This window comes from Dipteris shenzhenensis, chromosome 29 (genome assembly GCF_047967505.1).
Source record: "Dipteris shenzhenensis isolate YYH24624 ecotype China chromosome 29, Dip_SZ_1.0, whole genome shotgun sequence".
NCBI lineage: Eukaryota > Viridiplantae > Streptophyta > Polypodiopsida > Gleicheniales > Dipteridaceae > Dipteris > Dipteris shenzhenensis.
The window spans coordinates 43,804,204-43,876,292 of NC_141624.1; the positions used below are offsets into that span (position 1 = coordinate 43,804,204).

Here is a 72,089-nt window from a genome sequence, read left to right on the forward strand (position 1 = left end):
CTTCTGCATGAGTAAGAATATATGGCTTAAACCTACCTGATTGAAAAGCAAGAGGTGACATTTGGGGGGTGAGAGTATCAAGCTTAAACCTGCTCATTGAACGGCGATGGCAAGATTGAAAGCTGCAATGGGAATCAGAAGGGTTTACACAGACGATGATGATCGGCAAAGCAAGGTCTTCCATTGATCGTCATAAGTTCCATAGCTGGTAAAAGAAACTCGATAGCAGTGGTGCAAGACAAGCAGACTTTTTCGAGCTGATATTTAAACGATTGATTTTACATTGCGAAGGTGGGAGTTTTGACGCATTGAGAACATGAGTTTATAAGGCATAGTGGAGATGGGAGCCGGAAGGAGACCTCGAAGCATAGCTGAGATATCAGAGAAGCTAAGATATCAAAGAAGAGGAGGGGTGTCGAGTATATGTCAAAGAAGGGTGGAGAAACTGGAGAGAGGATGACTATAGAGACTCAAAATTATAGTTACACACAGAGAAGAGCTTGCAGCAACTTCAACACAGATAGAGGTTGCAAGACTACAATTATTCCATATAGAGCAAAGTCTTGCACAATGCAACCCGATATTAGAGGTCAGTGACGATTACGATGCCAAACCTTGAAACTTGGTGAGCAACGGATCCAAAATGACCATGAGACTCTTTGTGGAGGCTTTGTGACCATTGACTGTGGTTCACCATCAGCCCAAATTTATAGCAATATTAATCTGTCAGACATTTCATGGAGATGGGATTGCAACTTGATGCGATCTAGTGAGATCTACTATGTGGAGCCTCCATCCGACAACACTAGCACTTGCTCCAAAACCATTCGTTACTTCCACAGCCCAAGCCCCTACCACTAGCAACCAGAGTTTGGGAATTGAGTCAAAAGACAAGGGCTCGAGTAGGAAGGTGAACCCATGGCCTTCAATTGCTCAGCACTCACAACGTTAAAGATATTTTGATTTAAATTTTAGACCTGTATGCTCTCATCATCGTTCATCGTTCATCTTCCTTTGTAGCATCTCCTAAGTCCTTTAATAGTTCGTTGCTTATCTAATGTATATGTCCATCGTTCATGATCAATTTGTATTTATTTTCAATAATTTGTTACAATTCCATGATTCTAAAATTTGGTATGTGCGAAGAGTTTTTCTTGGTTTGCTGCAGTTGTTGCATGCATTTCAGTTTGTTCATTGACGATCAGCATTTCTTGATCTCTAGATGCACCTCTATGAAGGAGGTCGAATGTTTCTTCAACGATGAGTTGCATAGGAGCCCTCGAAATTTGGGCATGCAGAGGCAATAACCAATTGGGGTGGTCAAGAAAGCTAGGGAAGTTGATCATTATGGAGCCCTCTATCAGTCTAACTCAAGTGTGTTTCAAACACCTCAAAAGAAGCTTGCTAATCTCCTAAGGAAAAGAAGTAGCATCATTGGCAATATCACTAATGATGCCAGATTTGTGAAAGTTCCACTTACACCAATTCTCAATGTTAGGTCAACAAGGAGGGAGGAAAAAGGATCCATAGCCAGGTATAGCAAACAACACCACAACAAAGCAAAGAATCTGAAGAGTCCTATGCCATTGAGTTGTTTACTGGATGGAGTGGAACAGAGAAATCAAAATGCAAGCATTCATACACTGGCTCAAGTAGTTGAAAAAAGGTTTGGAGCAAGACTGTGTCACTGAAGTTAGCAACAATCTTTATAGAGGAAACAGATGCCAACAACCATAGGTCAAAAGTTTGATATTGCATCAAATCATGGAGATTGGGGTTCAAATTTTATTTTCCAACTCTACACTGGCACGAGAAACATCCTCCACAACATTATTCTTTCCTAAGCAAGGATTATAGTGCATAAGGCTTCTACTTTAGTCCCCCTTAGGAAGGAAATTATGTTCTCCTGAAAGCTTAGGAAGGATATCAAGTGGAGAAACAAATCAAAATTGATGTCGGAGAGCAATGAGCCAAATTGTTAGAACTCTATAGATGGGACGAATTGGAGATCCTACTTGGCCACATTCACCAAGTGGCAAATCAGAAGAGGTAGAGATTGACTAGAAGGGAGATCATGTTATTTTGTAAGCAAAGCAATCGGTAAGGAATTTCATGAAACTTTGGCTTCAAAGAGCCTTAGTGTTATTTTTTTTTAAGGGTGAACTTTCAATGAAATGTTTGTTTGTTTTTGTGTTTTTGACTCACCACACACATAGAAGGGGGGGAGGTGAGGGAAAAGGAAGGAGGGGGCACATGTATCTCCTTACATCACTTTTTTTCCCTAGCACCTTTGTGGATAGTTCTCCTAGAGTCATTCGTACATAATGATACCATTAGGGTAGTATCCCTCTCCAAATAATTGCCACACTCTATCAAAGACTATCGATGATGCTTGGCACAACACCATACATAGCATGTTAGTCATTTGCCAATCGTAAAGTTATGGTAGTAGAGGTTTTATGTTGAAGTCCAGTTTCCTTTGGGACTCAATGGTGGTGGTTGAAGGCATAAGGATCTTGGAAGTCATTAGGTAGTTGTCATAAGTTGAGGTAAAGGAGATGAAGCCTTGCACAATTGTCAATGAGAAGACCTATCGTATGGGCATGGAAGCTTACAAGAGTTCGTATAACTTGCAATGTGCATTAGGTGTTGGGCCACACATGCAAGAATCTATGAATGGGATGAAAGGCGTGTGCCCTCTCCACCATACATATCACACCAAAATAGAGTCACATCTCTGTAAGCTTTAAGAAGCGGATAAAATTATTAGTAAAGGAGGAGATGAATAATAATAATAATAATGCAAGCTGCCAAGATAGTAAGGAATTAGTACGAGATTGTAAAATGAGTTGTGGCACATCCTCTGAGTCTAAGACAGATGCAACTTGCTACCATCATACCACAGAAGTTATCCCCTCACAAAATTTTGGCATCGTTGTAGGTTGTAATTGAAGTTAAATGACCCGTCCATGAATCCACGCATCAAGATTTCCTTGCAAAGGTGGATACTATATGGTTCATTCACTTCATTGCCTCCTTAGGGTAGTAAATTGAGGAGAAATTTCTATTAGAGAGGAAGGTGATAAGAAGGGGAGAACAATAGAGGGTAGCATCCAACTTGAGAGGCTTGCCAACCTAAAAGCCACAGGGATAGGAAGGGTAATCTTGACTCGAGAACCTTCACAAAAACATGTGTGCCATCAATTAGCATTGGAAAATCTATAGAAGGGCAAATTTTTCCCCTTGCAAGATGTGAAATTAGAAATGAATATAGCTTTGAAGCTATCCAAGTTGATTGAGCTATGGTGCACAAATTTCTTGATTGACTAAGCTGATTGAGCTATCAGGTAAAGTTGGAGAAAGTGGTTACATTGTTGAAAACTTGAATGCATTGAAATCATAAACGAGCAAAAACTTCATTGTGGACAATGATTTGTAGTGGATGAAGTCAAGCAATTTTTGGGCAATTCGTGCCAATCTGAACCTATATACAATAGCGCCTATATGCCAAACTGTAACATGAGTCTTCTTAGCCTAACATGTTGTTGAACAAGGTTGCCCCTCTTTGTCGACACCTTAACGGACCATGCTATCTCGGATTATGAGGTTGTAAATTTGATTAAATGAATCTTGCATTCATATCAAGACCTTCTTGTACATTTTTGAGCTATATGCTTTGTGTTTAGATTCTTCTCTAACCAAACCTCATCTTCGCTATCCTCCACCTCACGAATTTGCACTAATTGCTCATCTAGATAGTTAGTAAGCTTATTATCTTAATTCATAAGAAGCTCCTTCTATTGATTGTTTTACCTTGTCCTTTTGGCCTAGGTGGTAAATAAAAAGACCATGTCATAAAAAATGCTCATCAATTAAAACAAAAATGGCATACAAATATGGAACCCATCTTTTGTTGCACATGATAGTTCTATTGTCTAAATGTATGGATAAAAATACAATACCAACTATAGATAGATGAGCCCAAAGAAATTATTTGGTTCTTTTAAATTAGGGCTTAGGTTGTTGAAATGTGCATTTAGCAACTATGGGAAAACTAACTACGGTTCAATTAAGTGGAACCCAATCTCAATCCAATGTGCCCTAAGGAAGTATAAAATTTAGAAGGCATGCATTATAAAGTAATTAAGCCATTTCTTTGCTAAGAAGTAGGTCCTTATGTAGTTGCTTGACTAAATACCCACCTGAGGGGGATCCAATTTTCCACACAACAAGGCAGCCATGACAATAATCTAGGCTATGAAGATTTGAGCTTAGAACTTCCCTTTCCTAGGTGATAATCCCACTCTATTAGAATAGGATAAATCATCCTTCTATTGTCTGAATGTATGATAAAAATAAAATCTAGCTAGATACAGTGAGACCAAAGAAATTATTGCTTTCTTTTAAATCAGGTCTTAGTGTTGAAATGTGTAGTTAGCCACTATGGGAAAAACAAACAACTGGTTCAATTAAGTCGAACCCAATGTCAATCCAATGTGCCCTAGGGAAGTATAAAATTCTCAAGGCATGATGCATTGTAAAGTAATTGAGCCATTTCTTTGCTAAGAAGTAGGCCCTTGTGTAGCTGCTTGATTGAATACCCACCTATTGCTGAGGGGGATCCAATTTCCCACACAACAAAGATGACAATAATCTAGGCTACAAAGATTTGATCTTAGGACTACCCTTTCCTAGGGATAATCCCACACTATTAGTCTAGGCTAAATCAAGCATTGTAAATGAGAGAGAATGCATGATCTAATTAAAAACATGTATGGAAGTGTAGTATGTAAGATGATTGAGGAAGTTAGGAATGTGTTGCTATTGTAGGAGATGAGGATACAAGTTTTACCAATAACGTTTGTCTCCAACCGCAACCTTACCACCATGACACACTCAATAGACCTTGATGTACTCATAGTGCGGGTAGATTTCACCCCTTATCTTTGAGAATAAAAAATCTCCCCAAACCCCCAACCCCCTCCCCCCCCTCTCTCTCTCTCTCTCTCTTCTTGCCCTCTCTGTTAAATTTTTTTTTGACTTTCCCTTTGTTGTTTTTTGCCACATTGTGGCTTTCTCAAAAGTTGGCTGTTTGATTTCAATCATCCCCTCAATGAGGAAAAACAATCTCACCCCTCAACCCCAAGCATAACAGATCCTTCTCTCTCTCTCTGTGTCCCCCCTTGGGAGATGCCATGTGCTCTCCCTATGCAAATGTACTAGATGGGTATTTTGTTGTCCCATAGATGAGTCGGTCTCCCATGGACATTAATAGTCTATATTAAGATCCGATCTTGAGACCGGTTATGCTACTAGTTACTACAACAATTACAACGTGAACCACCCTCGCCATTTTTGCAAGAACTGTCAATGTTATTGGACAACGAGAGGTTCTCTTCGGAACGTGCCTGTTGGTGCTGGTCATCCGAAGAATAAAATGCACTCTGCATCACCCATCGGCATATGCTTCCGGATTACATAGTGGTCAGAGGTGATTCTGTTGATAGTGCTCAACAGTTGCTCTTATGTTCGGGCTGGCTTGAACAGGCACCCTAAGACAATACCTTCTCCCTCCAAGAGGCATTTGTTGCCGTGCTATTGGAGCTAGGGCCATGCTCCTGGGGAGGAGGAGGAGGAGCAGCTTAGGCCTCGTAAATCTAGACTCCATCATCTGCAGAGAGAAGGATATCTTCACGATGGCTTGATTTAGGAGGGAGGCATTGCAGCGGAGATCTCTAGTTCGATCATACACGTTGGCTGTTCGAGACCAAGGGCACTTACGGCCATGGAAATGCAGTTTGGCCAAAAGACGGAGCATATCTGGAGAGAGGCTTCAATGGAAGCGCTCCTCTTTATTTTGACAAAGGGCGAAGACGCCCTCTCTCCCGCAAGAAGCGCGTCTCAGCAGGGATGCTGAGTCCATACAGGTATGAAAGCACAATAAGATTAAAGCAATCAAACACCAGAATTAATTTTCCTTAGGTTGAAATCTCTGTGCATTGCAGGATACTGGCGTTCATTCGTCTCGCTTGTCTCTGCCTCTTCCTCACCTGGCGTATTCGCCAACCTAACAGAGATGCGATGTGGCTTTGGGGGATGTCTATTGTATGTGAAGGCAGAGCTCGCTCTGCTTCTAGCTATATCCTCCACAAGGACAAATTAGCGATGTTCAATGCTGGAGTTTTTATTGGGCTCAGCTATAATTCAGCTTGCACTTCTTCTGGCTCTGTTACCAATTCTGCTGGCAGTGCTTCTAGCTATGTTGACACCAATAAACTGAATTTCAAGCCTGGGGACCTTGCTGCATTCGAAGAGGCATTACAGTAAACGTATTCTAGCGCTGAGTCAATATCAGAATCCATGACTCACCCATATCAGCCTGGGTGCTCGGAGAGACATTAGAGCAGAAGTACACTAGCACTAATTCGAAAAGCCTGCTGCTCTGTTGTTGCTTAGGAATTGTCCTTGAGTCCGGCGATGGTGTCACCCACACGGTCAGTGGTGGGAATGAAGTGCTTCGCCTCCAAGAACTGTTCGGACCCTGGTGACTATCGTTGGTCAACCTCTCTCAATGACAGTAAACGATCACGTATCGAAAAGCTTGGGAAAAGGAACGGAAGAATCGACGGAGCGGCAGTCTGCCAAATACCGAGAGACCACCAGGTAGCATGCCAGTCGATGTAGATTCAATGCTATTGACGTTGTATTGATGGCCCGAGCTATCTTTCGAGAAGAACTGGAATCAGAAGAGGGCTCTCAGATAGTCTCCAACAATGGGCCTCGGTCTTCTTCTATCCCACCGTTTTATCTTTAAGTAAGAGTCACTTTTTATTAGTGTAACGAAAGCTCCAGATGATATTGCAGAAACTTGAATTAACTCAAATACTTACCGAAAATATTAGATAGCAATAGAGCAAGCCTAGTTGAATGCGAACAAAGAAGACACATCAAAAACAAAAAGCTGCACATGCACCCGATTACATCTGTAGTTGTAGGGGACTACACGCCAACCATATGTTTACACGGTTGCTATGTAAGGAGCTGTCAATGCTGCTTGTACTGTCCAAGCTACCGAGCACCAAAAAATGCCCAAGCTACTAAGCTACTTAAGAAGCTCCAACTAGACATCTCCACGGGATCTTAATAGAGGAGTAAGGGAAGAAAAGGATTTTCAATGCAAAGAAAACTACCTTCGTTGCTACTATCCAAGCTATGAAATAGCTTACCATCACCCAAAAAGCACTTGAAAAGAAAAAACAACAGTCGCCTTTGGATTGCATAGTCTCCAAAACGAAATAATAGGGCAAGAGCACCAAAGAATACAAAGCTAATGAAGAAGGGCAAGCTTCATGCTCTTGGGAGGTGAGAGAGTAGCTAAGCCCCAACTAAGCTCATCAGAATCACTCCCATTTGAGGAAGAGATGCAAAGGATCGAGATGGTGTGTAGCACAGTGATTGGAAATCTTCATCTTGTGCCTACCATTTCGGACTATGATCGAGCAAAGAAATAGTACATCCATCCCCAATGAGGGATTCCACACTGCACCACCCTCTGAGTGCCATGTGCCATCTCAGATCTCTCTCTCTCTCTCTCTCTCTCTCTCTCTCTCTCTGTGTTTTATTTTACACACACACACACACACACTCATAGAGGAGAGAGAGACAACAAAGAGAGGGACAAAGAGAGGGAGAGAGAGAGAGAGAGAGAAATAATTCTATGTATACATATAATATAATATACAACATATTATCTATAATATATAATATAATATATATTAACAGTATATATATTATATATTATCTACGACGGGTTAGAGACCCTCTCCATTAGGTCTAAAGGTTTGGATCCTAGGGTGCCTTTAATTTCAAGGAATAAAAGTATAGCTTTTATTTACAAATCTCAATATATGTATAAATTTATAGAAATTTTCAAATTGGATCTTTAGAATTACTTTTGGGGAAAAGTGATTTTGGTACATAGGATCAAGGATTGTCCTATGAGGCAGGTTTGAGAGTCAAAAACTTGGGTCCAATTGCTAGGATGGAGTGACTCCAATTGGAAAGGAGATTCAGATACACTGAGATCAATGATAGGATACTATTTCTCACCCTCGGCTCAACCGTTATCACATGGAGTAATAAGCAGCAACCCACAATGGCCCTATCATCTACTAAGTTGAGTACATAGCCACATGTTTAGGTACCGGTGACGTGCTGTGCCTTTGGATATTGCTTGGTAAGGTAGGGTTTTCATAGGGAGATCCCATAATGAGTAGGTGTGATAACCAAAGCTACATAGCAATTGCAAAAAATACAATATTCCATGCTTGAACTACAAATTGCTTTTGTCCTCCTTGTATGGGGGCTCACACGTGGGTCTTTGACCCTACTATTCCAATGCCAAAACAATCTGCTAACAAGAGCCTAAAATGCTTTGGTCCTCTGAGGTAGGAAAACTAGGAGAATTATGATTTTGGGCATGGTTGTGTTTATAAAAAGTGATCCTAATGGCGTGGCTCTGTTTATAAAAGGTGATCCTTTGGCAAACCTAACTAGCAAGTCAAAAGGTTGAGCTATGATCCACGACTTTTTTAGCTTTGTAAGATTGGCAAATGAAGAGGAAGACCTGGGAGAGGAATATTCAATTATAGATTGGACTTCTTGGACAACCTCTGGAAAGTTCGTAAAATGGTGAAAATAGTTGGTTGGCAACTCTTGTGTGTGGACTCTATGATCAAATCATAGGTGTAGATTGGGATTCTTGCTATTATGCAGTGGACTTGGGGTTATCTTGTATAACTTCAGTGTTCTTGTAATTTAGAAGTTCTCTTGTCCGGTGGATGTATAATCAGTATACATTTCAAGGTGATAGATATGACCAGCCGTATAACTCAAGAGGCTACTTAAGAGAGTTTCTTATCTTTCCTATGAAAAGTTTGAGGATTCATATCTAATCTCGGGTTGCCACTATTATTGACAGTAGTGTGCTGGTACACCGTGGTTTTTGCTCTATGTTGTCACAAGCCTTGGTTTGTAAACAATATACTAACAAGTCGATGCTCTCCTCTATTATTTTTTATGTTCTAACAGTGCACATCTAATGTGACAAGAACCTCTCAATATCAACCTCATCCAATTGGATGTCTTATGTTAAGGATTAAAGAATTGCTCATGATATATCTATTAGTACATTTAGAAGGATAATGTTATATGTGGAACTAGTTGATATATCTATTAGTACATTTAGAAGGATAATCTATTAGTACATTTAGAAGAATTGCTCATGATATATCTATTAGTACATTTAGAAGGATAATGTTATATGTGGAACATGCTAGCTCTTTAATCTCTTCTTTTGAAATGATTAAGGACCCTCAATGCTTTCCTGGTTCATATGCATGCATTTTAAGCTTTATTTATCTCAATTACCCTCCCTTGTTTCATTTCATGAGACTGATTTGTGCCATGATAGAACAATGAAGTTTGAGGGTCGGGACAAATATGATCTATAATCTCTGTTTGAGTCTATCAATGACTTATTTGTGCATGACTTGTTTATTTCATGAGGTACCAAATGGCCTAATGCAACTATTTTGGCTAGGCAATAATTTAATCTTTGTATGCATTTGTTTCCACCACAAACATGCTGTAGTCTTTTTCAAGTTATCAATTCCTTGCTTGATAGATAGAATCCTCTAAGTTACCCTAACTCCTACTTGAAGGATGGTTTGTGGTAGAGGTCCTCCATTTCGAGTCCATTTCCCTCTCGATGTCTGTTGTATGCTTGCTATATGGTGCAATGGACAATACAAGGGCTAGGATTGTGCCATCTTAAGGATACCATAGTCAAAAATTTTGACTCCCAAGTATGGTTATTCCTGGCATGAGTGGATTGCTCTTAAGTTCTTGGGTAGGAATAAAGAAGAGGGGTAACCAAAGAACTATAAGGGAGTGCCATTGTCCATCCTTGCACCCTCTTTCAGATACATCTCTATGGGTTGCTAGGGTATACAGCTAAGGTCTCCTCCCCCTTTTTTCTCATAATGTACTCTAGGAGAGTGTAGCTCTTATGTTTCCCAATACTTGAATGTATAGCATCAAAGGAGCAACTCATGAATGCCAATGCAAAAGTCCATGCTCAGGCCCAGGTGTTAATGCAGCTACCAAGATGAGATGATCAATTGCCAACACAGACTAAAGCAACTGAACATTTCAAGAGTCTTCAACTTGCCTATACCTCCACATTTGATAAGTACAAGGAGAACTACACAGAGGTGCAAGGTCAAATGGCAATAATTTTGAAAACTAGAACTTCAGTTACTAAATCAAACCAATGAAAATCTAGAAGAGCCCGAATTCAGTCGAGGCAATTGCAACTCAAAATGTTACATGCATTACCCACTCTCAATTTAGGCAGGTCAGTGGGGCAAAAAGACTCTCCTAGATCCATGCCAAAAGATGGATAACGAGACGAGGAAAATGTGTTTTGTCTCTCAGTACATGTAGGCCTCCTACACATGAGACAAGATGCAATAATTATCTATGAATGTCTAATCAGAAGTCCTTATCTGTAGGTACTAGCTGGACTATTACCTTTGTTACAAAGTCCATCCTCATTGTTCCTAGGGTTTACTTCCAAGTCATATCACATCTTGAAATTGATATGGAGTCTGATGAACATGTGCCAAAAGCAAATTTCGCAAAGAAAAGTACGTCCAAGAGTACCTCATTGCCCACCCTTCTCCATGAATATCCTAGATTTGATGCATTATCACGCTAACACAGGTGGGATGCAACAAAGCACAATCTGAAAACAAAGATGCACCTCCTAACTAGCCAAAGTTCGTAGATACTCCAAGGTGGAATGGACAATCCATGGTACACACATAAAAGCCTTGGAGAAGCATGCATTGCAAATGAGAGGTAGCCATGATCCCAACCCTTAAGGATAGTGCCACATATACTGAAGCAATGGAAATAATGCTGGACGCATCTCGAACAATCGATCATCATGTACCCATGCTCAACCTCAATTCGAATGAAATCATAGATGCTCAAACTACTACAAGTCGCCTCTTCCAAAGTGCCATATCACTTGAAGGGCAATATGTGTGTCTATTTGAAAAACTAATTAAGACTGGCTTTTTAGATTCTGAAAAAAAAGTATATGGAGCTAAGGCACTATAGGGAATCAATCCATAGCAAGATAGCCAACTGAGACTCCAACGGCACCATTACCCATAACCACTGGGTAAGGATAAAAATAATATGGATCCATGGCACTATAGGAAATCAACCCACAACAAGGTAGCCTATTGAGACTCGAATGACACCATTATCATAACCACCAGGCAAGGATAAAAACAACACAACTCCAACTTCATAATCAAGCATAACGCTAGGGCATTGAATCAAATCAGTCCAAGGGAGTTGTTAAACTTGTGGCAACAAGGATACAATTATAGTTGAGAGCATCCAATGTGTGTGTGTGGAGTAGTGGAAAAGTTCCACTTGGAACACCTTGAGATTGAAAGGAGGTTTGATGGATCTAATAGGGTAAGTACAATCAAAATGTTTAATAATTAAAAAAAGGATAGTAAAGGGCTCTCTAGAAAACTACTGATCATACTTGCAAAATCATACTCAGGAGAGACAAAGGCTAAATTACACTATTGTGCTAGAAAAAGAGCAATAGTATTCAAACTTAGCTCTTTTCTTAGCTGATTGCCATTTGTGATGCAATGCTTCAAGGAGCGCTTTTTACAGTGCCTCCTCATCCATTTTGTCTGAGGGGCTATCTATATATGAGGCAATTTCCCACCTTTGGAACCAGCCATGAATATCTAGCCACCATCCTGAGGATAGTATCTTACTCTTATTTGTTTTTTGAAGTCTTCTACTTGCTTCCCATGCCTTTCTTGGTAGTCTGTGTATGTCCATGGCCTTGACCTTCTTGATGTATTTGAAAACTCTTTCCAATGCCCTTATTTCAATTGGTTTGGTGCCAGTCTCTAGAAGCATGATTGAGTAGGGTGTGGTAATTTTGATTCCCAAGTGCCTTCTGATGAATGATTTTTGCATCTTCTCAATATCATCCCATTTTGATGCTGAGATACTTCCTCCCCAAACTTCCACCCCATATAACACTGTCTGTACAACATATGCATCAAAAAAAATTTGTCTAATACCCCATCTTATAGTGTCACTATTCCTGCAATCATTCTCAAACTAATAGTACTTACCCCACCCTGCATCAATCCTTCTTTGAACACAATCACTCCACCTGTGATTTGCTGGTATATCCACCCCTAGGTATTTGAAAGTTTGCACTCTTTCAATTTGCTGGCCATTGTACATAATATTTGGTGTGTTTGTTGGCTGTACTGTTTTGACTATCATCATCTTTGTTTTGTTGACATTAACAGCAAAGCCACTTTCCACACAAAATTTATGAAGTACATGCATCATCCATCCCACCTTTTCTGCTGTGTGAGAAGAAAACAACATCATCTGCATACAACAGCAGTAATACAGCATATCCCAAGATTTGAGGGTTGTCTATGCTCTTTTCTTGTAGTGTCTCCTCGACCGATTCTTCTAGTCTATCAATGCATAAGCCAAACAATGTAGGTGACAGTGGGCATCCCTGTTTCACCCCCATATTGCTATAGAACGCTGTTGATAGCCCATTTCTTCCCTTGAGTTGGCATGTTACCTTCTCATATAGCCTGAAAACTGCTATCCTGAGTTGGTGTGGTACTTCCAACTGCAACATTCTCTCCCATAAACTGTTTCTGGGCACCATATCGAATGCTTTCTTAAAATCTATAAAGCAACAAAAAAGGGTTTTGCCTTGTAGCCTATTCTCCTCCATTAAAACTCAGATAATGACCAAATGATCCACAGTGCTGTGAGCTTTCCTAAAGCTTGCTTGTCCAATGGCCCTTTTTTTATGCAACTCTACCCATAGGCTGAGTTCTGACTCAATTATTGTGCTTGACAGTTTTGCCATTGTGGAGCTCATCATTATGGTTCTATAATTGGTAAGTTGATTGCGGTTCCCTCCTTTGTAAAGTGGCTTTATCCAATTCTCTTGCCATTCAGGTGGAAAACCATTGAGCATTGCATCATTGAGAAGCCCTACTAGGCATCTTCGTGTGTATTCATTTGTCCATTTTATAAGTTCTGCACTCAATTGCACTGTGTTCGATGCTTTTCCATTAGCCATCTTCTTCAGCCCTTCATTCACATCATCCAATGAAAAGACGTTTGGGCCATTATAATGAACTATCTCTGCTATCATAGGTGGGGCTTGGGTGTGCACATACAATTGTTTGACATATTGCTGCATTTCTTCCTCTGTGAAGTCCCCTATTATGTCTTTTGGTCTACATTTAGTGCGTCTCCATGTCCCCTTTGGGATTTTAGCAAAATTGATAGCGTCTTCCCATTCCTTTTCCAGTAAAATTTTCCTCTTCTTTCTTCGAGTGAGTGTATGGAAGAGCCTTTCTGCTTTTTTACGTTCCTCATCTGTCATTAGTTTCAACTTTATCCTGGCCACTTTGCAATCCTTATCAAACCATTTATTTTGTGGCAGACACTTCCTGCATGCTTTACCACTCTTTTTCTTGCCTAACGCAATTTCTCCTGCTGAGAGCAAAACCCTTCTTGTTTCATCCCAATTTAATTTGCATATATCCTTCATTAATTCGTCAACAACATCAGCATATTTCTCTCTTTGATCTAGGCATAGTCGGAAGGTCCAATGTTCAGCTATTTGCTTTGCAAGTTCTGCTTGATGGGGCATATGCATCTCAACATAGAGGGGGGTGTGATCTGATTCCGGGTACTTAGAACCGATTGTAAAATCAGTCACAAGATGTATTGCATCGAGCGAGATCAATGCATAATCTATTACACTAGATCCTCCACTAGGTGGGAAGCATGTTGGTATCCTTCAAGTCTAAAATGTGCCACATCCAAGCATAGGTCTCCAAGCATAGGTCTCCATATGGATTTGATGAAATGTGCCACATCCAAGCATAGGTCTCCATATGGATTTGATGCATCTTTACCAAACCTTTGATAAAATGGGGAGTCTTGATGTGGGATATAACATCCTGCAATAAATAGTGGCATTGACTGCGTTTTGACCTTGATCCATATATACCTTTTATGTGGATCATCTTTGCATATACTCGCCATGTCTTCTAAGTGCTCTTTGCATAAGCATGCCACCACTCCTTGCCCACGTTTACCAACATTTGATTGCCATAGAGAGTGCACTTTGTAACCATGAATTGGGGGGAGTCTGCATATGTTCCTTTCCCATGTCTCAGCCAAAAAGATTATATCAGCATTTTCAAGCACGTCATTAAGGCCTGCCCCTTTTTTTCAAGGGAAACCCCTGCAATTCCAAAACATTACCTTGAGACTTTGTTTGGTCCCATGGGTAGCGTACCCCTAGAGATTATTGCCTTTTCTTGCCTCTTGCCTCTTCTTACGGGCCTCATAGAGAGAGAGAGAGAGAGAGAGAGAGAGAGAGAGAGAGAGAGAGAGAGGTCTTGTACCAAAGACTACAATGAATCATAGAGCCAACAAACCATTAAGTTGAAATGTTATTTGTATGAGACAAATAGCAAGGTGTTCATCAAATCAAACTTGATTGGCTCTTCAAGTTCTCCTTCTTTGAAGTGCTTCCCAAAGGCCTTGGCCAAAGCATAAAATTCTGCAACATTGTCATACATAGTCATAATAAGGGACACTGATTATACATACTACCGAGTTACTTCCTGGATATGATATTGATAGTGCTAGGGATACTCGGTGACTAGGTTAGCTTATGTGGTATCTCATGTTACTCCAATTAATACTAACGATGCTAAGATATGTGTTGTTGTTTATCAATTATATTGTAGGTAAGAATTACATCGGGTCTATAAAAAATGCTCACATGTTTCCATCCTTTGGTACTAGATTGATTTGGTATTTGGCAAATGTTATGGTTGCTCATGGACAAATAGAAAAGCAACTGCGACAACCAATTGCTTTGTTACAAAAGTAATTTGTAGCCATGGGCTAACTTTTGTATTTACACAAGGTTTATCAACTATGGATAGGTTATAATTATAAAGGCATAAAAGGAGCACGTATCAATTTAGGCTCAATAAACTATATGTGAAATCTATTGTAGTTGCTGTAAAGGAGTTTTTATTCCACATGCTTTTCAAGTAATAGTATAAATACTTTGAATAGGGCAAGCCACCCATCTAGGGGGATGAGTTATTGTATAGTCCATGTGCTTCTTCCAATTCTCATGGTGACAATTTCTTGTCACTACATGATAAAAGTGCAACATCAAGATTCATGAACATTTGAAGTGGTGTTGTGCTCAACAAAAAGTGGGTGATAGACATGTATGTTGGCCATTTGGTATAGTTCCACATACTAAGGACAAGGAGAGGTTGAGAGGTCGAGAGGTTGAGGGAGAGAGGTCGAGAGAGAGCGTTGAGGCAAGGAGGCATGAATCACGTATGAAATTACCAAATAGAAGGCAAGATGCTTGTAAATACATCTCTTTCTAATCTATTTACTTTGTTACTGAATGGATTTTATTTTTGGGATTATCTTGGCTACCCATTGATACCTTTCCTTCTCTATTTCCATTGAAATTATTGTCCTCCTTGCATTCAAAATAGGCTTTGCCAATTGAAAGAAATTTAGAAATGTATTAATTAGTGGGAAAGGCAAGGGGGGGAGGGGAGGGTCAATGAGGAAGTCCTTATATTTATGAGGGGAGGGATCTCCGCTCATAAATAGACCTTGAAAACTCTCCTACCCCCAACCCCTCTTGCCTTTCCTACGCCTCCTTCCTCTCCTCGCTTTAAGCATCCACTCCCCTTCCCTCATAAAGAGAGGGACGTCCTCGTTAATCACTCTCCTCTTTAAACCTCTCCCTGCCTTGCCTTTCTCACCCTTCCCATCACTAACTAATCCTTAGCACTGATGAATACATTTTTGAATTCTATTCACACCAGGCTACATGAAGATGTTGTGAAAGAAATTTACAAGTCACCTTCTTGTATCTTTTCTTTAATATATGAAACTTTACCGTGGATAAAAAATAAATAAAAGAGTTTTAAAATCTTACCCTCATGTGGGAGTAGCAGACATCACACTCGTAGAAAGTTAGAGAAGGGCTTATTTTTTTCCTCCAAGAAAAAGAACTCCACTCTTGTCTAGACTTCCTATGCAAATTTACCACCATGCTTTTGTGTTACTAGTGCTTTTCATTTTAATGTTGTCCACTTCCCTCTATCTCATCTTCCATTTGTAGAGAATCTAATGTGCAATACCTTATATGTTTCTTTTCGTACACTTAGCCTGATATTTAGTGTTGATGTCCATCCATACTTGCTAGCCTTTAGTTCCCTTTAAATCTGCGTATATGTGGTGTCTGTGGGTGTGCCAATAAATGAAGGGTAGTTACAACCATAGAATGCAAGACCTCATCCCTTCAAGAGGGCTACCAATGGATGAGAGAAACTTATCACCATAGGATGGAAGATCTCAACCCTTCATGTTAGATGTATAGTTGGCTTTAGTAAAATTCAAATGTTTTGAAGTAGATCCACCAAAAGAAATTGCGAGACCATCCAAGAGGAGCAAAAGCTTGTAACTATCTCTCCATCTCCTATCTTATATTAATTCGATGATTTTTAGAGTTGCTGGTGAAGAGGAACACCTTGTGAAAAAAGTACTTGGCACACATGCCCAAGGACAAGGAACACTTTGTGAAACAAGGTGGCAAAACCACTATGGCCATGCTTTTAGTGAAAGGAAGAGTAGATGGATAGCAAAAATACTAAGCTAGCTTAACATTTTAAATTCATTAAAAACACTAGTTAGCTTGACCAAATCAAATGAAAAACATCGAAGGCTCTTTGGACTAAAAAACCAACCTATACCTTAAGAGGGGCAAATAAATTCTTGGGATACATGTCCAAGGACAAATGTATAATAGAAAAAGTAGGAGCCACGGTTTTTATATAAGCATTTTCTTAACTTTGTTCTAGCCTCATGATGCGAGAAGAAGAAGGTACTTTTTTTGTCACATTTCATAGGAAATAATTTGCGAGGGAATATGAGATGAGGAGTGAGCCCACAGAAAGAAAGCACATAGTTTGTCGATGAATGGAGCAATGTGTGAGGGCATTGGTTGTAGAAAGATATTTGAGAGGGAGCAGGAGTGACCCAAAGTTTCCTGATGTTTGTCCCTCCCTCACACACACACACACACACCCCCCCACCTATGGCCAACTATGAGGGCCAACCGCCTCCCTCACACACACACACACATCGATGGCCAACTATGAGGGGCCAACCGCCTCCCTCACACACACACACACATCGATGGCCAACTATGAGGGGCCAACCGCCTGTGGTTCATGTTGACAAGCAGCTAGCTCAAGTGGGCGAACTCCCAAACGTGTGATGTTTGATGTTGAGATGGGGGCGTGAACAAAAAGTGAAGAGCTTACTTTGGAAGTCGTCTAAGCTCTCCACTTTTTGCTAAGGTTTGGGAAGATTCACTAATATTCAAAGGACCGCCACAAGATAGGCCAAAGGGACCCATTCACATGCAGGCCAAGGTAGAGTGCGTGTGGAGCAACCCTGGTGCCACCTCTCCCCCTTGCTCTTGAGCTTTGGCCGTGTTGCAGCACAACAATCATCTCTTTGTGTTGTCATCCCTTTCCCCCGAAGCAGCACCGAGCTCCTCTCTGTGCATTCAATCGCACAGTAGACCACGCTTGGTCCACACGGTCGAAGCGGCGGCTGCAGAACACCACCACCTGTATGAGGAGCTCCGCAGGACGAGCATCAGATTGTAGGAGCAAAGAACCATCCAGTCGCGGTTGCCTTTGGATTGGATTTGAATTATACATCAGATTTTGAACTTCTCTCTTTGCCCAGAGAGATGAGCCCGGCTTGAGCTTCGCTTGGTCGGGAAATTTTCAAGGATCCAATCTGCTGTTGTCGGCATAGGTGTCTGCACGAGGGGTGGAAAGAACTCCATTGCAGTATAGGAGGAGACCGAATCTGTTGCTGTCGGCGGGTTTTAGCGGGCTTTTCCTCCTTTTCCTGTATATCTGGAGCCCAGGAAGCTTGTCCGCGGGATTTGACAGCCACCACCACGACTCTACTGGAGCTACAACAGTGAGAGCAAGAATATCGGGGAACTGGTACGCGCTCCACCGACAGCATCTGTTCTTCCTACTTCCTGCTTTGATTTTCATTCTTCCATACTCCCAATTATCGCCCATCTGTTCTAAAACCCTTTGTTCACCCGCGCCTGCTGCCGGATTTGCTTCTTGGCCTTTCCCCTTCTTTAATTTTGGTAAGCGGTGAAAGCTGCCACATCTGATTACGAGAAGGGCTTTCTACCAGGGTTGGTTCGGGTGCCTCGGGCTCTCATTTATAATCTTTCGTCTTGTTTGGGTGCTTGCACGTCGATATTGATTGGTCGCGATTTTAGACGACAGTTGAAAGTAAGTTTCTTGTATTTGAGATACTGAAAGCAGGTGAGGTCCTAATTTGCAACTGAAAGTAAGTTCCTTGTAGTTGGGATAGCGAAAGCAGTTCGGTTCATATTTCTCATTTTGACAGCCATTAATTATTTGTTGGTCTTTAGGATCCAGCTATTGGTTACCTATCTTCTCTTTGAACATCAGTTTTTGGAATGCTTTTGGGACTGACTCAATTGAAAATCACGCTTATATGGTTGATCAAGTGCATTCTGCGAGTGAAATATTTTTATGACAGAAATGTATGATGGGCAAGAGTTTAGAAATGGTGACGAGTCTGCACTTTTAGTCTTAACATCCTTGATTTCCTTCATTGGTCACTAAGGGACCCACATCTTAAATACTTTCGCCCACGGAGGGAGGTAGAGAGAGAGAGAGAGAGAGAGAGAGAGAGAGATGCTTTAATGTTTCTCTTAAGGCCTTTTGTCCTTGGGGTGTTATGTTTGTGTATGTGTGTGCTTGCATCTTTATTTGTGCTTTAAGTTACCATATCTGCTTGTTGCAGCCTATCCTCAAGAGCTAAGCGAATGAAGATGACAAGAGTGATGCCAAAGTTCCTGTGACTCTACTTCAGCCACATATTGAGCTCAAAATAATGGCAGAGCCAGTTCATGTCAATGGCTATTGGGGACCAATAAGTTCCAGCACACCCTGTGAAAACCAGTATGCGGTGTCTGCCTACATAGCAGAGTTCTATAATAGTGCGTCGAACATACCTGGCATAATTCTGGGCTTAGTAGGCCTCATCAACTCAATAAGGCAAAGCTTTGAAAAGAGATTTACTATGCTACACCTTGCCACCATGGCGTTGGGTTTGGGGAGCGTACTTTTCCATGGCACATTGCAGCATGTGTAAGTTCTTCTGTTGAAAGTATTTCCAATAAATATTTTTAGAAGTCTGAATTGCTTTGCAAAATGCAGTGTCTATGTCTCAACTTGGGATATGTCCATGTTTCAACTCAGTATATTGATTTGTAAATTGAAAGCTGTGTTTGCACAAGGCCGATCATTGGGAACGAAACTCTGTAGCACACTAGGACGTGTTCTAGTTTTCTGCTTTTTTCCTGTCACCCCTGATTTTGCAAGGCTTTCCTCGGCTTTCTATGTGTCACTTTGATGATGAAGATACCTGTATGGCTTGCCTCCAACGTCATGTGATTGATACTGCACTTTGTGTCAGAGGATGTTCCTTGATTCATCCAATTATATTTACATACCATTGACTTCTTCAGACGATCACTTCCTACATATTTTTTTCTGGTTGCTTTAAGGCTAGCCATCAAATGCCAAGCATGTCCAATACGTTCTCACACTTGCAAATAGATAATGAAACCCTCATTTGTGCATGCGTATATGAACTGGAACCTTGAAAGGACAAAATATGGATAGCCTAAACCCGCAGGTTTTCAAGTTACCTTCCTGCTGGATGCTCATGACATTGTTGGCTATGCTTTACGCTTGCCCCAGAAACCAATGCTAGGGACAGGATGAGCAGGATGTGGTAAGAATTTATCTTGGCCCAGCTGGCAGCTCTCAACTGGGTCCACCAAATTCCAAGGATTTCCAAGCCGATATTGCTGTGGTTTCCTGTGTGAGCAGTCCCGACCTGTTTTCTCTTTGTGATGCATGGTGCAGCTGGTCATGTCAATGGGTGCATTTGAGGAAATTGTGGAGCTAAGCTGGTATGACCAGTACCTGATAGCCACGTTCAGTAAAAAGTGAGTATTGTGATGCAAGGGCATGGAGTTATGATTCTCTTTATAAGATCTGGTTTACTTTACAAGAGGCAAGGAAGCTAGCGAATAAAGTGGGTAAAGACAAGTCTGGAAAAGCCCAATAAAGTGGGTAAAGACAAGTCTGGAAAAGCCCAAGTTATAGAACATAGCAATGAGAGGAGAGAGTTCCAAAAAGGAAGACAGTAAGTGCAAATAAATTGGAAAAAGAAATCAAGCAAGGTGCAGAGGTGCATTGTGCATGCTTAAAGTAACTTTGTGTCAATATGAAGTGAAATTTGAAATAGCTTAAGTGGACCTTAAGAAAGGTGGGACGTTTAGCATGGGAATCAAAATGTTGCTAAGAGTTTCAAAATGATATGCCAATAGGGTTGGTTTTGCAAAGGCATATGGATCATAAAATAGAGTCGGTGTTGGTCGGGATTTTGCCACTGCTATATGATGATTGAAACATAGCTAAAAGAACTAAGGAGGTAGTTGCTCTATAGTGCAAAAGTGGGTTCATGTAACCAAGCAAGTTGCTGTATGGAACCTAGTGTTGTTTGTGGTGAGGGGGGATGAAACCACATGGCTATGTGTGGACTATTATGCACTGAATAAGATTAGAATTTCTGCTTGACAATTGATTTCCTAACCAAGTTTGAATGGGCCAGCCTGCTTTGGTTGGTGGGTTGTCAAGGTCGATTGATTGCTCTAGACTGACCGAGACATTAGCTTGTCCTGGTGTTCTTCTTTTGGATCTTGGTTGATTGGAGTGGCCCAATTAAGGATTCCATCACCATGGCCTTGGAGTTGTGTGTTCTCGACAAAATAGTTGTCTCTCACTTGTCCACGGTCCATTTTCAGTTTGGCTGAGCTTTACATGGCCATGGTCTCAATGGGTTGTGATGGCAGGGCAGCTGTGTGATGGGCATTATACTGGCAGGGTGCACATGAAATGGTGATCCATTAACAGCCGGTGGGCACACGCGGAAGTGTTTCAATATGGAATCAAGCTTCATAAACACGTGTGTACTTCACAACCATTCATGTGGGTGCAAGCCAGCAACTAGCCTCTGTCATGGCTGAGTCTGCCCTTCACCTCCGTAGTTCCGACAGAAACTGAGTACAAAGGCTTTGTATAAATGGATGCTCAAGTATGTGTGGGTGTGTGGATTTGTATGTGTGAGAGCATATGTTTATACTATGGTCTACACCCACTGTTAAGCGCTGATGACATCAGTGGGGATGTCATAGTAGCTAGTCCTTGCTATGCATGATGGAGTTTATGGTTTTCAACCTTATGAGTGACTATCATGAGATTGAAACTGCACTATGTTGTGTTTTTAGAGGATGAGTTTGGGCATGTTCCTGGACTCATCTAGGTATATGTGCATCAAGACAAATATAGAAGCAACACTTATATATTTCTGTCCGTCCACAAACTGGACACAATACAATACCAAAGTGTTCTCCCACTATATGCCTGGCAGCTCTAGATCTCTGAGCCCGTGTGCTCCACTGAGCTTATGTACACTCTCTGTCCAAAGATCCCTTCCACCTTACTGTCTAGATACCAGCCTAGGTGGGCTGCCACTCTTGAGCTAAGTCTGCAGCACTTATAGGTCTCCTTCACTTCCTGGATGTAGGTCCAAGGAAGCCCCCCTGCTGCTCTTGAACTGGCTGCTCCAAGTGATGAGTATGGAAGCCCCAAATGACCCCTTATATGGCTCCAAGCCCTGCCAAAACAACTGACTGGCTAGGTCTATTTGGCCGATCCAGGGGTCTACTACAGCCCGATCTGTTCGCCTCTTCATCCTGCTGGTTCAGTCCTGTAGAACCCCTCTGTACTGTCCGTACGCCTGGTGACAGATCCGTACCATGGCTGACATCATCCGCCTTGTCCAGGTAGCCCTTCTTACTGATTTCCCTGTGCAGTCTTGTCCTCTCCAAGAATGGACAGCATCTGGATCATCCTTTACCAGATCTGCCCTCCATGGTGGATCTCCTTTGCCAGGTACTTCTTCACTCTCTCTGTTGCCCACATGGCAGACCATGTGCTGCCTATGTGGCAGCCCCATGTCTACTCCTATTCTATGGTCCACCCCCTGATGCAGTCCGCATATGGGGGCTCACTATTGTGCTCAGCCTGGGTGCCCGATTTGCAAGAAGAAGGCAATTAGAAATAGCAGGAGAATCAATCAAAGAAGCAAGAGTAAATGGAAAACTTCCTAAAAAAAGAAGTTACACCCCATAGCCCTAAGAGAAAATATCTTGCCCAGGATGTGACAATGTTGAGTACTGGTCCATGGAATACCTTTCTGAAAGTGAAAGAGACCAAAGGTTGCTCAGATTGTAATTTTGAGATTGGGTCATTTGCAAATGAGGATGAGGTTGTCCACTCAAAGCTGGAGTGTGAAAGAAAAAATCAACTGGAGTGCCAGCTTTGAGTTACAAATCGATGTTGATCTAGTGGGCTTATTGTAATGGCAGGCAACAGAATGAAGATATAATCCAAGGTGCCTTCTCTGTTTATGCATTAATGTTGATATCAATTGCATGCTTTGGGCATAATGTTTGTTCGCGTGGACATAGAGGAGTTAGGGTGAAGCCATTCTAAATATGTAAGAGGAGTAGTTCTCATTACAGAGGAATTTGGAGCTCTCTACTTGTTAGTTGGAGAAGTTTGTGTCGTAGACTCCGAGCAAATGGTGGTGCTGCTAGAGGCAACTGACTTAGAGGACTCTCCATGAACATCTGGAAGCAAGTTTTTTGCAGCTGAAACAATCAGTCAAAATCAAGGCAGCCATTCAAAAGTCTTACGAAAACAGTAAATACCGACCAATAGAAATTCAGCTTAAAGAAGAACAGTAGGTTCTTCTGGAATTTGAAACAGCAAAGCTGAAGCGGAAGTAGGACAGAAGACATATCCCAAATGGTCCTCAGATATTACAGTCCTTTCAGATTGCATTGATGATGAACGATGCAAGACTAGATTCACAATGTGCTTTATCTCAATCTATGAAATCCATATATCAGATGAATGTCTACCTAGACAATTATAGCAGATCCACCTCAAGAGAGAGGTGATGATATTATGGACCCAACATTGTGAAAACATCTCTTCTCCAGCTCAGAGAATTCCCATCTACATATGGATGTACATATCTCTTCTCCAGTTCAGAGAATTCCTATCTACAGATGGATGTGCATATCTTTCTTTGTGGGTAAGTATGCGCCGATTCCCAATGCATTATCAGGATGATTCACGGTTGAGATTAACTTTTTCAGTGACAGGAGTGTCACAGCCCTTTACACCCCCTGATGTAATTTATCTCAATGCTTTTGATAGCATGATGAATGCATATTTCCTTCATTCATTGTTTGTGATGTGCTAAACTTGCAGCCACACTTGAGCTAAGTAAGCTGCAATTCTTGTGCTCAGTTTGTAGCCATTCTTGTGCTCTGTTAGCAGCCATACTTGTGTTTAATTTCCAGCAAACCTCCGCTCAGAGTTTTGCAGCCAGCTCAACAGTTTTCAGACATACTTGTTCTCTGTTAGCAGCCATACTTGTGCTCAGTTGCGCAGGCAGTTCAAGACTGTCTTTGAGCTCTTCCTTCGTTTAGGTATCAGGCAATTAAGTCTTTCTTTTGCATACAGTTTGTACTAAGCTGAATCCTCGGATATTGCATCAGAAGAATGGTAAGTTTATATGTATGTATGTATTATGCATGCATTTATGTATGCATTATGCATTCATTTATGTATGTATGTATCTATAAAGAGAGAGAGAGAGAGAGAGGGAGAGAGAGAGAGAGAGAGAGAGGAACATGCACCAAACTCATCCTCTTAGATCACAACATTGCACTAGAAGAATGGTAATGAAAAGTGCTTTTACTAATGATTGAAAACAGTGATCATATGGCAGGCATCTTCTCTTAGGGTTATGAGTTGGTATCTTCTGGAAGAGCTTTGTATCTTCCCACAGGATTAGCCTCATTGTTGGTATCTTCTGGAAGAGCTTTGTACATGTTGTGAGTTTTCTAAGTATTACTTCGTGATGTGTATGACATGCGGTTTGATTCCAATCTCTACTTTAATCATGTGGGATGTTCATGGACAGTAGAGACCACGTTATGAAGAGTAGAAACCTTTCTTGTTCCTCTTGCTCTCCCTGTCCAAATAGAGCTCTTGTCCTGTTTAGAATCTTCATGGCTTACAACAACAACAAAGTCCTTGTATTGTTGTCAGCTTTTGCAAAGCTTCGTTCTAGAGCAATGACGGACGGAGCTGCTCGTAAATTGAGTGGCTTTGATCTTTCTCTAGCTGTCTTGAGTTGGTACTAGCCCATTGCAGCTCCTTGGAAGTTTATTGATCATGAGCATGGTCAAGGGATTGCTGTACCCATGAGGCCTCTTCATTAGCTCCGGTCAGTTCCTTCCTTGCAGCTCAGTTGGCCACATCAGTTTTAGTCGGCATGACTCACATTTCACATTCTCATCAGGAGTGTTCAGGACTAGGGGGCTCAGTTTCTAGTCCCACTGGCCGTGATGCTCAGAACGAGAGGGTGTCTCAAGAGTTTGCCAGACCAGTGTCAAGCCTTGCAGGAGGGAGTACCCTCATAATTGGAGTCGCAGGTATAGCTATCACCAGTACGGAGGTTGATGATTCCTCGGCCAGCACTTTAGGGAAGCAACAGGTGTAGTATCAGTTAGCAGAGAGGTTGACGAGGACTTCCCATTATTGTGTCTTGCACTACGGGAGGCTAGCCATATGTGTTCTCCATCAGATCGCAACCACCAACAGTAGCAGTGACTGATGTCTACACCGGTAGTTCCCTTGGTGATGGCATCAGTTCGGTCGATTGATCAGACACTGGTAGTTCGCTTGGTGATGGCATCAGTTCGGCCTTGCAGGAGGGAGTACCCTCATAACTGGAGTCGCAGGTATAGCTATCACCAGTACGGAGGTTGATGATTCCTCTGCCAGCACTTTAGGGAAGCAACAGGTGTAGTATAAGTTAGCAGAGAGGTTGACGAGGACTTCCCATTATCGTGTCTTGCACTACGGGAGGCTAGTCATATGTGTTCTCCATCAGATCGCAACCACCAATAGTAGCAGTGACCGATGTCTACACCGGTAGTTCCCTTGGTGATGGCATCAGTTCAGTCGATTGATCAGAGGTGTGCTCAGCAGCCTTTTCCTTCATACCGTAGGGGGACATGCTTAGTCCCAGTATCCCATCAGGAAGAAGCGATGTCAGCCATCTCTTAGTTCTTTCAAGAGGCATACCAGTCATTCATGGTAGACGAGGTGTTCTCAGCAGTTCTGGACATCTCACAGTTCTTTCAGGTAGCCTCCCATTTAGTTGAGCCATTAGATGGATGCCCAACAGCTTCTCCGTTTCTTCAGAGCGCATCCGGTACAGTCTCCTCCTTGGAGGGGTGCTCTACAGTGCTAGTCGCTGCTCAGCTCCTTGGAGAGACAGCCTCAGTTCCATCTCTCGGAGTTTCTTAGAGAGACAACTACAGTCTCTTGGCATCACGCAAGTTCTTTGGGAGACATTTCCATCGACAGTTTCAGATTCAGGAGGGTGGTAGAGTTTTTACCCTCAGCAGTTATCATGTCAGCAGAGGAGGCAGGTTCATTCCAGCTTTCCCTCACTCCAGTCATGAGATTGAAACTGCACTATGTTGTGTTTTTAGAGGATGAGTTTGGGAATGTTCCTGGATTCATCTAGGTCATGCAGACAGCAGTATCACACTTTCCAGGAGTGCATGTGAGTATGCTGGAGTTCCCATGTTTTCAGTTTTGGTTGCCTAGCTTCAATGGCTTTCTCATCACCCCAGCAGCTCCTGGAGCAGCACTAGCATTTCTATGTCTGTGGATCTTCCCCCGCAGTGGGGAGAATGCTTGCCAACAGTTGGTAGCCAGTTTCATGGCATTGGACTTCCGGAGTGCAGTGCCTCAACATCAGCAGCCCAATCAGTCGTCAGCAGGTCACGAGGACAACATGCAATTCCTGTGTCCAGGAGCCTATAAGAGTGCCATACCACCCAAGGATCAGGAGTTCGCAGTAGTAGCATGGTTGGGTGACTGACCTCACAGTTACGCTTCCAGTCTCCACATCAGTACCAGCTATCAAGAATTTTTATTGAGCTGCCGTGTTATCATAACAGAACATTCGTTCCTCAGACTTTTGGGGCAGTACTAGATTAGTCGAGTGCCAGACCGTTATTCTTCAGTCCTTTGGGAGGATAATCAAGTTTCGAGCAGCAGTTGCTGGTCAGCATGATCACATTTGCTTTGCAGATTCACTCTGTCCCTCAGCAGCTATCATAATCCAGAATTTAAGCAGGAGGGAATGTCACAGGCACCCCTACACTAGCTACGGGGGTCCGTTCCTAGTTCCCAGAGTCACAAGCCGCGGTGGAGCAGTTTGGGTCGCCAGGGCAAAACATTGCGAGGTACCCACCTAGCAACAAGTTCAGAAGAGGGGAATGCCACATGCACAAGGGTCAAGCCCAAGGTGGCAGTGACGACTGGCTGCCTAGCCTTCTTGAAATGGTCCAAAAGGGCCTGGTTCTACAGGCAAGGGCCAGCAGCATGGTCGGCCAAAACTGACCAGCTAGTCGGTTGTGCTGGCCCAAGGTTGGCTGGTTCCCAGCCCTATATAAGGGGCCTTCAGCCCCCCTTTTCACTCACTCAGCCTTCCTCTGTTTAGGACTCAGCCCCCAGCCTCCAGTAGTGCTTCCAGCCAGCATATGTGCGAGGTTTGGGTGTCCTATTTCCGCATCATAGTATCGTCTCCCGCATGTCGGAGTTAGGGGAGTGGTCTTAGCACAGTTTTGTATGCCAATTTGGCAACATGTATAAATAAAGCAGTGTATAGTTAGGTAAATCTCGTGTCTCTCATGCTTGAGTTTGCCTTTTATATTCATCTATTTTCCACACAGCAAGCCTTTATAAGGTGATCCTGCGAATGATTGAGTAGACATTGGTCTGCAATGAACAGACTCTAACAAAGCGGTGTCCCTACTTCGAGAGTGGTTCCTTGTATTGCTTGCTCTCCATGCAAGCCTTGTAGACCACTCGTGTGCTTGCTATTGGTGGAAGTCCATCCACCATGTCTTTCTTCTGCATCTTTCACAGGGTAATATAGTTGACATGACCAATATCTCATGCCATAGTTTAGAATTGTCTGTGTTCCCATAAACTATCAATGCATTGACCCTATACAAATACATCTTATTTGACTTCTCATGCCAAGAACTTTCAGGAGGCGCAGAGCTTTCTTGTCCTTTCGTGTTTTCCAAAGGTATTCCATTGCTTGTGACAAGAAACCATCCAAAGTTTTCTTATCCCATGCTATGAGAGGCAAGTGGAACTGTATATAAGACATGATGATTGCTTGTATGATTCGCAGATGCACATGTAGTGTCCAAGTAGAAAGCTTCCAGTAATCTAGCTATTGTTGTATGCGTTGCATCACCCAAGAAGCCTCCTTCTTTAAAGACACACACTAGGCAATCGGATACCCCAAGTGCTGTACTATTTGTATTGGTTCCAAATCTGACCCGGCCGTAATATTTCATGCCAATCTTTTGCATTCAAAGGCAAAAGCTTAGAGTTTGAAAATTAATATGTAACGTAGCAGTGCATACACACACATATGTATACGTACATACATACATACATACATACATATATACGTGTCCTCTATGTGTGTGCGCGTGCGCTCCGCAACAGGCTTTGCAGCTAGAATATCCTTTCATGGAGAGCGAGTTCAAAGATGCTATTCGACCATGTGGGAAATGGAAAAGTCCGGGGTGGGGTTATCTTTATATAGTCTGGCTGCTGGTCTGCTTTAGAATTTTCAGGAATCTAAACTTCTGCCTGTCCATGAGAAAGCCTGGTGTCATATTGTCATATTATGGCTGAGGGACATTGCTTCTCCCACGTAGCTTGTAAGACATCTTGGTTATCCGGATGTTACTCGCAGTCAGCAAAAGGACTAGGTTCTTGACATGCTCAAGAAAAAGCTAGAATATTGGAACTGGCAACGTGGCCTTTGCATGTCCGTTACTGCATCGTTCATTCCATTCTGGTTACCTGTATTCAGTTTCATTTGCATTTGATGCTTTTTGCCAGTTAAAACATCTCCTCTTTTATGTCTACTGTCATGGAGCTCTTCTGGCACTCACACTTTTGTCGAAAAGCCCTTAGGTTGCATCTAAGTGGATCTCCTTTGCATGCCTAAAATGCATGAGTCCATAAGGGGAAATTGATGCTACAGTTTATGTAGGGTGATCAGCCTTGGATATTCATGATGAGACATTCGATTTTGCACTTGTCTTCTTCAGCTTTTGGTCACTAGCACCCCACTCATTGGGACTTTCTTTTGGGCTACATTGATACAAAATGAAAGGATGCCCTTTTGTTTCTCGTTTGGTTGCGGATTGGAAGCACATACTTTCTTGTCATTTGAATGGAATAACAAGGACAGTCTTGCAGGTGCAGAGGGTCTTCATTGGTTGAAGGCTTTCACACCTCCTTTGGCATTCTCTTGCCACTTGTCAACAACGTTTGTCTCTACAGGAGTGTATACCTCATCTATTTTGGCGTTGCCCAAGATCTCATGATTTCTTGCTTTTGCTACTTCCAAGCTTCCCCAGTGTTGTTTTTGGCAAGAAATTCTGGCTCTTTGGTTTTCATCCAGTAAGTCAAAGATTTGATCTTCTTTTAATTGGGTTTGTTATTGGGCACTGTGGACCCTTTGGAAGGACCGCAATCCTCGGGTCTTTGGTGATGAGGTGTGGAAGGGGGACGGATGGCAGTGGAGAGGGCTAGGAGGGACGTGTTCCATTTGAAACACATTTTTAAAACATCTTATTGTGTTACATTGCCCTTGGTGGCAAAAAGATAACATAGAATCTTGACAAAATTATAGAATATATAAAGCATTGAGTTGAGTGCCGACTGACCCTTAGTGGAGCATAAAACCCAGCTGCATTATTCCAATTTCCAAACTGGAAGAGAATTTATCTATGGAATAGCAAAATTGGAGGATAACTCGTATTCAGTGTGATGTTCATGCATGGTCAGCATTGATATTATCTTTAGCTGTAAACAGCCGTCCATGATTGTGGCTTTTCTTTCTTTGGATTGCATATTTTATGGTAGTAAAGTAGTGGCTCAACTTACATGGTAATTTTTTGACCTGCTAGATTATCTTTATCATCTTTCATGAGGTTGTACTCACAGTGTATGGAGGTTTAGGTATGTATTATAGGGGCTGATTGGTGTCTCATGTATTTGCAGCCATCAGCAAAGTGAAGAAACACCAATGGTTTGGTTGATGCTTATGTACATCTATGTCCTCTACTCTCCTGACTGGCACTACAGAAGTACCATGCCCACTTTCCTCTTCATCTATGGTTCAATCTTTGCAGTTCTTCATTCACAGTTTCGGTTTGTTGTAACCTACCAGATTCATCACTTGTTTTTGGGCTTACTTTGTTTGCCTAGAATGTACAAGTACTACATACACACCACAGATCGACATGCGAAGTGGCTTGCTCATATGTACATGTTCACCATGGTCTTGGGATGTGGCTCTTGGGCCCTAGGTTGGTTGTTTTGTAGGAGGACGTCAAAATGGGTTTTCAATCCTCAAGGACATGCATGGTGGCATTTCTTCATCGGGCTCGACTCTTTCTTTGCCAACACGTTTTTGCAGTTTTGTCGAGCTCAGCAGCTGAACTGGCGTCCAGAACTTAAATATTTCTGTGGTTTGCCTTATGTGAAGATTTCTAAACCCAAGATAGAGTAAAAAAACAATGTTCATAACCATTTTGGCCTCAGGTCATATCTAAGTGCATGGATTGGATAAAATGTGGTTCTTGCTTTCTTGGGAGTAAAAGAGTACAGATATTGAAGAGATTTTCACTGCGAACTGTTTTTAGCCTTGGTCTTGTGAGGCTCTTATGAGTGACAAGGTGATGTACCATTCGGAAAATATGTTTTAGAGATGCTCCATGCAATAGACATTTTAAATTGGGAAAGATTCTTAGCGGTCTTGGAAATAAAGCAAATTCTGCTTTTGGAAAGGTAAGAGTCGTCCATTTAAAGAAAAAAAAATGTTAGCCAGAGGAAGTCAAGCATTTTGATTAAAAAATTTCTCAGACAGCTCTTCTTCCAAGATGCATCACCGATTTCTCTTCTCCATGTACAATGTCTTTTCCCCCCCTTCTTTTGACTGCTGCTGCTTTTCCTGGTTGTTCTTTCTTAACAATGCTGTGCTTTTGGTGCTGCAGCTGCTGCTTTGTAGTGCCAGGGAGCAAGCAAACAGGGTTGTTAGGAGCTAGAGAATGGGAAGGGCGGGCAGGGCTGAGAAATGGCTTTTGTTTGCACTGCTTGGTTTGGTGGATTATTATGCAATCGCCAAATTGTCCTTTATAGCAGCTAGGTTGAATTGAGGCATTTGCTTAATGGACTGGGGTCATGATGGATTTCTGATTGTTGGCAGGTGGGGGGAGCAGGTTCCAGGGGAATGCACTGTCTTTGGTTAGTAATGGGTTCCATAAGAGCTGGCATGGGGCTCCCAAATCAATATCTTCAAAACGTAGTGCAATTATGTTTTGTTCAGCTTTTATAGGATGAACTTGCATGTTCGTCCATCACCTTGATGAATCTTAATGAAGTAAACACCAGTTACTGCACACCTTATGCTTGATAGTAGTGACATGTGCAAGCATTCCATGTCTCACTCTTATTTCAGTCTCTCATGGAAACTCTCATAGGCTTTTGTTGAGGGCAGTTTGTGCTTTTAATGTCATGGAAACAGTACCAAGCTAGACATAGATACTGTGTGCAATAACTCTTTGCAAATGAGTTTTAGTAATTTAGGAGTTAGACCATCTAAAGATGAAGTCGTGTGGGGTGGCACAAGCAGTTGTATCTCAAATTTTCCACAATTGAGTGTCGTCTCTGTTGTAACCATTAGTTGAAAGTCTGGATCCATATGAAGAAATATATTTAGAGCCTTTGCCTAGAGAAACTATGATCAATACCATGTTAGGCCATGTGGAATTAACTTTTAGTGGTGTCTTTAATAGTTTATTGCATCAAAAGTTCTTTTCAAGGCATTCTAAGCTTTTGAAATCTCTAAGATAATAAACTAGTTCGTCAATAGAGTGAAATCCTGCATGCAAAAAGTTGTAAGATTTTCAAAGAGCATAGCTTACTGTAGTGGCCATTATATATAATAGTGCTTCTTTGGTGATACTTCTTTGTGACAAGCTTAGCTTCTTAGAATTACAAGCACAATTTATTGCAGGGCTTCCATCATTGCCTTTGTGAATGTAATTCTTTTGATTTAGAAACGTCTAATTTGTACTTCTTTGAATTAGAAGGCACAAGTTACTTCTAAGCCTATTGTTGTGCTACCATCATTAGCTTTGTGGATGGACTTTATGGTTTATAAAAGCATTAAGAAATTGATATTTGTTGTACTTGTTAAGTTATATTGTGTCCAAAATATGGTAATTCCACTTAATCACAAAATATAATGAATCTAAATGACAATTCTCCCTCCAATGGCATGTGATGTGTCTTACCCTCCCATGGCATGTGATGTGTCTTGCTATGGGGTCTGTTAATGATTACCTCTTTTCTCTACCTATGGGGATGGCGACTAGTTTGCCTCCCAACAAGTGGTATTTAAGAACTAGGGGACAATGATCTTCATCATTCCTATTCGTGCTACTAGGGGTGTGCATAAAAGGTGGTCACACATTTGTATTTGACGAGCTTCTAATTGAAATATGCATTAACCCTATCTACCAATGCTGCCTAGGTGCTTGTTGAAGGTGCTTATAGATTTAGTTAGTAGCTTCATTGAAGGGATTGACTAATGCACATGTTACAACCAATGTGACATACATATTGCATATAAATGTATATATTTTTAAATAAGGTAGATTACAATGCAGTCTTGCATGAAGTAAGACAATTCTTGTCATCACAATTCTCCCAATGGAGTTAGAATAGGTTTTATAGCAGATATAAATGAACACTAAATGGGATGAGGGAGGGAATTCAACATCCTCCATCTTACATTGTGCTTGGGACAGTCATTCATACAAGTGTTCTACCTAACCTTAACATCTTGCATTATTTCTCTCCATGGAACTATTTTGCACATTTTGTAGCTCCTTTGCATAGACTCGATAAATCTTCTACAAAGTCCTCCTTAGCCTTAGAACTACTATATTCCATCCAAGTGAGGAGGGGGAATATAGGGCATAAGATGAGGATTCATCGTTGCATGTGCACTTTGGGCTCGATTCAAAGCTTGTGCACTCGTGTTGATGCAAAACTATTTTGCACATCATACAAGTAACCAAGCTTGAGGTTTGGATTAGCAACAAACTATTGAGGATGGTACTAAATACATGTACTCTTACATCTTATTGCAATACTAGGGTAGAACTTCTTTGGCTTGGGCATCTATGATAACTTTACGTTAGGACTCTTCTTCATCATTGACTCCCAGCTACATGCTTTGACTCAAAGTCGAGTGGTGAGCTCCTTTCTTCATTGGCACAAACAACCAAGGTATCAAACTCTTCTTTCTTTAGAGGGGGCCAATGGTAGATCACATTTTACTTGTGCATACAACTTCTTTTGGCGTTTTTTAGTCCACTTTCCTGACAAATTAGCAGCAAGCGTATCCATAGGCTTCGGGTTATTGTAACTGTGATACTTAGCAACTCCTCAAAGCACTCAATTGACTGCATTCAGTAATAAACACAAGTCACCTTGGTCGACTTCTCTATCTTGATGCTGATGTGGTTATGCTTAGTCTTGGCATTGATGCGCTCTTGTTGAGTGATAGTGTCTTGTGGTGCCAGTTGAAAGCATGGACTTGCTTGTCATAAAGACTTGCTATCAAGGGCAAAGTAGCACCTCAGTACCAAGAAGTGTATTTTCCCTACATGTTCCAATTTCAAAGGTGGGAGGAGGTCACATACGCACATGTTTCACTTGAATACTCTGCTTGCCAAGGACCGTCCATAAAACCTCTGATTGCTTCTTGGGAAATTGCATTGCTTGGTGGCTTGAGTTATATATGAAAAGATTGCCCATGATGTTAAAGACAAGGACACTATATTATCTAACTTTGTTCTCAGAGGGCTTGAGCTTCTACCTCTTGTTCTTAGAGGTTTGGAGCTCAACTTAAAAAATAGGCTCTCACACATACTTAGTCCTACCTTCTCGGACTTGAGCACTTGGTGGTTGGTGCTGCAATGGGTCAGCCAGCTACCTCCTAGTTTGGATCAAGCACCATATCTTCATTTGGGAGCTTAAGTGCCACAATTGCATTTGGGGATAATTGGGGCTATTTGACCCCCTGTCACTCTTGGAGGGTTCACCAACCTCGGTTTATATGTGCCCATCCACTTGGCTATTGGTGTTGATGCTCAATGCATGGTTGGTCACTTCCATTACCTCAAGGAGTGTTATTTCTTGAGTTTTTGTCTCAATACTAGGCCTTAGCACATGTCTAGGTCTAGGATTGGTTTAGGATAAGAATGTTTTTTTGTCATCATTACTCGCATCCTAGAGCAAGTGAGGGAATAGCCAAATTTTCTCCCATCTGGGTGATGGCCTCAAGACCCTAGGAACTAGAATGGGATCTCCTTTTTTTAGGGATTAAAAAGGATGGAATGATGACATGCATCCTTGACTCCACCTCCTAAACAAATGATGCCATGGAAGGAAACAGGATAGAAATACATTTTAAAATGGAAAGAATAGGCTTTTCCCATTTCCATCCTATTTCCTTACAAGTGCTAAGACCCTTAGTTGGGTCATCTTTTGGTGAACCGTGATTCCCATTCTACTCACACATCCAAGATCAAATGCTCTCTTTTGGGTCTTCATCCATATCAAATCTCTCTCTTTTCCAATAGCTCTGCCATCTTGATTGGAGGCTTGCTTGAGTGATCAAATCCACATAATTTTCAATGCTCTACCATGTTGATTGGAATTCCCTGTGGTGACACACCCTGGTTTAGAGTTAACCTTGCATGAGGACATAGCCATTAGCCATTTCTATGTCCGTGTCCTCATAATGAGATCCACTAGGATGGGGAGCGAGCTCCTCGTGAATGCATCTGAGTCGCTTGGTGATGATTCATGGGATGGAGATCCACGCAAGCTAGCCAACAAGAACATCAAAGTTCTCATAGAGCTATGGGATTTTTTCTCAAGGATACTTTTGGTCACGATTTTGTCCACCTATTGTAGAATATGGATCCTCAGAGTTACGGTATTTCAAGAGCTTTTGGGAATGCTCGTAAGGAATTCTATCCAGTTTATTGAGCCACTTGTTTTGGGATTTGTAGTGACCATGGTAAGGTAAGTAGTTCAATGAACGTATGGCCGAACACTCCCTCGCATGCAAAGGGGTGGGATGACAGATAATAAGGAATTCTTGTGTGACTCAGTGAGACAAAATTTTCACACTCCCAACTTCCTGCATTTCTAGACTCAGCCTTTGAGGAAAGATTTGCACCTATAGCAAGGATGACCACTATTTGGGTAGCACTAGCCTTGGCTACTCATAAGAAGTGTCTTTCAAATGACTGTCAACTTCTATTCACAATTCATCAAGAATTTTGTAGGTGTTACCAAACCACTTCACCAACTAACAAGGACTGACACTTACTTTGAATGCAGCAACAAATGCAATAAAGCATTTAAAACCCTACAAGCAATGGTGGTCAAGGTGATCATCCTATGAACGCCCGATGGGTGAAACCAAGATTAGGTGCTACAGTTAAAGAAAGAAGAATTATACTTGATAGTACTAACAAGTGGGGTTGCTTTAAACTCTAGTTTAGTGGATCTTTAAAGGAGTCTTGTTGGAATTGAGGGGTTTTGAAAAAAGAACTACAATTATCACTACTAATGTGACACTTGAGTTTGCCACTCTTCTAGAGTATTTATCCCCTACCTCTACCTCTACAACTTTCTTCCCTTCCTCATTCTCCCTGAACTCATCTTTATTCTAGCAGAAACATTTCTACATGCTCTTACCATCAATTACCCATCCTTGACTCTGTGCCTACTTTCATGCGTTTGGATTCTCAGATTGCATGGCTCGCCAAAAAGCCTTCTCAAAATTACCTAATTTATCACCCTCCCGATTAAAGGCTAAATGTTGGAGAGCCTATTTGTTAATTACCCTTCCGAGAAAAAGTCCCGCCGCACAAAGGAAGAGTTCCATGCATAGTATAGACTTTCCATGCAAGGTGAAATCCTCATCTATGGAGTGATGAAGATGTCACAGAAGAGAAATGGCTCTCTATATTCAACTAGCAATGCAGAGGAAGCTTGATGGTGCACCTAGAGATCATCACACCAAATTTTTTTGAGGATTGTTGCCTTCTGCACTATTGTGTCTACTAAGAGATTGTATCTAACCATGAGGTTTCCATTGCATTTGCTCACGACTTTGTTTTAGAGAGGCATCTAGTTTTGCAAAATGCCATAGATGAAGAAAAACACAAATTCACAATTGGATGGGGTCCAATCAAAAAAGGAAAAACGTGGAGCAAAGAGCATGGTCAGGGTTTTTTGGGTGCCAAGAGCACATTTACAATCCAAACTGAGCATTTGAGTTCCAAGTCTTAGTCTTTTTGCACACCCATCTACTCAAAGGATGCATTGAAAGGTATTGATGACATGGTAATATGTGCACAAGCTTGGGTAGAGAAATTGGTTGTCTATATGTTGCATGCAAAGCAAGACTATGATGGAGGCAAAGTCACTGCTACATGATGGAATCCAATAGCACATTGCAGAGGTCTAGGTGTTGAGAGTTCACACTCAACATCATGTGATCATGTGTGCATAGCACCATCACGTGATCATATGTGCATAGCACTAACCTTATAGAGTGCTATAAAGGAAAGGGTTAGATCCCCTAACCCTAACCCTAAAAGGGTTTGTATATATTCTATTTTTTCAACTAATTCTAGTGTATAGTTAGTCACATTTGTGGTGTGCTCTCTAGCTGTGCCCTCTCTCCTCATCTCCACTCTTCTCCTCTCCACTCTTCATATTTTGTCATGGTATCAGAGCTCCCTTGTCTTCCGTTGAGACATTGTGATTCTTGAGAGTGTGAGAGAGATTGTGAGATTGAGAGTTCTCTTGAGTGATTGTGAGATCCTTCCCTTCACTTCCGTTGAGAGAAAATTCCATCCACTTCTGTTCATTGAGTGTCCATTTCTTTGAAAGATTTCATTGCTTGAGAAAAAGAGTATTCCTTGTTTATGAGAGAAAGAGAGATCTAGATCTTAGTCTTTGATAGAGGTCTTCAAAGGTTTCGTGAGAAAGATAGGGAGACTCTCTTCATAATGTTTTGAGAGAGAAAGAGATTTCTGTTAATTGAGAGGCTATCGGCAGCCTATCTGCAAGTTCATGGCTCCAACAAAGCTCCTTTGATCGAGAGCCTATCCACAGCAAGCAAGCAACCTTATTGCCAAAGCTCGCCTTGCATCCACCAACTCGACCAGCCCGTTACGATCGACGGACTACAACAGCTACAACACTTGAGGCGGCTCAAGGTGACGAGAGGCTATTCCATCGATCAATCTCCTGGCTGCTCTCTCCATACGCGACTACTCCATCTAGCGCTCTCCATCAACAACGAAGCTACAGCCGACGCTCATCGCCCTACACAAGCCTCCTCTCCAACCCATCAGCAGCTCTCAACAAAGCTCCAACCAGAGCTCTATCTCACGTTGCACGTCGTCTCCAGCCACTAAGGCCAGCCCACCGATGGCTCCTTAGCACAACGCCTACAAAGCGCTCCAACGGCCGGCTCCTTGACAGACTCCCAACCGACGCCAGCGCCAATACAACACCCCTTTGTTCGTAAATCGTGTACGTTATCTGCGCGATTATGTCTTTGTTCGTAAATCGCACCACGAATCGGTACTTTGGAGTGTTATACTTGTTTGTGTCCTGAGAGATCAATCGAATGCGGGCACGGTAATCGGTTTTCCCCGCGGCACCCAGTTCGTTGCGAAGAAGAAGTTCTGAAGCTATGCGGACTGCAGCTCCGCAACGACAGACTCCTACGAACGACCGACGGAGTCGCCTTCTCGCCGTGGACGTCAGAGAGCCATAACTATTCTCTCTCTACATTCTCTCACCTCACCACTAGCTGACACGTGGCAGATAGCCTTTCACTTGGGTTAGCTTACGATAACTAGAGGTTGGGTTATCCTCCCAGGGTTGGTTAGCCTTATCCACAGTGCCACGTCAGCACTGCCATGTCATCTGCCACATCAGCACTGCCACATCATCTGCCACGTCAAAAGGCCACATCATCAGTGCCACGTCACCCTGCTGACATCATCAGTGCCACCTCAGCACTGCCACCTCAGCAGTCCAGTCAGCACTGACCCCTGCAGGCACAGTCCCTTGCCAGGCACACTGTGCACACACTGCATGTGCACACTCCTGCCACCTCAGCACAGAGCTTCACTGGCACACCTCTTGCTAAGCACAGTGCCACATCATCACTGCATGTGACTCACACTGACACATCATCATTGAGCACCATTTGCACTCCTTTTGCCCCTCCACCTAGATCAAGTCATATCTCTTGATCCAGGAAGAATTTGAGGGTGCTCCCAAAAGGAAAGTCGCTCGATTTTTTGTGCTCTACGCGCTCGTTACATCACGCGCACATTTCGGCGCAAGTTACACTCACATTTGAGCCTCGCCGACAAAACCACTTCCTTCATGCACATTTGCCTCTACATCGATGTATCTGACCCAGCACTTAAAAAGAACAAAGGAAAAGGAATTATTTGCTGCTCTTTCATCGATCGACGGTTGGTTTAGATCTAGATCAGAGTAGACTAGATCGCCATAGAGGGGACGCTTTGAATTCCCCAAGTTGCCAATCTAAGCCATGCCCGAAATTCCCGACTAGTACCTACTCGGAGTCAGTCCATACGCTCACATCCGATTTCACATCATTACATTACCTGAAACCTTACGTTCATCAGTTCAGTGAGCAGACTCCAGAGTTTAGAGGCATTGCAGATTGATTCAGTGGGCAGATAGCACTTGATTTCACACACACATGCCACCATTGTAAAGCCTATTTGGCTATCTCACGGCATCGTGCACATCATTTTTCAGCCTTGTAAAGCCTCTTGGCTATTCCCGGCATCATTGCCACAAGCCTTGTAACACAGATCAGATCTTATATACTGCAGTTCTATCTTCACCGACGGTACAGAGATTTCACTTGGCATCTTCAGTGTATTTGCAGTTGATTCATACAGAGTTTTTCAGGACACTTTTGAGTACATTTTTTGCACCATGTCGACTAGCAACCTCAATCTGGAGGCATCTGCTAAGTTAGACAACTCCAATTACGGTACATGGAAATACCGAATGGAGACCATTCTTGTGCTTCAGGACAAATGGGAGTATGTCGATGGATCCATACCTAGACCATTGGCCGATCCAGCCACCAGTAGCTCTACTCCATCTGTTGTCACAGCACCAGCAACGGGATCTACATCGGGATCTACATCTACACAAACAGTTTCCGCACCAGTAGCAGATCCTGCCATTGCCCGAGCTCAAGCAGAATGGGATAAGAAAGACAAGTATGCCTATCACCTGATCAAGCAGAATGTGCAAGATGTCATGCTAGGACAGCTCAACACAGTCAAGACATCAAAAGAAGCATGGGATATGTTCGCAGCTATCTACGAGTCCAAGAACACATCTAGGATTCTCACCCTGAGAAACCAGATCAACCAGAGTTTCCGCAACAGCAGTGAAACCGGTCATGCTTATGTACTCCGCATCAAAGACTATAACAATCAACTTGCAGCAGCAGGAGAGACTATGAATCCCGCAGAAATGGTTCAAGTAATCCTGAATGGACTAGGAGAAGGATTTGAGAATCTAGTCCAGAGTATTACCATCCAACGGCAAATTCCAACACTAGAAGAACTTCAGTCAGTTCTACTTGGTGAAGAACTCAGGACTGAGGCCATTCAAGCACGTAAAGGTCATTCTAATGATCAGGCATTCACAGCTTCAGACAGAAGCAGAGGCAAAGGCAGAAACAGAGGTAGATCATATCAAAAAAGTGGTCATCATCATCAACAAAGTCAAAATCAGCATCAGCATCAGCAGCATCCTCAGCAACATCAAAATCAGCAAAGAGGAAATCATTCCAACCGAGGAAGATTCCAAGGACGAGGGAATGCATCCACCAATGTGTCAAACATTCAATGCAACTATTGTCACAAATTTGGACACTATGAAAGAGATTGCCGCAAGAAGCAGTATGATCAAGGCGGTCAATCCAGCAGGGAATTCCCGAGGAAGAGGACATCATCGTGGTGGACATTCTAGTCACAGTCATTTTGCAAATGAACATGGAAATATGTTTCTTGCAAGTGAGGAATTGCATCAGACTGATACAATGCACCTAGACACTGATTTCAATCCCAAAGAGGATTTCAGCTATCAAGTCGACCAAGTGGAACAGGATCCTTGGTACATCGACAGCGGTGCATCATCTCATATGACAAATCATCAGGAATGGTTCACAGAAATGAAGCCATTAGAAGGTCAAAAGAATGTCATCTACACAGCAGACAATACACCGAATCCGGTTCAAGGGACAGGTGTTATCCCTATGAACAATTTCACTGGTACAAAAGGATTAGTCAAAGATGTGCTCTATGTTCCGAAGCTCAGCAAGAACCTTTTGTCAGTAGGTCAAATGACGGAACACAACTACAAAGTCATCTTCGACGGTGATGAATGCACTATTAGAGACAAATCCAAAAGAGGTCAGCTAGTAGCAAAAGGTGTCAAGGAAGGACGCTTATACAGGATGCTAGCTACAGTACCAGATAAGCATGCCATGTCAGCTCAAATGCAAGAGATGCCACTATCTGCAAAATGGCACAAGAGATATGGTCATGTCAACTTCAAGTACTTGTTAGATCTAAGGAATCAAAATATGGCAATTGCGATTCCGAAGCTACAATTTCTTGGACAAGTTTGTGAAGCATGCTGCTTCGACAAACAAAAGCGAACCAACTTTGTCAGAAGTACCTCTCGTGCACGAGGTATTCTTGATTTGATTCATACAGATGTATGGGGTTATGCCCAAACCCGCAGCATCAATGGTTCACTTTATTACTTGACCTTCATCGACGACTACAACAGATATTGTTGGGTCTACTTTCTGAAAGAGAAATCTGAAGTGTTTACCAGATTTCAAGAATTCAAAGCCATGGTAGAAAACCAAACAGGCAGAAAGATCAAGGTCATGAGATCAGACAGAGGAGGTGAATACATGTCTTCAGCCTTCATGAACTTTTGCAAAAATCACGGCATTCGAAGACAATTCACATGTGTAGATACTCCTCAGCAAAATGCAAGAGCTGAAAGGAAGAATGGGACTTTAGCAGACAGTGCTAGAGCAATGCTTAGTGAAAAGCATCTTCCGAATCAGTATTGGGCAGAAGCAATAGCTACAGCTAACTACTTGCTTAATCGGCTTCCTACCGAACCGATACAAGGTATGACTCCTTATGAAGCATTCACTGGACACAAGCCACGCATTGGGCATCTCCGCATATTTGGTTGCATAGCATATGCCCACATACATGATGATCATCGCAGGAAATTAGATGCGAAGTCACGCAAATGCATCATGGTTGGCTACAGTGAAGAAAGCAAAGCATACAAATTGTATGATCCCATCAACCGCAAAGTCATTATCTCCAAAGACGTAATCTTCGATGAGGAATCAGAATGGAAAACCTCACCTACATAGGAGATAGAAGCATCGACTTCACAGTCACCTACAGGACAGGTTGATGAAGAGGAGCAAGAATTGCCAGCAACACCCCAATCAGCGCCACAGCAGCTCAGACGGTCTACTAGGGAAAGCAGACCACCAGCCAAATTGACATATGCTCAGAAAGGCAAAACAATTCAGGTGGAAACCACCAACTATGCTCTTATGACTACCATCATGGCTACAGAAGAGCTAGTGTACTTCGAAGACGCAGTCGACAAGCCAGAATGGCAAACTGCTATGAATGAAGAAATGGATGCTTTGTATAAAAATAACACTTGGGAATTATGCGACCTTCCACCAGGGCAAGAAGGCCATAACCAACAAATGGGTATACAAAGTGAAGTACAATCCAGATGGCAGTCTTCAGAGATACAAAGCCAGATTAGTTGCAAAAGGATTTGCACAACAATACGGCCAAGATTATGATGAGACTTATGCTCCAGTAGCAAAGATGGATTCCATATGGTTCTTGATATCACTAGCAACACTCAGCAAATGGAATGTGTATCAGCTCGATGTCAAGAATGCATTTCTCAATGGTTATCTAGACGAGGAAGTCTACATGCAACAACCAGCAGGTTATGTTGAACCAGGCAAAGAGAACAAGGTTTGCCATCTCAAGAAAAGTCTCTACGGCTTAAAGCAAGGACCCAGAAGTTGGTACAGCAGAATTGACAAGTATTTTGCTGATCTGGGATACATGAAGTCCAATGCAGATCATACTCTCTACTACAAAGTTCAAGGGGAAGATATTACTATTGCACTTTTGTACGTAGATGATCTGATTGTGACAGGAAGCAAGGATAGCTTCATCAAAAAGCTAAAACAAGACTTATCTGCAGAGTTCGACATGAAAGATCTTGGACTTATGCACTATTGTCTTGGAATTGAGTTCTGGAGAGATTCAGATAGCACATTCATGAGTCAGCTCAAATATGTTCACAGTCTCCTGAAGAAGTTTCATATGGCAGATTGCAAGATTGCAGCCACTCCCATGGAACAGAGTTTGAAACTTACTAAAGATTCAGAACAGCCTACAGTCAATGACAGATACTACAGGCAACTCATTGGATCTCTTATATATCTGACAATCACACGGCCAGATATTTGTTATGCAGTAAGCTCACTAGCACAGTTTATGGCAAATCCAAAACAGTCTCACTGGAATGCAGCCAAAAGAGTCTTGAGATACATCAGAGGTACAAGACAATTTGGGAGAGAATACAGAGGAAGTCATCCATGGTTGCATGGATACTGTGATAGTGACTATGCTGGAGATCATGAGACCAGGAGATCGACACAGGGATATGCATTTTTCCTTGGTCAAGGTGCTATATCATGGTTGTCAAACAAACAACCAACTGTTTCTTTGTCTTCGACTGAAGCAGAATATAGAGCACTCACTACAGGTGCATGTGAGGCTATATGGCTCAGAAGACTATTGTCAGAAACAGATTACTTTGATGAGTCAAAGCCAACAACAATATACTGTGATAATCAATCGGCTCAAGCATTGGCCAAAAATCCAGTATATCACTCCAGAACAAAGCACATTGATGTCAGAGAGCACTTCATCAGAGAAAGAGTGTTACTTGGTGACATCACACTGCAGAATTGTGATAGCAAAGAAAATGTTACAGACATCTTTACCAAACCACTCGGTAAAGAGCTATTCGAGAAACACCGACTAGCTCTTGGTTTGATGCAGAGGAAGGACATTCCCATTAAAGGGGTGTGATGGAATGTAATGCTCAGTCCTTCTTCGATTCCCCAGAATCATCATCTTGAGGGAAGGCCTACTTCATGATGTTGATCACATGATGTTGAGCGTGAACTCTCAACACCTTATAGAGTGCTATAAAGGAAAGGGGTAGATCCCCTAACCCTAACCCTAAAAGGGTTTGTATATATTCTATTTTTTCAACTAATTCTAGTGTACAGTTAGTCATTTGTGGTGTGCTCTCTAGCTGTGCCCTCTCTCCTCATCTCCACTCTTCTCCTCTCCACTCTTCATATTTTGTCACTAGGTGGAGATACAAGTAATACAACATAGGCTATCTTCTTTGAGAGAAGAGCCCTTTTCAAATGATAGCATGGTTAGAGAATTGGAGATTGAGTTGCTAGTCAATACACGACACCTTCAAAAGCTAGGCAATGGAGGTGGTGTAGTTGGGTTGAAGCTTCTATTGACTCCACAATATATAAACCTACGTTTTTTGGGTTGGGGGAATTATGTTTTTTCAATTAAAAGAAAAATTGCTAAAACTAGGACAATGAGGCCACCTCGAGTTGGGATAGGTTTGCAACCTATCTGAAAGTATATTATACATTTCACTCTTTTGGGTGAATATTTCTATATAGGAGTTCCATGTCTAATGCTATACTTTTTTCTTTTTGGCATCCAAGATTATTACAATGACTTGATAGTGACATTAGATAGAAAAAAAGGTCAATTGTAATTGTCAGAGGCTGCATGAGGGCCATCTTCCCCCTACCTCCCAAAGTGGACAGATGTCTAAGTGGTGTTGTCACTTTGAAGTTGCAAGAATGTGTTGCACATGGGTTTCCTATTTCAATAGGCAATGTTACACCATCCTTGCTAAAATAGCAAACAACAAACTGAAAAATGAATTTGCAGTAGTGAACTTGACCATGCAGCAAACTTGAGTGTTGATTGTAGTCACCTTCTTGTTGAGGAACTCCGTTCTAGAGCTGGAAACCCTTCTCTGATACCATGTTGGAAAGTAGAGGATAAAATCACTCACTCCTCCTCAACCTCTCGATCACAGCTCAAACAACACTCAAAGAGAGATAGAGACAAAATCATATATATTCTTCCACAACAGTGGGATGATAAAATCTCAAGAGGTGAGCAACAAATAGCAAACAGATGCTGAACCAAAATCTGAGTCTAGTCCTCTGCCTGCACACTTGCCCAAGTGCTGGCTGTCAATGTTGGTGATGAGGAATGAGGGGGGAGTGGGGGACTTTTTATAGGAGGGTCAGGCCCTCTCAAAGTGGTTGACGACCAAGGAGTCGGCTCTTTGATCTAGGCACCGACTTGGTAGGGCTCCCAACCGACTAGCTGGGTCGGCCATTATTTGGTTGATCTGGCCGACAGGCCTATATAAGGGCCCATGTGCCTAGCACATGGGCTGCTGCTGCAATCCCCAATATTGCCCGCACACTATTCCAAGAGGCACTTAGGATGTCATGCAATCCCCAAGGTTCTCGGCTAGGTAGGTGCATTGTTTTTCCTTCCCCTACCCCCTATAGTCTCCTGCCCCCTTGTCCCCTCGAATCGGGGTCTCACGGGTGGGGCAGTGACATTCTAACAGAAATTTGGGTTCTCTCTATGTTTAGTAAATGCTTGGGCTTAGACACTGCCACCAGATTTCAGTTGGAAACACCTTCCCATTTAGACAAAAGGGTGTTTTTACATCTTCTACATTAAGCTTTGTGAACAGCATGGACCTTGTGGTATGATCTCCTATAAGTATTCATGGAAGACAACAAAACCTTGCAATTGAAAAAGTTCAATGGGAAAAAAATTCATACATGGAAAACAAAATGTGTTTGCTGCTAATGAAAGACAGTGTCTGCAGTGTTGTTAATGAAAAGGAAAAGAAGCGCAAGGACATGTACATCACAAAGTGTCTAGACTGTTGGAGGAAAAAGATGACAAGGCTTTAGCCCTCATTGGTCTTGTATTAAGTGATGAACTTGTACATCACTTGAACTTTGATATGAATTCGAAGGAAGTATGGGACAAGCTTGAGACCTTGTTTAGCCACAAGATGATATATTCTAAGGTCTATTTCTATTTCACACTGAAATTATTTAGTTTGAGAATCACTGAAGATGATACTTTGGGTGAACACGTTAGCAACCTAGGATCCATTCTTCAACAATTCACCTTGTGGGGGTTAAAGGCCACTGTGCCTTAACCTCGGTTAAGTATAATACTCAAACACACACACACACACACACACACATATATATATATATGGATGACATAAAAGATTAGGGTGTTCTGCACCCACCAAAACTTGTGTGGCTCTATCTTCTAGCTCTCCCTCTCTCTCACTTTCTTCCAATCTACTTCCGTTATTGAGATCCCTAGGGTGTGTTGTGGGGGTTAAAGGCCATTGTGCCTTAACCTTGGGTATGCACAATACTCAAACACACATATATATGGATGACATAGAAGATTAGGGTGTTTTGGACCCACCAAAACTTGTGTGGCTCTATCTTTTGGCTCTACCTCTCTCTCACCTTCTTCCATTCTGCTTCTGTTGTTGAGATCCCTCAATTGGTATCAATGTTCTAGTTGAGCCCGGGTGTGAGCCTGGAGCCCCAAGTCTATTGGTGAAGCTCTGTGGGAGAAAGGAGAAGCTCTGTTGGGTGACTTTACCTGCATTCTGGTGTGTAGAGACCTTGCAGAAACCTTTGGAAAGTTCTCTGAGTGGTTTTTGAGAAAAAAGACATTTTTTAATGCTTCCCTTGTTCCTTTCGATGTGACTGAGAGTTCGAAATGACTTATAGAGGGAACCATTGCTTGCTGTTGGTGTCCATTGCACTTTAAGAGTTCAAAAACTCCTTCATTGTTGAATTTGGGATCATTTTATTGGATTTCTGACTCACTGTCTCTGCTTCAATGTTTTTCTACCAGTGTGTTGGAACTCGAGTTTGAAGCAACCATTCGCAGATCTGTCACTTCTAGTGGACTTAGGAGGTCCTAAAACTTCTGTCTTGCTTATCATTCGCACTCCAATGGTGTTTACAAACATGTATGTTTGCAAAAACGTTTTTTGGTCTGTGTGTTGGACCCGGTGATTGGGATCATGGTTTCAAAAACCGTATGTTCCATTGCATTTCAGAGGCCCAAAAACCCCCACATATCAGCTCTTGCACGATTCGGTAGAGATTTGGAGAAGTTCTGTCTCTATGAGGCACCGAATCATATCTCTCTGTCAAAAATCCATTCAAAGGTTCAAACCTTTGAGTTTTGGATTACAGGTCAATTACAAGGGTTGACTCCCCATTTCTTATTCATCGGTTGGTTTGCACGATTCCGTAGAGATTTGGAGAAGTTCCATCTCTCTGAGGTGCCAAATCGTCTATTTCTCTGTCAAAAATCCATTCAAAGGTTCAAATCTTTGAGTTTTGGAGTACAGGTCAATTGCAAGGGTTGACTCCCCATTTCCCATTCATCGGTTGGGATTTTGGAGTTCTAGCAGAAGAGAGATATTTGTAAATTTTCATGTTGAGTCAAATTATTAATGAGAGTTCACGCTCAACATCATGTGATCATGTGTGCATAGCACCATCACGTGATCATATGTGCATAGCACTAACCTTATAGAGTGCTATAAAGGAAAGGGTTAGATCCCCTAACCCTAACCCTAAATGGGTTTGTATATATTCTATTTTTTCAACTAAATCTAGTGTACAGTTAGTCATTTGTGGTGTGCTCTCTAGTTGTGCCCTCTCTCCTCATCTCCACTCTTCTCCTCTCCCCTCTTCATATTTTGTCATGGTATCAGAGCTCCCTTGCCTTCTGCTGAGGCATTGTGATTCTTGAGAGTGTGAGAGAGATTGTGAGATTGAGACTTCTCTTGAGTGTTCTCTGTGAGAGTCCACTTCCGATGAGAGATCTTCATCCATCCATTTGAGAGAAATTTCTGTCCATTTGATTGAAGGAGATTTCTGCTCATTTCTTGAGATTTCCTTGTGAGAATTTCAATTCATTGTGTGAGACATTCTTATTGTGAGAGAGAGCTTTGAGATTTGTGAGAAAGATAGGCAGTGTCTTCTTTTTGCTTGAGTGAAAGAGAGAGGGAGAGAAGCCTTTCAACCCGGCTCTTGTGAGCATCCAAAGAGCTTCAAAGAGCTTCAATGCAAAGCAGCTTCGTAAAGAGTTCTCATCCATCCAAAACTACAAGCGAAAGAGAAGGGAGATAGACCTGCATCTTCGAGTGATGGCCGAAGCAATATTTGCTGCCACTGCACGCACGTCCTCTAAGGTAGAGGAAACAACATCTATGCCCTAAGATAGCCTACGGCTCCTTCTCCATAGCCACTCATAGCCTCTCAACAGAGCTCCAACCGGTCGACCAATGAGTTGCAACAACTGGCTCCTTATAGCGTTCTCCACAGCTATATCTCCAATTCAGGCTTCCTTGTTAGCTCCAGGCTCTATCTACAAGAGCCAAACTCCACGACTCACAAGCAGCCATCTCCAATTAACTCCATAAGCATTGGCTAACAGTGCGCATGCTTTGCCAACGGGCTACTTCATATGTAACTCTGCTTCATATGCTCCTCTGCAACAATGACCAGCCAACAGACCTCCCAAAATGGCCTCCTCAGCAGTAAGGAAAGCTCTCCAGTAGCAAACGCACATCGAACTCAGGCACACGGGCCGCTCTATCAACTACCAGTGCCCACACCATAGGCTCCAAAGCCCATTTGAGGCTCCATACTCAATCTACAGCTCTTCAACGATGAGCAACACAAGCTGACAGCACTGCAATAGCTTCAGTCACCTCTATAACACTTCGCCATCAACAACGCTCCACAGCAGCAAGCCTCCATATGAACCGCAAGCCACCTTCATCAACTCCTATGCTCTTGCAATGAGCCACAAACCTCTAGCGTATTTAGAAGTCTGCACCTCAAAGGCCAAAGCACCAATGGGGCTAGTGACATAATCTTGAATATTCTGTCGAAATCATAAAGATTCCGGTGTGTCTCCTAGAAACACATGGCTCGAGTGCCACATCATATTATCTGCCATGTGGCAGATAATCACTTATCGTGGTTAGTTGACAACTAACCCAAGCTTAGTTGGTGGTCAGAGTTTAGCCACGTGCACCCTTATCTCCTTATTTGACATGTCAGCAGCCTTGTGAAGCTGGCACATCACCCTTACCAGCTCATCTGCCACATCAAGGACACGTCATCACTAACACATCATTTACCACGTCACCTGCCATATCACCAGTGACACATCACTTGCCACATCATCAAGGACACATCATCAGTGCCACATCATCTGCCACATCATTAGTGCCACATCATCTGCTAACATCACCATTTGTGCCACCTCAGTAATGCCACCTCAGTTGTCCAATCAGCACTGACATCTGTAGGCACACACAGTGCTCCATTGTCACTTCATGTGACCACTTCTGCCACCTCAGCATAGGGCTTCACAGGCACACCTCTTGCTAGGCACAGTGCCACATCATCACTGCATGTGACCCACAGTGACACATCATCATTGAGCACCATTTGCACTCCTTTTGCCCCTCCAGCTAGATCAAGTCATATCTCTTGATCCAAGAAGAATTTGAGGGCGCTCCGAAAAGAAAAGTCGCTCATTTTTTTGTGCTCTATGCATTAGTTACATTACGCACGCATTTAGGTGCAAGTTACACTCACATTTGAGCCTCGCTAACAAAACCACTTACATGCACATTTGTCTCTACATCAACGCATCAGACCCAGCACTTTTAAAAAACAAAAGAAAAGGAATTATTTGCTGTTCTTTCATCAATCGACGGTTGGTATAGATCTAGATCAGAGTAGACTAGATCTCCATAGAGGGGATGCTAGATCGCCATAGAGGGGATGCTTTGAATTTCCCCAAGTTGCCAATCTAAGCCATGCCCAAAATTCCCAACTAGTACCTACTCGGAGTCAGTCCATATGCTCACATATGGTTTCACATCATTACATTACCTGAAACCTTACATTCATCAGTTTAGTGAGCAGACTTCAGAGAGTACAAAGGCATTGCAGATTGTTTCAAAGGGCTGATAGCATTTGATTTCACACACACATGCCACCATTGTAAAGGCTATTCGGCTATCTCATGGCATCGTGCACATCATTTTAGCCTTGTAAAGCCTCTTGGCTATTCCTAGCATCATTGCCACAAGCCTTGTAATATAGATCAGATTTTATATATTGCAGTTCTATCTTCACCGACAGTTCAGAGATTTCACTTGGCATAGTCAGTGTATTTGCAGTTGATTCATACAGAGATTTTCACGACACTTTTGAGTACATTTCTTGCACCATGTCTACGACTAGCAACCTCAATATGGAGGCATCTGCTAAGTTAGACAACTCCAATTATGGTACATGGAAATATCGAATGGAGACCATTCTTGTACTTCAGGACAAATGGGAGTATGCTGATGGGTCTACACCTAGACCATTGGCTGATCCAGCCACAAGTAGCTCTACTCCATCTGTTGTCATAGCATCAGCAACGGGATCTACATCTGCACAAACAGTTTCCGCACCAGTAGATCCTACCATTGCTCGAGCTCAAGCAGAATGGGATAAGAAAGACAAGTACGCCTATCACCTGATCAAGCAGAATGTGCAAGATGTCATGCTAGGATAGCTTAACATAGTCAAGACATCAAAAGAAGCATGGGATATGTTCGCAGCTCTCTAGAGTCCAAGAACACATCCAGGATTCTCACACTGAGAAACCAGATCAACCAGAGTTTCCGCAACAGCAGTGAAACTGGTCATGCTTATGTACTGTGCATAAAAGACTACAACAATTAACTTGCAGCAGCAGGAGAGACTATGAACCCCATAGAAATGGTTCAAGTCATTCTGATTGGACCAGGAGAGGGATACAAGAATCTAGTCCAGAGTATTGCCATCCAACGGCAAATTCCGACACTGGAAGAACTTCAATCAGTCCTACTTGGTGAAGAACTCAAGACTCAAGCCATTCAAGCATGTAAAGGTCATTCTAATGATCTGGCATTCACAGCTTCAGACAAAAGCAGAGGTAGAGGCAAAGGCAGAGGTAGATCATATCAAAAAATTGGTCATCATCAGTAACAAAATCAAAATCAACATCAACATCATCCTCAGCAACATCAGAATCAGCAAAGAGGAAATCATTCCAACCGAGGAAGATTCCAAGGACGAGGGAATGCATCCACCAATGTGTCAAACATTCAGTGCAACTACTGTCACAAGTTTGGACACTATGAAAGAGATTTCCGCAAGACGCAATATGACCAAGGCGGTCAATCTAGCAGTAATTGAGGGAATTCCCGAGGTAGAGGAAATCATCGTGGTGGACATTCTAGTCATAGTCATTTTGCAAATGAACATGGAAATATGTTTCTTGCAAGCGAGGAATTGCATCAGACTGATACAGTACACTGATTTCAATCCCAAAGAGGATTACAGCTATCAAGTCGACCAAGTGGCATAGGATCCTTGGTACATCGACAACGGTGCATCATCTCACATGACAAATCATTAGGAATGGTTCATAGAAATGAAGCCATTATAAGGACATAAAAATGTCATCTACACAGTAGACAATACACCGAATCCAGTTCAAGGGACAGGCATTATCCCTATGAACAATTTCACTGGTATGAAAGGATTAGTGAAAGATGTGCTCTATGTTCCGAAGCTCAACAAGAACCTTTTGTCAGTAGGTCAAATGACGGAACACAATTACAAAGTCATCTTCGACGGTGGTGAATGCACTATCACAGATAAATCCAAAAGATGTTAGCTAGTAGCAAAAGGTGTCAAGGAAGGATGCTTATACAGAATGCTAGCTACAGTACCATATAAGCATGCCATGTCAGATCAACCACAACAGATGCCACTATCTACAAAATGGCACCAGAGATATAGTCATATCAACTTCAAGTACTTGTTAGATCATCTCAGGAATTAGAATATGGCAATTGGGATTCCGAAGCTATAGTTTCTTGGAAAAGTTTGTGAAGCATGTTGCTTTGGCAAACAAAAGCGAACCAACTTTGTTAGAAGTACCTCTTGTGCATGAGGTATTCTTGATTTGATACATATAGATGTATGGGGTTATGCCCAGACCTGCAGCATCAATGGTTCACTTTACTACTTGACTTTCAACGACGACTATAGCAAATATTGTTGGGTCTACTTTGTGAAAGAGAAATCTAAAGTGTTTTCCAGATTTCAAGAATTCAACACCATGGTAGAAAACCAGACAGGTAGAAAGATTAAGGTCATGAGATCAGATAGAGGAGGTGAATACATGTCTTCAGCATTCATGAACTTTTGCAAAAATCACGGCATTCGAAGACAATTCACATGTGCAGATACTCCTCAGCAGAATGCAAGAGCTGAAAGGAAGAATGGAACTTTAGCAGATAGTGCTAGAGCAATGCTTAGTGAAAATCATCTTTCGAATCAGTATTGGGCAGAAGCAATAGCTACAGCAAACTACTTACTTAATCGGCTTCCTACCGAATCGATACAGGGTATGACTCCTTATGAAGCATTCACTAGACACAAGCCACACATTGGGCATCTCTGCATATTTGGTTGCATAGCATATGCCCACATACATGATGATCATCACAGGCAAGTCATGCAAATGCATCATGGTTGGCTATAGTGAAGAAAGCAAAGCATACAAATTGTATGATCCCATCAATCGCAAGGTCATTATCTCCAGAGATGTAATCTTTGATGAGGAATCAGAATGGAAAACCTCACCTACATAGGAGATAGAAGCATCGACTTCACAGTCATCTACAGAACAAGTTGATAAAGAAGAGCAAGAATTGCCAGCACCACCCCAAGCAGAGCCACAGTAGCTCAGATGGCTTACTAGGAAAAGCAGACCTCTAGCCAAATTGATATATGCTCAGAAAGGCAAAGCAATTCAGGTGGAAATCACCAACTATGCTCTTATGACTACCATCATGGCTACAGAAGAGCTAGTGTACTTCGAAGATGCAGTAGACAAGCCAAAATGGCAAACTGCTATGAATGAAGAAATGGATGCTTTGTATAAAAATAACACTTGGGAATTATGTGACCTTCCACTAGGAAAGAAGGCCATAGCAAACGAATGGGTATACAAAGTGAAGTACAATCCAGATGGCAGTATTCAGAGATACAAAGCCAGACTAGTTGCAAAAGGATTTGCACAACAATATGGTCAAGACTATGATGAGACTTATGCTCCATTAGCAAAGATGGATTCCATACGGTTCTTGATATCACTAGCAACACTCAGCAGATGGAATGTGTACCAGCTCGATGTCAAGAATGCATTTCTCAATGGTTATCTAGATGAGGAAGTCTAATGCAACAACCAGCAGGTTATGTTGAACTAGGAAAGGAGAATAAGGTTTGCCATCTCAAGAAAAGTCTCTATGGCCTAAAACAAGCAACCAAAAGTTGGTACAACAGAATCGACAAGTATTTTGTTGATTTGGGATACATGAAGTCCAATGCAGATCATATTCTCTACTACAAAGTTCAAGGGGAAGACATTACTATTGCACTTTTGTACGTAGATGATCTGATTGTGACAGGAAGCAAGGATAGCTTCATCAAAAAACTGAAACAAGACTTATCTGCAGAGTTCGACATGAAAGATCTTGGACTTATGCACTATTGTCTTGGAATTGAGTTCTGAAGAGATTCAAATAGCACATTCATGAATCAACTCAAGTATGTTGACAGTCTCCTGAAGAAGTTTCATATGGCATATTACAAGATTGTAGCCACTCCCATGGAATAGAGTTTGAAATTTACTAAAGATTCAGAAAATCCTACAGTCAATGATAGATACTACATGCAGCTCATTGGATCTCTTATATATCTGACAATCACATGGCTAGATATTTGTTATGCAGTAAGCTCACTAGAACAGTTTATGGTAAATCCAAAATAGTCTCACTAGAATGCAGCCAAAAGAGTCTTGAGATACATCAGAGGTACAAGATAGTTTGGGATAGAATACAGAGGAAGTCATCCACGGTTGCATGGATACTGTGACAGTGACTATGCCGGAGATCATGAGATCAGGAGATCGACACAGGGATATGCATTTTTCCTTGGTCAAGGTGCTATATCATGGTTGTCAAACAAACAACCAACTGTTTCTTTGTCTTCGACTAAAGCAAAATATAGAGCACTCACTACAGGTGCATGTGAGGCTATATGGCTCAGAAGACTATTGTCAGAAATCAGAGAGCACTTCATCAAAGAAAGTGTTACTTGGTGACATCACACTGCAACATTGTGATAGCAAAGAGAATGTTGCAGACATCTTTACCAAACCACTCGGTAAAGAGCTATTCGACTAGCTCTTGGTTTGATGCAGAGGAAGGACATTCCCATTAAAGGAGTGTGATGGAATGTAATGCGCAGTCCTTCTTCGATTCCCCAGAATCATCATCTTGATGGAAGGCCTACTTCATGATGTTGATCTTGAGGGAAGGTGTTGAGAGTTCATGCCCAACATCATGTGATCATGTGTGCATAGCACCATCACATGATCATATGTGCATAGTACTAACCTTATAGACTACTATACAGGAAAGGGTTAGATCCCCTAACGTTAACCCTAAAAGGGTTTGTATATATTCTATTTTTTCAACTAAATCTAGTGTACAGTTAGTCATTTGTGGTGTGCTCTTTAGCTGTGCCCTCTCTCCTCATCCCCACTCTTCTCCTCTCCCCTCTTCATATTTTGTCAATTATATAGTGACACCCATGTTTTGAGGCATTTAAAGTTTTATTTTCACTAGTGATCATGGTCGTCGGGCCGTGACTTTTGGATATACCTTATGCAATCACTTTGGTTGTAGTTTGAGACATGTATACTCATTCATGGTTTGGAGTCGGTTGCAGTGGATGCTTTACATGCCATTTGGATGCATTGCGATCCTTGTTGGATGCATTGATAAGCTCAAATTGCCTTGTGGGATGCTTTATTGTTGATGGATATTTAGCACACAGATGCTATTTTATGCTGAGGGACAACTTTTACATTGGATTTTATTCCTACATATGGGTGCATTCTTAATTTTGATGGATGGACTAGAAAGCAGGCCAGACCATTGATAAATGTAATGTGCATTACTGCCAAGGGAGGAATGTTCTTGGAAATTATCGACACCTCTCTAAAAGGAAAAAATGCAGCATATATTTTTAAAATATATGAAAGAGCAATTCGTAGAATTGATGGCACTGAGAATGTTACTGCATTGCTACCAAATAATGCTATTCCAAGAAGCGTGTTACTAACGTTTGGAGAGCATGCTTTAGAATGAGTTCTCCTACTTAGAGCAAGCACTAAAACATTATTTGTTGAAAATGAAAGCACAATTTAAATTTAAAAAGATGTGCTTTCAAAGAAAATTTACAATTCAAAACTACTGAAGCACAAAGCAAAAATTCTCAAGAGGCATGCCAGTTAGCAAGCTGTGCAAACCAACCATACAATACCATCGCTAAGCTATGCAAAAAAGCTCACTTGATGTTAATAAAAATTAACATACTTGAAGCTCATCAAGTAGATGAATAGGATGCTCCACATGTGTAGGTGTGCCTATTCTTTGATGACACACATCTTTTTTATTTAGGGGGACCTCGGTCTTTGCAATCCAAAACCAGTAATGAGGTCTTAAATCTCATCGATGATAGTACTTCCACATATTTCTTTGTGATAAGTGTGCAATGGAAAAAGCCATCATCTTCATGTCATAAGTATAACATCACATAGTGCACATATGGCTTATGAACCCCTAGAGCCCTAGCCATTTTGCTGACATTAATGTCTTCAATATTCCCAGTGTGATAATTTACAATCAGCATTGGGTTTGATCTTTCAAATAAGAACTCATCGGCTGACCTTGGCAACTCAGCTTCTTGGAGATTGTATCAAATGTCAGTGGATAATATGTTGCTTCAATTTGTGCTGGTCCATCATGCATGTTAAAGAAGGGCAAGTATATAAGGAGTTGTTTCAGAGAAAATTTCTTGTTTTCCTAAGCCACCCTTTAATATATTCTTCAAAGCACCAATAGTGTTCCAAAAAAAGTTGCTAATTGTGGTATTATTGAAAATCTTGTTGTCTTTTCACTCTTTATGTGCTCTTTTTCCTTCACACTAGTTACTACTTTTTCTTGTCAGCCCAATACTTCTTGATTGATTATCGAGTGAAATCTAGGCTCTCATCATGTGTAAGAATAGACCTTTGAACACTATGTCCACCTACTATTGTACTTGTATCCATTTGGTGCCCTTGTATTGGTAGAGAAATAGCTGGTGAACTTGAAATTTAGGGTTAGAGGGAGTGTGTTAACCATATTAAAGCGCTTGGGACAAACTTGGTTTTAGGAGGTGGTCCTAACTGGTTCCCAAATAGCGCTTGTGTTAGCCTCGCCACTCCTAGGCTCGGGTGATTTGGGGCTCAAACTCCATGAGCACCATCACCTCTTCACCTATTTGGGGTTCGAACCCCATAGACTAGGCTCAAAACTTGGAGTGACGAGGCTCTCGCGGCTTTTGCGAGACACCCCACGACAACCCTAAATGTTTTTGAGAAGCCTTTTCTTTGGAATATTTGGGGGACAAACTCCGTGAGTTTGAGCTATACTCCTTTCATGGCTATTTTTGTTGGCATCGTTATTTCCTATGGATGTGGAGCTAAAAAGTGCAAGGCGCATGCACTCCTCATGACCCAGAAGTGTGCATCTCCTTGTTCTGGGTGGTGGTAGCTGGAACATATAGCTTGTGCCTAGGATCCTTGAATCCTTGGACTTTGGAGCGAGTCTTTGGGTATTTGGGGATCAAACTCCATGAGTTTAAGCTATACTCCTTTCATGTGCACATTGCTTGTAATGATTGACCTTAGTGTATTTGGGTATCAAACTCCCTTGAGCTTGTCCTGTTGATGTAGATCATGTAGCTTGGTCACCTTTACTCATTGATTACCCTGCATTTGGGGCCTATACTCTATGGATGTTAACATGCCCTCTTTCCTGTTATTGATCCCCATCCTCGAGTCAGTCGTGCTGGAGGAGGTTGGTGGTGAGGACTAATTGCAGGAGGATGGCGTAGTGGTCCAATTGCCTTGACGTGAGGTGAGCGAGGTATGAGCAGTACTTCCAAAAATGGGTGGCATGCATATCCTTAGAAGTGCAAAGGTGATGCTCATGGAGGTTGCAGATGCAGAGGTAGAGGCAGAGGTCTTGGAACTGAGTTGGACCAACGTCGAGGTTGAAGACAATCTAGTTGGTTAGATTGTGAATGCAGTCGTCGATGGGGCAGGAAGGTCGCTGTGGGCTGATAAGGTCGTGGAGGAGTAAGAGGATGAGGCAGTTAAAGTGGATGGTGATGACAACGACTAGATCTGGCACTGAGTCATAGGTGTCGTTGAATGACTAGAGGCGGAAGCAAAAACCCTCCTGTGTCATTTCTTTTGGAAAGTTGTACTTAGGAAAATTGTACAACACATTGGGGTCCTATTGCTGGAGAGCTCGAAAGCTGGCCCAAGTCCAATGTTGTTCCATGGGCATGTAGATTGGGTGGACTCGACGATCGATGGGCACACTACGGTAGTAGCACCAAAATTTCTCCAGCTTCAAAAATGGGAGCTGCCAATTTGGCTGTAGACCAGCATCTGCATCGATTGCGATGACGACGGGGGCATCGAGGGCGAGGCTGTATCCTCCTCTTGTGCACTTGGGATGCATGTAGTGCCAATCATCGAATGACTATGCTATGAACTGTGGAGGGGATGCACCTCAAGAATTTTGTAGAGGTGGAGGTTGGAGCCCTCGAACTGGCACTTCCAATGGTGCATTAGCGCATTATCTGGTAGCTCTTGGAAGGATTGCAAGTCCGGCCACCAATGAACATCTTCAGGGGGACCTTGGTGAGGATGGTAGAGCTTCATCATCTGCAAGCGGCCTGGGCTCTGCCTCTATGGGGCATACAGGAGTCACGACGGTGGTGCTTTGTACAAAATGTGCTGCTTTGAGCAGCGTATTGAAGGCTTCATTAGGGAGGTCTCGACTGGAGCATTGGAGGAGATGGAATGGGAGGGTTCACGCTATGTGATGCTAGTGTTGGAGGCATTAGACGAGTACTCGAGCAGTGTTGTTTGAGGGAGAGGAGGTTGGGCAACTTGTTGGGTGTGTTGGGCGGGATCTAAGGGAGGCGGTAATGGAATATCTGCAAGGGGGCGATGGTATGAAAGAGGGTGACTACATTTTGTCCCTCGTCCTTGGTTATTTCCTTAAGGTATGCTACGTGAATTGTTTCAAAATTGCTCACCAAGGACTCAAGTGAGTCTTGGAGAGCTTGTAGTACCCTATTAAAGAGTATTATTATTCTAAGGGGTTGATAGTAGGCCGCAAGGTGTCCTTGAGCTTGGAATGTTGAGGCCCGCAGCCATAGGTCTGCATCCAATTTATGTCTGCATGTAGACTTTCAGGGGTGCAGACCCAGAGCGTGACCTCTTTAGGCTTTGCAAGTTGCATCACTTCATCATCCATAGGATAATTAAGGGACTCAGTGGATGACGTGGCACCAAGATTGAGAATTAAGAAGAATGGGATGGGCAGATAGGGTTTGGAGATCGAAGGGGCAGAGAAGAGATAGGGATGTGGGTTGAAGGTCAAGAGAGAAATACGACATGGCTTAGATGGGGTGGTAGTGGTCGGGATTATGGTGAAGAATGGTTTGGAGGGGGTACTGGAGTAGTGAGGTCTAGGTGGAAGATAAGGTTTTATGCGTAGAGTGCATTTGCAGGGTTTGGGTGATGGTGCGTGTTGCAAATGTGTACGTGGCTAATTGTGCAGACACCTCCCTATACATCTTGAACTCCTAGTGCTCGCGGTCTTCCAACCCTGACTCCTCAAATTCGCCAGTGGTGTATTGTCTTTTGATTTCTTCTTGGAGGGAGACCGTGAGGTTACTCTCTTGTGCTAGGAGATTTTGTAAGGAGTGAATCGATTGGTCGTGGGACTTCTGTGTACTGGCATACTGCTACTCTGCTTGTGCTTGCTGCTCTAGGATCATGTGTAGGGCTACTTCTACCATGTCCACCTATTTCATGAGCGTCTAGACTAAGGATTCACTAGTGGCGAGGTCATCCTTGACTTTTGTCAGAGTGATCTCGAGCTCTTCCACCTTAGCTCAGTATTCTTCGGCTCGATGTTGTGTGGCATGGCTTGTTGCATGAGCTGCGACCATTGTCAACTGGCTTTCATGCACCGAGAGCTGGGCTTGGATGAGATTGGAGGAGAGTTGTGAGGCTTGATCCTACCTCCTCTATAAGATCGTGCAGGCGACTTGCGATAGTTGTGCCATGGCTTCAAAGAGATTCATCTCCATTACGTCTATGCATGACAACTATTCTGCCATCATGTGGCCTCCCGTTGCCCTATACTAGGGTGCACTACGAAATCGTATGGCCTCTACTAGGCCTGCCCATGGCATGGAAGAGGTGTCGGTGGCGAAGGATGCTGTCTCCTGAGGGGTGGTGGAGACTAAGACAAAGGGTGTAGCAGGGGTGATCGATGCAGTTTTGGCTCCTGTATGGAGTCCGATTTGCCCTTATCCTGAGGACCTAACCATTGCAGGCATAGTTGTCATTGGATGGAGGGCCTATTCAATGAGAATAGGCCCTCCTTGCACCTATTTGCCCTTATCCTGAGGACCTAACCACTACAGGCATAGTTGTCATTGCATGAATTCATGCAACTGGCTTTCCTCATATTGGTTGACTGGCTGACTTGTTTCTGGTTGCACCTGAGTTACGGGAGTGGCACTTGGCATTGTCCTCACTCTCTTGGGCCTTGTTTCTATCTCTTCCTGCTTGGTCTGTACGGGACCAGTGGCTGATATCTCGGTAAGGCCAAAGCCAACTAGCAGATGTTAACTTTTCAAGTAATAGAGGATCGGAATGTACAAGATGGGATTGCTGCGATGATGTCCCTGTGGGTGCTGAGATCATCTCTCATCTGACTGCAGTAGTAGTCAGACTAGTTCGTCTCTTGGAAGTTCACAATTCTTAGCAAGATATTAGGCACAATGGATTGATGATGGTCTGTGTGCTTCACTTGGGTGAGCCATTGCAAGGCTCTTGCTAGTCGCTCTACTTTGGGCTTGTGGATGGTGGTGAATTGGATGTGGCCTCTGCACTTGTGGTGGTCATAGTGACAGACCGTATTTAGGGAGTCGAGCTTCTTTTTCTGCTTGGAGTATTTCTCTACCACCATTGGTAGGTTGAATGCTGCCCACATTGCATTCTGATTGATTTGGTAGTGGTGGGGGTTGCCTGCTTCATCTCGCAAGACACCAACATTGGTGTTGTTGTCGTATGTCTTGAGGAATTAAGCCAATAGAGTCATGTCCAGGTGTCACGGGAGATGGGCTGCGACTGTTCCCAAGCGTGCAAAGTTGAGGGCTCCCATGACTATTGGGTCCTGGAGAGCGGCATACACTATTGCTATGTGGTAGTGGAGGGTGTAGTCCTAACCCTTGTAAGCAAAGTGCAAGTGGATAACGCAAGCATCTAGCACTTGGAGCCACGCTTCTCCCAATGGCGAGTGTGCTTGTGAATGCACAATCTTGTACTTGCCTGCGGTTGGTGTCGGGGTGCGCTTTCGTGTTCTCATGGGGGGCGTGCCTATTGTAGTTGGCTCTTCTTGAGTAGCCTATCTAGTGGAGGTGTCTTCATCCTATAAGTCCTCCGTGGGTATTTTGGTCGGCATTCGAATCATGGCAGAAGGAGTGCTCTAAGAATTTGATGGGCCAGTGGCCTCTGGAATAAGGCGAGGGTGGAGACCTAGGTCAGCTTCAAATTTGAAAAAGTCATGTTCAGACTCCATCGCAAACAGGAGACGAAGTTGAGTGATGGGGATTGGTGGATGAGGAAGAACAGGAGGACATGAATTTGCTGGTGGTGGAGTGCACTTGTGTAGTGCAACATGATAGTGAGGTCAACGTGAAAGAACATGAACACTTGTAAAAATGCAAGAATGGACTCACTTGTGCCGACCGTGTGTGCACATGCGGTGTGTTCGATAGGGACTAGTGGGTTGCGGGTGTGTTGAGTGAGATGCCTATCATACTAACTCACCTAGACCTAGACGTGATGATTATGATGAATGTGATAGAGGTAGGTGCCGTATTGCAGCATAGTGAGTAAGGAGCCATGTAGAGTATGCATCTAGCTTCTTCCTTACCTTGGATGCTAGGGGCACCTTTGTGTCGGACTTTGTTGTTTTTGCAGGGTCCAACTTCCTTGGAGAAACGAGCTTTCGTGAGTCTAACTATGGGGGTGGCCCCTGCTTGTGTGAGTAGGGTGGTGCCATTACCTTGTGCGGCAATGCTTGTGTTAAGTCGAATCGCATGTGGCACCACTGCATATTCGGTACCTTGAGGCTAGCCTACTATTTTTGGTTCATTGGCAGGTTCTTGTGGTGTTGTATTCTAGAAAGACACAGGTTCTTGTGGTGCTGCCTTCGATGCCGTCAGGAGTTGCCCTGTCTTTTTTTGGATCCTGATGACTTTGTTGCCTTTGCCGCTCGAGCGAGCGGTGTTGCTCGAACTATTGGCAATGCGTGGAAATGGATGAGGCACCATTCTCTGGGCATCGGTTCTGATCAAAGTGACATTGGGCTTAGAGGATAGCATCTTGTACTTGGAGCTCTCAGACTTCTTGAGCGGAGGATGGTAGCGTTGATGATTGAGCATGTAATGGATTTGGTTTACCACTGTGGCGAGCTTTCTTCTCCCTTTGAGTTGGGCCCTTAAGTGGTGTGTTGGTGGAGTCTGGGGCTTCCAATTAACCTTGTTGCATCCTTCATTATCATGAATCAGTGAGGTCAAGGCCAAGAGGTCAGGGCTGAAGGGGCTTGGTCTGCACAGTGGGACTACTGCTGTTTGACCACCATTGGTAAGCAAAGTAGTTTGAGTGTGCCAGTCGATTTGGAAGTTGACGGTGTAGCACCAAGTTCTTCCTAGAATTATCTTCTCTTCAGTGCTTTCTGTAGGGAGAACATAAAAGCTTATATGCACAGCTTGTCGAACAACCATTAGAATAATCCAAGGTTTGTAGAAGTTGGCCATTTATAGCTCTTATTGAGGCAATAGTGAGGGTTAGGGGTACCTGTAGCTTTTCCCATAGCTCTCGAGAGATGAAGTTGTGGCTCGCTCCTGGGTCCACGAGTGCTTTGATGCGCATGCTCGGTACCTGTAGCTAAACAAGCAACCTGGCTAGCTCTATTATTAGCTCATCTATTAGTTGGATCTGTACAATTGTTGCCTTAAGAAGGGTCATTTGTCTACGTTGTTGGATCTTAGCATTATGGATTCTGGCTTCCTCGATGGCTTGGCACTTCATCCTAGCCACCTCTGCCTTGAGTTCCTTTCTCTATGCATGGCTTGAAGGGTGGAGATAGTGAGTGGTCCATAGTATCTTTTCAATTTGCTTCCATTTGGGTAGCCATCCATTTCTATTCCATCAAGGGTGGCTATTCGGCATAATCCTTGAGGAGTGATATCAACTATGTGGTAAGGACCCATACCTCGGTACTTCAGTTTATGTTTGGTGTTGCGGACACTGTACAGGAGTGCCAAGTCTCCTTCCACTACATCCTTGTTCTTGAGGTTGTGTTGAACCACTTTTTATGTTGGGCCTTTTCTACTCAGAGGGATTAGGTTGCTCTTGCAACCTTGTCTCTTCTAACTTTTTGAGGTCAAGTAGCCTTTCAGCTAGCATGTTTTCGGTGAGTCTTTCTTTTACGGCAAGACGAAGGCTAGGCACTACATACTCCATTGGCATTACTGCCACTACCCCAAAGGCTAGCTTGAAGGGTGTAAAATGTGTTGCCACTTTGTAGGAGGTCCTATAGGCCCATAACTTTGCTATGAGCTTATGTGCCAAGTCGGTACGACTGGCTACTACTGTACATGTAATAATCTTATAGCAAGTCTTGTTGGAGCTTTCGGCCAAGCCATTTGCTTTGGGGTAGTATGGCATTGACTTCCTATGAATGATGATGAATTCGCTCGTCAAGATTGCTATGGTTTCATTGAGGAAGTGAGTTCCTAGGTCGCTAAAGAACTCCAACGGGCATCCAAAGTGCATGATGACTTGTTCATCTAAGAACTTGGCAGTGGATCTTGCATCAACCTTTACCATGGCTCTTCCTTCCACCCACTTAGTGAAGTAGTCGGTGGTGAGGATGATGTATCATGCCCCAATCCCCTTAGTGGCTAGGCTTATGGGACCAATGAAATCGATGCCCCATTTCTCAAAGGGTTGGTCGTCTAGGATTTCGGTCAAGGGCATCATGTCTGCCCTGTGTGGGATTTGGATGCACTGGCAAGGGTCACATCACTTGACAAATTCGACTGCATCTTCAAAGAGTGTTGGCCACTAGAGACCAGCTTGTAGCACTTTATGTGCTGTAAGCTCAGCCAGGCAAAATGGCCTCCTGTGATTCCTGAGTGTGGGCTTCTTCCAAGCACCTTGATGTATTCATGTTCGCACATGCATCTTCGCAATATGCCATCCTTACCCACGCGGTAGAGTTGGCTTGCTATCAACTAATATGGCACTACATCCTTAATGAGATTACGAGCTCTATCCTTCTTAAGGTCCCGGCCTAGGTGTAGTCCATTGGCCAAGTAGTGGCCTATTTCGGCGGCCCATTCTAGTGACGTCGAGGAAGAAGAGGGAAGCGTCAGCGAGATCATCTTCTACTCCCATTGGAGCTTCGCTATTTGAGATCCTCAATAAGTGATTGGCTAGAACGTGGGGTTTTCCCTTACACACAGCGATCATGATGTCGAACTCTAGTAGGATCAGCATCCACCTAGTTATGCATCTCGTCATGCAGGGTTTGTTTTGACCAAGTACATCAATGCTTGATGGTCCATGAAGAAGACAAACTTGTTAGCTAACAAGTAGTGCTTGACCTTCTTGACTTCATAGACCATGGCGAGACCCTCTCTCTCGGTGGTGGTGTAGTTAACTTCGGCCTCATTTACTTGATGGCTTGCAAAGTATACCGGGTAATCCAAATTATGCTCCCTGGGTGTGGGCTAACACACATCCAATGGCAAAGTTAGAGGCATCAATGTGGACGTGGAATATTAAATTCCAATCGGGAGACCTCAGGACTAGTGCGGTGGCTAGAGCTAGCTTGAGGGTTTCAAAGGATGTTTGGCATTCTTCGGTCCACTCAAAGGATACTAGCAGCTTGTATAATGGGCGGGCTGTGTTGGCATAGAACAAGATAAATCTCTGGTAATAGCCTGTATGGCTAGTAAATCGTTGACCTCCCTAAGTGTTGTTGGGAGGCGGTAACTCCAAGATGAGTTTGATTTTGTTGTGGTCCATAGAGATTCCATTTCAGGACACTATGTGACCCAAGATGACACCATGTTTGACCCAAAACTGGCACCTAAGGGGGTTGAGGGCAGGGATGTTTTTATCAAAGCTATGCTTGTATATTAATATAAAATCTCTGCAAAAGTTTTCAAGGTCATTCTTTTAGTTTCACAATACTGGTAGAATGTAGTACTTTTTTATATATTTTCTTTTGAATTTTGAAGGAAAAAATGTAAATCCTGGGGCGAAACTTTAAATATTTTGCATAAAAGTTTCAAATCTTGGTGAATATTTCAAACATTTATTTTTATTAAAGCATACAAACTTTTGACACGAATATAAAATTTTAGCTTCTTAACGAAACTAACTTGAAAAAATCATCCACGGTTGAGGGATATGTGGTATAAGTGGCACTTCTCGAGGACGAGCGTGAGATACTTCAGGTGGTCATCCCATTTTGAGGTCACACAGATATCATCTAAGAAGACTTCCAAAAAGTCCCTTAGGTATTCCTTGAATATCGGGATCATCATACGTTGGAAGGTAGCTAGGGCATTGGTTAATGTGAATATCATCACCCTGGCTGTATATACACCCCATTCAGTTGTGAAGGCAGTCTTGTGTTGATCTTGGGGGGCAATTAAGACTTCGTTGTAACCTGAACATCCATCTAGGAAGCTATACGCTTCCTTTCTAGCTACCCTTTCTAGAACATGTTCCGTGAATGGCAAGGGGTAGTGGTCATGTCTCGTGGCCACATTAACCTTCTTCAAATCCATGCATACTCTAATTTTTCCATTTTTCTTCAGGACTAGCACAATGGGTGATACCTAGTCTATATGCTCGATCTCATAGATGAATCCTACATCTACGAGTGTCTGGATTTCTTCCCTCACTATGAGTGCATATTTAGGATTCATAGGGTAGGGGCATTGCCATATTGGCCTAACATCATCCATCATGGGGATTATATGCTGCACTACTGCGGTGGCAAGTACTCCTTTCATGTTCGTGTATTTCCAGGCCAGGCAATCCTTATATTATCGTAGAAGAGCTATTAAGGTATTGTCCTCACTGGAATTGAGGTCATTCGCGATAAATATGGGTTGTGGGTCCTGCCCTAGGTTTACTTCCTTAATTGGGGCTGGTCCATCATATCCTTGAGAACAACCATCCTTTCAAGATCTTTTGGCTTATTGGTACAAGATCTTATGATCTTGAATAGTATAGGCCTTGTAGTGGGTTGATACCTGCTGTAGGTCTTCTTTATCCTCAATCTCCTTCTCTTTGTCTACCAAAGCAGTGGACTTTTTGGCCTTAGCCTTGCCTTTGGATACATGTGTTGAGATATCGAGCTCCACTCATGATATGCCAGGGTGACTGTTGTGCATTTATGTCACTGACTTGTTAGCTGTAGATGCGGTTGGTAGACCACCCGTGAATAATAGTTGGATGACAGCTATCTTTATGTACTCTAGTTAGTGGCCTAGTTAGTATGCCACCTTAGTTAGTTGAGTTTGGTTTGAGACCCACATATAGGGTTCACCTATTCTTTTATACTAAGAGAGTGCTTTTGGCTTTCACAACTAAGAAGAGGAAAACTGTTTTCAGCCTCCACCTTTGTGTATATTCCCCCATTGTGTATGTGAGAAAGCTGCAAGTGAGATTCCTTCCTTCTCTCCCACTCTCTTCAAATGGTATCTCGGTTCGTGGTAAGGAGCTCAAGAAAGCAAACCAAGATCGCGGTGTCCTAGTAAGAGGATTAGTGTTTCTTTCCTTTTTTTTCGAGTTTGGGAGCAAATCTCTGCAGGTAGCACAGCCGAAAAGTGCAAGAGTGCACTGTCTCAGATTGGGACACCCTTTGCGATGTGGCAAAAGGGTAGTATATGCTACGGGACAAGGCGAAGCCCTTGGTGAAATTATTTTTTTGATTCGAGGCCATTTCGAGGCCCGTTTTGGTGGCAGAAGTTTTTCACAAGCACTCAAGAAAGTGCCCTGTATTTGTTGTGCGACCATTGTTCTGCGGGTCGGTGAAAAGTTATCGCAAAAATTACATCGTATGCCTATGCGTAGAGATATTGGGAGTGACAGAATCATTCTTATTTCCTGTTGATGCATAATCATCACTAGGAAGTGATTGTGTGGTCAAATACCACTTTTGTCAGTTTTGCAGATTTGCACTTGTGAGGCAGAACTGTTTTTTTGCAGTGATAGAATATTTTACAGTGTTTTGTAATGCCGTTTGATGCTCTTTTACAGATTGTCACTGAAAAGCTCGACAAGAGCAACATTCAAGCAGGGAAGTTTAGAATGAAAGGCTATTGGGAGTTCATTATTGGAGCTGAACAAGAACCAGTTATTCCTAATGTTCTCAATCAACAGGAGTTGTAGGCATTTAAAGGCTAGCATGAGAGAGCCAGAAAAGTTATGTACTAGCTGTCTATCAGTATTTCAAATTCTATGATTGTGCACATTCAAGATGCAAGCACACCAAAGGAGGCATGAGATACTTTTACAAAAATGTATAGCACAAATACGTAAGCCAGGAAAATGTAGCTCAAGTAGGAGTTGCATAATGTGCAGAGAGAAAATATGAGCATCAATGACTACCATATGAAGGTGAAGAAGATTGCAGATGCACTAGCTTCTATTGGGTCACCAGTGGAAGATGATGATTTAGTTTTTGTGACCTTGAATGGTCTAGGAAAGGATTATGCACAATTCCGGACATCCATTGCCATCCATGAGAATTTTCCTAATTTTGAGGAGTTGATTGCTGTTCTAATTTCTGAAGAGTAGAGAAATGGTGGTGCATCTTCTTCAGGAGGACTTCAAAAGAAGCTATCTTCTACTCAAATGTCGGAAGAGGTAGAGGCAAAAGTAGAGTAGGCCGATTTGGAGGCTATGGTAGAAATCAAAATATGCAGCACATTCAAGAAAACTAGTCCTATGGAGGAGGACATGGTAACTTTAGAGGAAGGGGGAGCCAAAGAAGTTGTGGTGGATGCCAAAGAGGCCAAAATGCAAACAACAATGTTGAATGCTGCTACTCTGGTAAAATGGGTCACATGGTTAAAGACTGCTATAAAAAGTAGAATGACATCATGACTGGAAAATTGCAGCAAGGCAATTATGCATCCTCTAGTAGACAGGGTGATGATAGAAATGAGCATCTATTTATGGTGCAGCACATGACCAATTCTATGACAAGTGCAGAAAAAGCAATGATATGTGGTATGTTGACTCAGGTGCATCAAACCACATGATAGGTCATGCAAAATGGATGCAGGATGCAAGGAAAATGGAAAGACCAGGATTTGTGGAGACTGGTGATGATACTACATATCCTATTGTGCAGATTGGTAAAATTCCTTTGTCTATGCAAGATGGACAAAAGAAATACGTGTCTGATGTAGTTCATGTTTTGGATATCACCAAGAACCTAGTTTCTATGGTCAAATGGTTGAGCACAGCTTGCAGGTCAGATTTAATCCTCATGGATGCTTTGTTGAGGATATGAAAAATAAAGGTCGGTTGATAGCAAAAGGGAAGAAGAAGGGCAGGATGTTTACATTGGATGCGAACATGCCTGAATTGAGTGCAACAATGTCACATGGGACTGGTGTAGTTGCAGATATTGATATGTGGCATAAATGCATTGGTCATGCTAATGTACAGTGACTTAAATTAATGCAAGCCCAAAATATTGTTGCAGGATTACCTAAGTTCAAGGTTGTAGAAATGCATAAGATATGTGAAGCCTATCAATTTGGAAAACAGGCAAGGAAACCATTTCCTAGACATGTTCAAGAGAGTAAGAGGCCATTGGAATTAATCCACTCTAATGTGTGGACTACTAAAGCTGTATGGCTTGAACCAAGCACCCAAAGCATGGTCTAACAAGATAGGATAGTATCTTGTCACTATTGGCTTTCAAATTTCCAAGGCAGATTTCTCACTTTATGTGAGAAAAATAGAGAAAGGTATTATGCTGCTTGTCATTTATGTTGATGATTTGATCATCACATAGTTTTATTGATTCCTCACGAGATGTAGATATACAAAAATTTCCGGCGGGGTGGAATGCGGCGATAAGGGAAACTCGTTGTGATAGTGATGAAGATATCCTTCATGTGAAAATGCTATTGAAGCAGAAGCTTGAGATGAAGGATTTGGGAGAGCTGCGTTACTTCTTGGGCATTGAGGTGATTAGATCCACAAGTGGGATATGGTTATTGCAGAGGCAGTATGGATTGGACATGCTGTCCAAATATGGGATGATAGGCTGTAAGCCTATTTCAGTTCCTTTGGAGCAGAATGTGAAGCTGAGCGTAGATGCAAGTGAGCTTCTGGAAGACCCTACTATGTACAGACGCATAGTAGGAAGTTTGATTTATATGAGTATTACCAGGCCAGATTTGAGCTATGCTATTGGGTTGAGATTGGGTTGGTAAGTCAATTTATGCAGGCTCCAAGGAAACCGCATTTGGATGCGGCTAGATGCATACTGACGTATGTGAAGTCCACATTGCAGTATGGACTATTTTATGAGACTGGGGTTCAGATACAGTTGCATGGATACACTGATGCTGATTGGGCTGGTAGTATATGTGATAGACGATATACCAATGGATATGTGTTCTCTTTTGGTAGTGCTGTAGTCACTTGGAGTAGCAAGAAATAGCCTACAATTGCCTTGTCAAGCAAGAGGCTGAGTATAGGGATGTAGTAATGGCTGCATGTGAGGTAGCTTGGTCACATAAGCTACTTTATGATATGCATCAGTCTATAGATGGGCCAGTTGTCATTTATTGGGACAACATGGGCAGTATACACTTGGCATACACTTGGTAAATAACCCAGTTTATCATGCTAGAACAAAGCATATTGAGGTGCACTATCACTATGTGCAGGAGAAGGTTCTAGTAGGTTTTATTAATCTATTTTATGTTAGCACCGAGGATCAAGTAGCTGACATATTCACGAAGGCATTGGGCGCAAAGAAGCTGCGCAAGTTCAGAGACCTGCTTGGTGTGTAGGAATAGGGATTGAGCTCGAGGGGGAGTGTTGAGATATCGAGCTCCACTCCTGATATGCCAGGGTGACCATTGTACATTTATGTCACCGACATGTTAGCTGTAGATGCGGTTGGTACACCGCCCATGAAAAATAGCTAGATGACAGCTATCTTTATGTACTTTAGTTAGTGGCTCAGTTACTATGCCACCTTAGTTAGCTAAGTTTGGTTTGAGACCCACATATAGGGTTCACCTATTCTTTTGTACTAAGAGATTTCTTTTGGCTTTGACAACTAAGAAGAGGAAAACTGTTTTCAGCCTCCACCCTTGTGTATATTCCCCCATTGTGTATGTGAGAAAGCTGCAAGTGAGACTCCTTCCTTCTCTCCCACTCTCTTCACAACATGGGATTTGGGACCCAAAGTGGGCACTTCCTTTGTACTTATAGAGCCAATAGGAGTGGTTACCTTACTTATCCTGTTTCCCCAATTAGAGGAGAACTCATCGGTCTTGTGACCCCCACTAAGGGCCACGTGGTTAGGGAGTGGGATTCAAAATGGTGGGGAGTCATGGTGCCTACGTAGGTCAGCCAGTGAAGATCTGATTTTACCCTTAAATTTCCCTTGCTTACCTCTCGAGGTTTGAGCATGTTGAACATCCTTAGGGGAGCCACTAGGGTCAGAGACCCTGAAGCTCTGGGGTGGTGATTTGAAACCTACTCTTTCTAGGACATCTATGTTGGCTAAGATGTGCATTTAGTTCTGTGAGAATTCTGGCTCAGGGAGAGGTGCGTACCAAAAGTTGTTAGACTCCTTCTCATCCTCTTCCTTGTCACAGGATTGGAATAGCTTTACAAAGGTGGTTCGGGCGGTGGTGTCAGACTCTATGGCAAAGAGGTGTTCTAACAATGGGTGGGCCTTGTAGGTGTGCAAGTCCACTCTCATGGTTTGCTCCTCGTGCTGCAAGTAGATATTATCATTACACCAATCATGTATGAGCCCAGACATTCGCAAGAAGGGCTTGCCTAGGATAGCTTCATATCTTGGTTGTTGCCAAGTGAAGTCCATGACCAGGAACCTAACATGGTACGTGAATCCAAACACCTTAATGTTTATGCTAGTCAACACTCCTAGAGGTTCAGTAGTTCCTCCATCAGCTAGCTTTACTACCAAATGGGTCTGCTCAAGTGCGGGTTTTTCCCATTTCTCCCAGCATTCCTTGGTGTAGACACTTACTCTTGCTCCCCCATCCAGATGGCTTCCACCTTCTAGTTTTGATAGATGATGGGGATAGAGGCGTTTGTGTCATCACCCTCAAAATATTGGCCTAGCTTTTTGATGGGAATCTTGGGTAGGTTCTGCCCCTTGAGCTTAGGATTGGTAGGGGTTGGTGGTAGGAATGGCCTGTTCATCCAATTGGATAGATCATGCCATAGGATGGCATCCTTTATGTATTTCTTTTCTAAAACTGAGTCAGAGTAGGTCTCTTTATAGGTGGGCGCAGGTGCCAAAGCCCTGAGCCTGCACTGGTTTGGTCACTTCTGGAATCAGGGGTACATTAGGGTCACCCTAGGTGGAAGACTATTTGGAAGCAGAGGAGGTGGCAAGGGTAGTTGTCTCCTGAGTCCTCATCAGACCCGTCTTGGATAAGCACTTGTTTGGAACCGTCACCTATTCAAATGACCTTCTTAGAATGAGTTAGAGGCTATAGAGGAATCTCAGGACTGAGCAACGGGGATACCTTACCCTTCTTTGTGAGCTTCCTCATGGCCTTGCCCAGTGCCTTGGCCTACATCCTTGTAATGACTTGAAGTGGCACTGCGGCCACATGGCCTTGTTCGATGCTAAGTAGATTGAGGCTGGTACTCTTTGGTGGGGTGAGTGGAGTGGTTGGTCTTCTCGTGGCATAGCAGTCCTGGAATAGATGCTCCATTCCACATCCTACACACAAAGGGGTGGGGTTGCTTGCGATTGGGGCAGTGGGCATACGATCCTTGTATAGACAATCCCTCAAGAAGTGTGGGCCTTGGCATTTGAAATAGGACACTGGTTGGTTTGAAGTGCCTCAGTAGGGGCATTCACTTGCTCTATGGGGACCTTAGTAGGTATAACATTGGAGCAGGGGTCTTCAAGCAGTTGAGTTTAGATCTCTTGCTCTTGTGTTTATTGGGGTAGTCTCGAATACGGGGACTTGATCCTTTGGTGGGAGGCAGTGAGTCAAGGCTCCACTCCCTTCCTCGTAGGGGTAATAATCATGAGTTTCATGATTAGGATCTGTTTACTCCTAGTCGTTGGGCAACTCTTCAACCAACACTTGATTTTTGACTAGGGCAATGCGAGGTAGCGAGGGTTGTGGACCTAGTATGGGTAGTGGCAGTGGAGCTGCCGATACTACTAGCTAGAGCTAGCCACAAGGCCACCTTGTGAGATTTGGGGGTTGGGTGGGGCTGTTAGGGCCAATGGGGGTCACATTTGATACATGGTTTGGGGAAGGGACCTTGGAGATCGACATTGGGAGGTATCATGGTTTCCCCACCTATGGCAGTGTGCACAATAGAGTGCCGACCTTGCCCTTAGGCATGGGCAATCATTGGAGGTGTGGTTGCTATTGCATACCCCACACCAGACATTGTCTCTTTGTGGAAACAAGTGGGGGTTGCTCGGCGCCTCTTTGGAGGCTCCTATTCTCCATTGCTGTCCTAGCTGCTCCAATAGAGTGGAGGCTAGCTCACTCACATCCAAGCTTTTAGGCTTGTTAGCCTCCTTCTTGCTTGACTCTACACTCGAGGACCTAACCGATGGGGCTATTTCAGAGGCGGTCGAGGCCTTGTCCAAATCCACTTTGTCCATCATATTGTCACATATATGGATGGCCACCTTGTTGCATAGATCAAAGGAGGTGGGGTTCATCACCATGAGGTGGTCGTGCAGCTTTGTGTCTGCTAACCTAATAAGGAAGCGAGGCAATAGTCTTTTGTCACTCATCTGCTCATAGGGTTCAAAGCGGGCATTGAGGTGCTTAATTCTCATAATGTATTCCCTCAGGGATTCCTTGTCGTTTTGTTTTACCCCATACAATTGGTTGATCGGGCTCCATTTATGGCTGTTGGGGGCGAATCCCATAATAAAAGCCTTTCTCAATGTCTCCCAATTGATCTTTTCCTCTAGGGTGAGAGCCCTATACCATTGACCTGCCTTGCCATCCAGGCTGAGGCCGAATGCATTGGCCATCTCGAGGTCACCTGGTGTACCAAAGCTTCACAAATATGCTCGAACCATTCCACATGAGAGACCGGGTCTCCTTCTCTGAGGAACTTGGTCATTAGCTTAGAAATGGCTATGGGATGACTTCTTGAGGGATTTGCCATCCCTGCAGGGAACACTGGGGCAGGTGGAGGTGGTGTTGCCCCTCTTCCTAGGGCGTTCACCGAAATACACATTGCCTCATTAGTCAACACCGTTTGAGCAACTAGCAAAGGTGGTGTTACTGTGGGCCTGACGGGTCACTGGGCTAGGGCTTGGCCTAGGTGGTGGTGTCCATGTAGTTACTAGTGTGGGCATTGGGACAGAAGTACCCATGCCTGCATTCATTGGTGCCATCGGTATAGACGGGAAGGGACGGAATCTTAGAGGTGGTGGGTCTTAAGG

The 72,089-nt window shown here is 42.8% G+C and overlaps 1 protein-coding gene across 3 annotated transcripts; it reads left to right on the forward strand.

Annotated features, from left to right (window-relative positions):
* The first annotated feature begins 17,627 nt into the window (after positions 1-17,627).
* LOC147882900 (alkaline ceramidase-like) lies at positions 17,628-30,237 on the forward strand. 3 transcript variants are annotated; one of them, XM_087401125.1, is made up of 4 exons: positions 17,628-18,242; positions 18,448-18,548; positions 19,090-19,436; positions 29,619-30,237. In XM_087401125.1, exons 3-4 carry the CDS (start codon positions 19,180-19,182, stop codon positions 30,127-30,129), a joined length of 768 nt encoding a protein of 255 aa, XP_087257251.1. In that variant the 5' UTR covers positions 17,628-18,242; positions 18,448-18,548; positions 19,090-19,179; the 3' UTR covers positions 30,130-30,237. The 3 variants fall into 3 exon arrangements, with proteins under 3 accessions (XP_087257251.1, XP_087257250.1, XP_087257252.1); XM_087401124.1 differs by lacking the exon at positions 18,448-18,548 and having other exon boundaries at positions 17,629-18,242; XM_087401126.1 differs by lacking the exons at positions 17,628-18,242; positions 18,448-18,548 and adding an exon at positions 18,256-18,397.
* Positions 30,238-72,089: the final 41,852 nt, after the last annotated feature.

Excerpts from the sequence above, each read along its gene's own strand:
- LOC147882900 (XM_087401125.1), top strand. The coding sequence starts at position 19,180 with ATGGCAGAGCCAGTTCATGTCAATGGCTATTGGGGACCAATAAGTTCC. Across the intron at positions 19,437-29,618 it reads CATGGCACATTGCAGCATGT|CCATCAGCAAAGTGAAGAAA; the intron begins GTAAGTTCTTCT and ends ATGTATTTGCAG.